The 71,445-nt window shown below is 40.2% G+C and overlaps 4 protein-coding genes across 5 annotated transcripts in view; 2 read left to right on the forward strand and 2 right to left on the reverse strand.

Annotated features, from left to right (window-relative positions):
• CGRRF1 (cell growth regulator with ring finger domain 1) overlaps positions 1-7,566 on the reverse strand; it is a 30,493-nt gene extending 22,927 nt beyond the window's left edge. Inside the window, exon 1 of the mRNA XM_082734262.1 lies at positions 7,264-7,566. Within this exon, the coding sequence (XP_082590388.1) occupies positions 7,264-7,367 (104 nt within the window). The 5' untranslated portion in view covers positions 7,368-7,566. The remainder of the gene's footprint in view (positions 1-7,263) is intronic.
• Positions 7,567-18,815: 11,249 nt separating this feature from the next.
• On the forward strand, positions 18,816-33,122 carry GMFB (glia maturation factor beta). 2 transcript variants are annotated; one of them, XM_082734264.1, is made up of 7 exons: positions 18,816-18,970; positions 23,545-23,641; positions 25,431-25,480; positions 26,119-26,168; positions 26,655-26,737; positions 27,740-27,813; positions 29,418-33,122. In XM_082734264.1, the coding sequence occupies exons 1-7, from the start codon at positions 18,968-18,970 to the stop codon at positions 29,487-29,489; spliced, it is 429 nt and encodes a 142-aa protein (XP_082590390.1). In that variant the 5' UTR covers positions 18,816-18,967; the 3' UTR covers positions 29,490-33,122. The 2 variants fall into 2 exon arrangements, with proteins under 2 accessions (XP_082590390.1, XP_082590389.1); XM_082734263.1 differs by having other exon boundaries at positions 18,838-18,970; positions 26,652-26,737.
• Positions 33,123-42,221: 9,099 nt separating this feature from the next.
• CNIH1 (cornichon family member 1) lies at positions 42,222-56,932 on the forward strand. The gene is made up of 5 exons (XM_082735115.1): positions 42,222-42,450; positions 47,956-48,024; positions 51,948-52,060; positions 53,529-53,672; positions 56,019-56,932. Exons 1-5 carry the CDS (start codon positions 42,370-42,372, stop codon positions 56,044-56,046), a joined length of 435 nt encoding a protein of 144 aa, XP_082591241.1. The 5' UTR covers positions 42,222-42,369; the 3' UTR covers positions 56,047-56,932.
• Positions 56,933-62,331: 5,399 nt separating this feature from the next.
• Positions 62,332-71,445, reverse strand: part of CDKN3 (cyclin dependent kinase inhibitor 3) — a 15,229-nt gene continuing 6,115 nt past the window's right edge. Inside the window, exons 5-8 of the mRNA XM_082735111.1 lie at positions 70,485-70,707; positions 65,992-66,023; positions 64,250-64,353; positions 62,332-62,564 (exon numbers count right to left, since the gene is read on the reverse strand). Of these exons, the coding sequence (XP_082591237.1) occupies positions 62,478-62,564; positions 64,250-64,353; positions 65,992-66,023; positions 70,485-70,707 (446 nt within the window). The 3' untranslated portion in view covers positions 62,332-62,477. The remainder of the gene's footprint in view (positions 62,565-64,249; positions 64,354-65,991; positions 66,024-70,484; positions 70,708-71,445) is intronic.

Below are 71,445 nucleotides of genomic sequence, written 5' to 3' on the forward strand. Positions count from 1 at the left end.
CTGGCCACCACCCTAACATCTGGTCTTTTCCACATTTTTAAAAAAGATTTTATTTATTTATTTGACAGAGAAGGAGATCACAAGTAGGCAGGCGGGGGTGGGGGAGGGAGGAACAGGCTCCCCGCTGAGCAGAGAGCCCAATGCAGGGCTCAATTCCAGGACCCTGAGATCATGACCTGAGCAGAAGGCAAAGGCTTAACCCACTGAGTCACCCAGGTGCTCCTTTTTCCACATTTTTAATCAAAAACTAGAATAAAGATGTTGATGCCCTATATATCAGATTACAGCTGATACGACATTACAAGGAATAATAAAATAAAATAGTAAAAGAGAAAACTGTCAAGTTTTCTTTTCAATTTCTTTTCAATCTTTTCAATGATAAATTCATCTTTATCTTTTTCCACTTGAAGTCAAGTTGGCAACTGTTAGTAATGACATACTAACTAAACAAATGCTTCTAAACATTCATTACTTTCTTTTACCTAAACTTTGTCCCCCTTTTTACCATAAAGAGGATTTTCTATTCTCTTTCCTTTACTGTTACAATTTTATACTTATTCCTCCTGGATTTTTCATAATTATGTTTTTCCCCATTTTAAAAAAAGATTTCTGTTTGTTTATCTGACAGAGAGAAAGCATGCATGCATAAGCAGGGAGGAGTGGCAGAGGGAGAGGGAGAAGCAAACTCCCCACCAAGCAGGGAGCCCGATGCAGGGCTCCATCCCAGGGTCCCAGGATCATGACCTGAGCAGAAAGCAGACACCCAACTGAGTGAGCCACCCAGGCACCCCTGCTTTTTTGCATTTCTAAATTGTTTATTATACTTGTTCATAATGTTTAAACTTCTAACAGAGCAATAATCTGTGGACCTCCAATTCTTTTTTTTTTTTTAAGATTTTTATTTATTTGACAGAGATCACAAGTAGGCAGAGAATTACTCAGAGAGAGAGAGAGAGAGGAGGAAGAAGGCTCCCCGCCGAGCAGAGAGCCCATTGTGGGGCTCGATCCCAGGACCATGGGATCATGATCCGAGCTGAGGTCAGAGGCTTTAACCCACTGAGCCACCCAGGTGCCCTGGACCTCCAATTCTGACTACATTTTTTCTTATTGCTTATATAATGTCTTATGTGGCACACACTTCCAAAGCTTTTAATCAGAAGCTGAATTGGTAGACCAGACCTCCTTTCCTGTGTCTGGAGTCTCACAGAGCTCCTCATGAATAAAGGTTACTTTGAAGATAAAATTTTAGGATCAGCAGTAAACAATTTTTATTACCCCTTCAGCTCTGAGTTCTCAAGCCAGAAAACAGACATGCATTTGTTAATTTGGGAGGCCTTCTCTCTACGGTGATCTCCCAAAGATGGTCTCATGCAGTAGCTGGATACTGACACTGGATCAGGATAAAAAAGCCATTCGTGAGTAAACTCAGAGGATTGTCTCTGAGGGAACTGCTGTGCTAATGATAGGACTTTGGGAAAATGACCCAATCTCGAAAACTCCATGCCTTTACTTGTAAAATGAGGGTTTAAAATAAGTGACCTTAAGGCCCTCCAAAGGCTTGAAATGTTGTTTCTAACAGTTTTGTGTTTTCTTCTAGATTCCTATAAAAAAAATCTTGCCAATGCAAGGATGGAGTATTGTGCACTCTAAACAAATAGAAACCAGTCATGTTCTTTTCCTAAGGAAGAATCTGTACTTCATCACCAACCTCATCACACAGAGACATCCAACTGCATTCAACAAGTGAGATGAGAAATAGTCAAGGTCAGTCTATCAAAAGAATTGTTAATCAAGTACTAAAGACTGAAAATGCAAGACACTGAGGTATCCTAGCATGAAGCAGTTATCACTCTTAGGGTGGGGAAAAACAAACGGAAAAGTGGGGATGATGATGATGATGATGATGATTTAAGATTTTATTTCTTTATTTGACAGAGAGAGACACAGTGAGAGAGGGAACACAAGCAGGGGGAGTGGAAGAGGGAGAAGAAGGCTCCCCGCCAAGCAGGAAGCCCAATGTGGGGCTCGATCCCGGGACCCTGGGATCATGACCAGAGCCAGAGGCAGACACTTAACATCTGAGCCACCCTGGTGCCCCATAGAGTGGGGATTATTATAATTTAGAAGCTTAGATAAGGGATTCCCCCAGAGCTGGCATGCAGACTTTTGTGGTAGGAGTGTTGCCAACTGGCACTGATACCACTGAAGGAGTGTGATGAGGCTAGTTCTAGGAAAAATTGTCAACTAAAATAAACTGCTGCTACTCAGGTCAACTGCCAGTGCCAGGGCAAAGGTCAGTGCCACAGGAACGCAGACCAGGAAAAGGAAGCAAATTGTTAAGCAGAAGTCCCTTCTTCCTCCTCTAGCCTTCCTGTTTCTTTCTGGCATCGTCTACTGGCAGATTCTAATAGGGAGCAAACGATAAGAGTAATATGCAAAGTCCCTGTCCCAGTATTACCACGCGGAGTACAGAAGAGCATGTTTGCTTCTGAGAGACAACAGCTTTTGAGAAAGATCTGGAGGATGATTTAGAGTATGTCCTGTGGCAGCACAGAAGGGTACAGGGTCCTTCCTCCAGGGGATCCAACCTCCCCTTAATCAGACATTCCAGGTCTATGGATTGGCTTATATCTATAAACTGGGTGAAAGGTGGTAACTTGCCGTTGTGAACACTCAAGTCAGGTTTCTGGCTCCAGACATGGAGTTTCTCCTTCTGTGTAGTTCATGTAGCATTTAGTAGGCTGCCCATCTATTTTATTCCTAGAAACACTCTAATCCATTAGCCACCGCCAAAAATCCTTGTGAGCCAAAACATTCTCTTTGTCCTCTACTGCCCATTATGGAACATATGTCCACCTCGACTCTGGTGAGGTGCCACTGGACCTCAGGTCAGGAGCTCCCACCATCACAAACAGCCTAGAGAGAACAGAGATTTTTAAGGATACAAGTCTCCTCTCAGCAATTTATTTCTCAGTGCCCTCATGAAAAAAGTGTCTTCTGTGAAGTCTTAAAGGATGCAGTAGGGGGATAGGTGTGCAGGTTGCACATAATAAATCCAGTCCAATATTCTTATCTTTCTAAATTGTTAGATTCTTTCCTCGTTATGCCAAGAAAGTTCTAGCACCTTAACCTTATTACATATAGGCCACCACTAAGTCTAAGTTTCAGTCAACCACAACGGAGTTAATACCTTAGATTCAGAATTTCTTAAGAACACACCCAGATCAATAAATTTTATCTCTAGCACCTAGGTTGCTCAGTTGGTTAAGCATCTAACTCTTGGTCCCAGCTCAGGTCTTGATTTCAGGGTCCTGAGTTCAAGTCCTGCTCCACACTGAAGTGGAGCCTACTGAAAAATAAAGAAAGAAAAGAAAAGAAATAATTCATTTTATCTGATTTACTGTTACATTCTATCCTTCCTGGCCTAATCTATTTACAATCAATTGTTTGCAATGACACAAATTAGCAAAATTTTGCATATCTTTTAGAGGCTAAGCTCTTTCCAAGCAAGTTGGATTTTGTTCCTGTCCTTTGGAACATGAAGAGATCTGGGCCTCACAGCAAAAGGTAATAAAGATAGGTCTTGAGTATAGACATCCTTTGCAAAGCAATTATTCTAGGAAAGGTTATAAAGGAGAGTCAGAATGACCGGGGTTTCAAGACTCTCAGTTTTATCCCACCCAATTCAGATGTTCCCATTCCAAGTCTCAGGGGTCTGGTTCTTTCCACTCAGTGTCCTCAACGAGACATCGACAAGGCTGTATAATTCTATTAGCAGCACAATTAAAACTTTGTTCAATATTTAGTTCTGTGGCTACATGAAATAAAACGCTTTAGAACCCAGAACCTCTCTGATTCTCTAAGGGTTGCCCTGAGTGTGTTAAGATGTTAGCTTATCATTTTCTTTCTGTAAGGGTTCCAGTGATCTGAGAAGCAACCATCCCATCCATCCTTCAGTCCTTATAGTCAAAAAGTGCTTTAACCACTTTAAACACTTCAGAAATCATTTGATCACAATCAATCAAAGGTAGCAATCTGATGAATCACTATGCAAATAATTGCCATTGATTACTAGGACCTTATACCATGTTGGCAAGGAGCCGAAGATGCAATCGCTGAAGCCCATCTTTGAAAGCCCCCCACCCCCAGGTTTCCAATTGTAGTAACAATTTCTTTATTAATATCTTTTGTAAGTCCAACCAGGAGACCAAAACCACAAAAGCTATTTTAACAGACGGAATTTAATATGGTTAATTGTTAACCATATGCTGAAGAACTGAAAACGCTAAAAGGGGACAGTGAGCATCAGAGAAGTAGTACCAGTAGGAAACAGCTATCACTCCAAAACAGGGATAAAGAGAATTACTACAGCTGAGAAATTTGGAGCAAGGACTGCCATGGAGCTGGGTCTCAGATCTGAGGAAATGGTATTGATATCTTTGAAAGGGTGTGATGGCTGGTTCTAAGAGAGTGGAAAACTACAAATTGGAAAAACTGGGGCCAACTGTTAATGCCAGAGTGAGGCACTATCACTGTGGTGAGACAGACAAGAAAAGAATCACACAGGAAGCAGCAAGCCCTTTTGTCCTCTACCCTTCCACTCACCCTCCCCTGCCGGCAAAGGCAGCCAGCTAGCAAAGAAGAAATGTGGTTTAGAGGTGCTGCCCCAGATTCACAAAACAGAATCTAAAGGGGTGCTACGAAGCTGAGGGACAATAGCTTAATAACCTGTAGTCAAGAGGAAGCAGGGGGCAGCTGCAGAGTCAGGGTCCCCGATTATATGAAACTGTTAAAGGATGTATAGCATTTCGGCCTCCTTTCTGCACAGCACCTGGCAAATAGCAAAAGCTTAATAAATGTGAGCTATTAGAGCTCACAAAACCACCAAGAGTTAAAGAGAAATACCATACTTCAGTGGCACGATTCTTTGCTATTGCTATTGGGATTCAAATGTTCCTGTTCTTTCTCCACTCCCACACAGTGCAAGCAGACAAGGAGAACATGAGAAAGAAGCAGTGGAAAAGAAAATCAGAGCAGTACTGAGATAATGGCGAAGACACAAAACCAATAGGGATTATATTTTGGGAAGTTAAAAAAACATGACACAGGTGAAAAGCATAGTGGATTCATGGGTTTACCTTCTGTCTGGGGTACTATCAGAAAGTTGCTTTTATGAGATCTATATGGTTTTCTTTGTTTCTATTCAATGTACCTGTTGCCTTGGCTTATGTTAGCAAATAAACACTAGTAAAAAGTTTGTCTAGACAAAGGTAACCCAGCTAAAGGAAATGGTTGAGTTAGGTTCAAGATAACTAGATAGAAAGTGATTGGGACTTACACGGTTTCAGCAATACTTAGCCCAGACTTTCAAAAATTCTAGTTATCTGGCCTTCTACCCTTCAAAGTCATATCCAAATGGAGTAGTTAGGCAGTCATTACGTTTTCAAAACAAGTCCTAAACTTGGCAGAGCCAGAATTTGCATCTAGGTCTGTCTGACTCCAAAGTCTGTCTCTTAACCAGTACAAACATGAGGTCATGAGGTTCCTGACTACCCTTACCCACAGATACTGCCATCATTAGCCATGTGGCCCTCACTCATTTTCCTCTTCCCAGTACTATACCTAAGATATCTAATTATCTGGCCTACAGAAAATTAATTTTTTTAAAGATTTTATTTATTTATTTGACAGCACAAGCTGGCAGAGGGGCAGGCAGAGGAAGAGAGAGAAGTAGGTTCCCCGCCAAGCAAGGAGCCTGACGCGGGGCTCGATCCCAGGACACTGGGATCATGACCTGAGCTGAAGGCAGCTGCTTAACCAACCGAGCCACCCAGGCATTCCCAGAAAATTAAAATTTAAGGATAAAATGCAATGATCAACTAGTTACCTATTTTTCTTAATGGAGGAAAATCATATTTCTTTAAGAGAATAACACCGACATTATAGTCATTAAGAAACCCTGTGTTAAAACTGCTTTACTCACTTAGGCAACCAAGTTGCAAATTCCAATTACAAACTTTCTTGAAATGAACACTAAATAGCAGTGAAATTTGGTGAGTCAAGAATAACAAATTGTGTAAGACTGGTTTTAGTCTTCTCCCACCCACAAACAAGGAATTTTATGTTCAACAGCTGGCAGGGTGAGGGGCAGTATGGAAATATTAAGACTGGGCTTAGTTTCTCAAGAAGGCATATAGTTTCAGAAATTAACAAGGGCTTGTTTCCTTTCTGTAAAGTAATCCTATATATGTAATCAAAGGGTATTTTAAGATTCGTTTTACACAGACAGATCTATTCACTAACACGCTTCCTCTCTCTATGCTAATGCTGTACCCCTGAAATGCCTTCTATCCTCTACCATACAGACTTAACTTTATTTATTTCTCAAAATACTGATTCTTCAAAATCGAGCTCATGTTTCCCTCCGCAATGGATGAATTAGTAAGATGGTTTCAACTAGCTGTATTTATAAGGCTTCTCTAAACATGATACAACGGCATCTCCTCGAAAGAGAAATTTTAGAATCTCTGAGCTAGAACAATTGCTTAAGGATTACCTAACAGTCTATTTTCCCTGTCTCCAATATGTAAACTGCCCCTACCCGTTAATGTAACTTATCTCAAAGGTCTTTTCCAGCTCTAAAATTATGACTTCACAGTTCCACCGACTAAATATTACTTCAAAAGGCGTGGAATGTATCTAGAAACCATTAAATTCTCAAACGGTAACGGAGTTCAGTTATAAATTACGCTCAAAGATCTGAGGCCAAGTCCTCAATTCTGGTGAGAACAACAATCAGCTGTGCTTACTGTCCACGTCTGTGCACTGTACCGCAGGTGACCGATTCACTCCGGGCACACCGTAGGCCCCAATCCGGGACAGACGCCTGCCGGTCAAGCACTCTATCCCAACACCGAGACCAGGCCCTGACAGACCGCTTTATCTCTTAGAAACAAAGCTGGGTAAAATACCTCGACCCGGCACCACCCCCAGATACCCGCAGCGACCGGGACGACACAGAGATGCGGAGCAGTGATGCAGGTGCACACCGCACCTTGTTTTGCTCCCGGAGCCTGGCGGAGTTCGCGACACCAGCTCCCCCCCCCCCACACACACACCCCAGCCCCGGGTACCCCAGCCCCGGGTGCCCCAGCCCCGCAGGATCCCCCGGCGCCGATGCACCCCTCCTCCGCTGCCCTCCGCGACCCCACTGCCCCAGCTGTCCGCCCCTACGTCCCTTGTTTCTAACCATGGGGCACTTACCATCCCAATACCAGGCCGGTGGTCACGATGAAGCAGGTAAAGACCACTGCGATGTAGAAAAGCGGCGAATACTCATACAGCGTTACCAGAAACACCGCAGCCATCAGGATGTCCTACACTGAGCCGAGCTTCACCCGCCCCGCCCGGCCCACCCGGCCGGGGTAAAAGCCACTACGGCGCGTCGGAGCTGACAAACTTTGTGGATACGCACTCGCCCGGGGTTCTAGGACTAGACGTCGGGGCAACCTCGCCGGCTGCGGGAGCCGGAGTGCCAATCACGACGCCGCCTGCAGGGCTCGCCCCGCCCCTCCTGCTCCCGTCCCGAGCTATTGGCTTCGCAGAGGGGCGGTGCCCGGACTGACTCACGGGATTGGTACCCGGAGAGCGTCCGTCTGTCCTAGCGGTGAAGGCTTTTCTGCGGCAAATTCTAAACGCGCATCGCGGCCAAAGCTGTCCAAGGCTCAGGTAAGATTTTTCTGGTGACACAGAGAGGAGGCACGGTCCGAAATCCACGTCACAGAGTCTAAATCCCGCATATTGGATCCGCGGCAAATTTGAGAGGAGGAGAAGAGCCGGCATGTCGGGTTCTACGAAGCGAAGTAGTAGTCCCGCACCTGCTCTTGTTTGGTCTAGACAAGTTACTATTAGAGACTAGGAAAGACCGGAAGGAGTCTCACGAGCAGTTTATACGAGCCTTGTCGGCCTTCTCAAGTTGGATTTAGTGATAGACGATAATTAGCGTTGCGTATCGGGATTCTCATAGAAGTACATCAACTGTCCGTCCTCTCCCCTTCCTCTTCTTCTCCCCGCCCCCCGCCGCCCTCAAATTAGAATTAGATCTTTGATTTTTTCCCATTCATTTTTACTTTAACAATAATTTAAAGTATGTATGTATGTCTGTATTTTTTTTTTTTTTAAGCTAGAAGAAGCCTTTAAATAAAGGAGCGAAATGCTTATTCCTTCTCCTCCTCCCCGTTCAGCCAGCTCCATCAGGGTAGCCTCCCTGGAAGTCTCTCACACCTCCCCTGAGAGCTCAGCGGGTTGCGTTTAGCTCTTGGCCACACCCAGTTACCACGGAGACAGGGGAACGTAGTCTTTTATTCTGAGCAGCAACACACCCTGCTACAAATTAGGGTTTTGTTATCCAGGAAGAAAGGGACAGAGGACCATGGGGTAGATAGGTAGTACCCCCTCCACACTCCAAATCGCTAGTAAAATCAATGCTGGAGAAAGATGAGATAAATTTGTTGTATGGCTTCACAGGTCTTTTGGCAAATGATCCTGTATTGTATGGGGTAGTGTATATGTTGTTGTATATGTATGTAGTAGTAGTATATGTATGGAGTGATGCTGTGTAAGCAACTTGGTTCAATAACATAATTTTTAACAACTACATATATGATAGTATATAGTTTATCACTGGGCAATTTTTTTTTTTATTATAAACAACACTGCAACGAACATTTTTTCAAAAAGATTTTTCTTATTAGAGAGAGAGAGAGAGAGCACAAGCAGGGGTAGAGGCAAAGGGAGAGGGAAAAGCAGGCTCCCCACTGAGCAAGGAGTGGGACAGGGGGCTGATCTCAGGACCCAGACATCATGACCTGAGTGGAAGGAAGATGCCCAACCCACTGAACCACCCAGGTGCCCCTACAATGAACATTCTTTTTTTTTTTTTTTTAAAGATTTTATTTATTTATTTGACAGACAGAGATCACAAGTAGGCAGAGAGGCAGGCAGAGAGAGAGGAGGAAGCAGGCTCCCTGCTGAGCAGAGAGCCCGATGCGGGACCCGATCCCAGGACCCTGAGATCATGACCTGAGCGGAAGGCAGAGGCTTAACCCACTGAGCCACCCAGACACCCCTGCAATGAACATTCTTAAAGCTAAATCATTTCTTTAGGTGAAATCCTAGAGGTGGAACTTTTAGTTCAAAAAGTTTGTACGTTTTAAGCCTTTAGGGAAGCAATGCTCTCCAGAAATATTGTTTTGACTTATGCTTCCACACTTTCATCCTCAGTTTTGCGATCATTTGATATTGTCACTTAAAAAACTTGGCCAGTGGGAAAGGCAATTTTATTGCAATAAACGATTAGGAATTTTCATAATGAAAACAGGGAATTCCAAGTTAAAGTGGCATATTAAACATATGCCTATAATTTTGCTCTCTCCCCAAACTCTACTAAAACTACAGTAAAGGGATGTAAAAAATAAATCAACAAAAACAAGAACAGGAAATAAAATAACAGCAGCACATATTGGAAGATGGAAAACAGCTGGACAAGGATTATTCACTAACCAGACTCAGCTTAAAACTGACTCAACTTGACTTACACTGAAGAATTCTCAAAAGGAACAGGAACTAACACAAATTTGGATATCTGCTTTGGATACCTGGATATCCATTTGGATATCTGTATATCTATTTGGATATCCATTTGATATCTGCTACAACTATTCAAACTTGTCACTTTACTTACAACATTGATTTCTTTCTAACATATAATACATAATACACAGTGCTGGCAAAAAAAAATTTTAACATGTATCCTCATTTTTAAACATTATTTTATTCCACCATCTCAAATCCTTGATTGCCATGCTACATATCCTTGAGGATGAAGTATTAAGTTTCTTGTTTGAGATACCCACCCACTTACCTCTTACTTACTCATTCACAAAATGTTTATTGAGTGTCAGGTATGTGCCAGACACTGTAGAAGGCATTAGGGTACAATAATAAGCCAAAATGACATATCTCTATTCTAATGGAGTTTATCATCTAATGGAAAAGACAAACATTAATCATAGAACCTTGGGGGCACCTGGGTGGCTCAGGTTGTGATCCCCGGGGTCCTGGTATCCTGGGATCGAGCCCCGCATCAGGCTCTCGGCTCAGCAAGGAGCCTGCTTCCTCCTCCCCTCTCTCTCTCTGTCTGCCTCTCTACCTACTTGTGACCTCTGTCTGTCAAATAAATAAATAATTTTTAAAAAATCAAAGAACCTTGAACAAAATATAAAGGCAAAATTATAATAAGTGCTATTAAAAAGAGATACATGAGCTATGAAGGCATATAGTGGGAGAATGGTGAAACACAAGGAAAATCTGGAAAACCTTCCCTGAAAAACAGATGATTGAGCTGAGAGCTGGTGAAGAGAGGAACAAGAGGGGAGGAAATGAACAGGAGGGGAGAAAGAATTTAGGACAGAGCTCTAGCATGTGCAAAGGCCCTAAGGTGGGAGAAATCATAGCACACCTGAGAAAATGAAAAGCCAATGTGCCTAAAGCATGGAGAGTGAGGAGGAGCATGTGGGGTATGAAAAGGAGAGATAAGTAGGGCCCAGACCATATGTGAGTCTTCCTATTTTAACTACTCAACTGTACCCTTAGAGCAATGAAAAGCCACTGATATGATTGAGGAAGGAGCATGTTATGGACTGAATTATGTTCCCCTAAAATTCATATGCTGAAGTTCTAGACCCCAGTATAACTGTATTTGTAGATGGAGCCTTTAAGGAAGTAATTAAAGTTAAGTGGGGTCATAAGGGTAGGATGCTAATTCAATAGGACTAGTACCCTTATTAAAAACAAAAAAAAAAAAAAAGAGAGAGAGAGAGAGAGAGAGAGAAACCAGAGATTGCTCTCTGTGTGCAAGTGTATACAGAGAAAAGTCCATATGGGACCCAGTGAGAAGACAGCTGTCTGCAAACCAAGGAGAGTGTTATCTCCAGAAAACCCGCTGGCACCTTGATCTTTGACTTCTCACCTCAAGGATTCTTTTGTTTTAGAAATTCTTTTGTTTTAGCCACTCGGTCTGTGGTGTTCAATTATGGTAGCCAGGCAGACTAATACAGGGAGTGACATTCTGTTTGCATTTTCAGTCATTTTGGCTATTGTGTAGAAAACTTATTGGAAGGAGGTTAGGATGGATATAATTGAATATGGGAATATCAATTAACAGATTCTTTAAAAAGTCCAGACAATTTTGGCTCAGGTCATGATCTCAGGATCCTGGGATCAAGCCCCACATAGGGCTCTCTGCTCAGCAAGGAGCCTGCTTCCCGCTCCCTCTCTCTGCCTGCCTCTCTGCCTATTTGTGATCTCTCTCTGCATCTAATAAATAAATAAAATATTTAAAATAAATAAATAAAATAAAATAAAAGGTCCAGGCAAAAGTGTTGGTAACTCTAACTAGGATAGGGACGGGGACTTGCAGTGAAGTGGATTATTAGTTAAAAATTATTGCATTTGGGACGCCTGGGTGACTCAGTTGGTTAAGCAGCTGCCTTCGGCTCAGGTCATGATCCCAGGGTCCTGGGATCAAGTCCCACATCGGGCTCCTTGCTGGGCAGGGAGCCTGCTTCTCCCTCTGCCTCTCTCTTTGTCTGCCTGTGCTCGCTCTCTCTCCCCCTGTCTCTGGCAAATAAATAAATAAAATCTTTTAAAAAAAAATTATTGCATTTGTAAGTGACAAAACTTGGAGCAAAACAGTAATTCACTTGAGATAGAGATGTATTTCTCTTTCAGGTGAAAGTCTGGAGGTGGGTCAAGGCAGGACTGATATGGTGCACAGTGCAAGGGACCCAGGCTTCTGTTTTCCTCCACCGTGTGAAGCCCCCATTCCCAAGGTCACCTTATGGTTCAGGATGCGTGTTGTAGCTCCAGTCATCATTTCCATATTCTTGCTACCAGCAAAGAGGTAAGAGAGGGAGAATGAGAGTACTTCTGTTTAAGGAAACTCTAAGGAGGCACCACTTATTCCACTGGCCACAACTCAGCCTCATGCCCACCTTTTTTTTTTTTTTTTTAAAGATTTTATTTGACAGAGAGAGAGAGAAATCACAAGTAGGCAGAGAGGCAGGCAGAGAGAGAGAGGGGAGGAAGCAGGCTCCCTGTGGAGCAGAGAGCCCGACGTGGGGCTCGATCCCAGGACCCTGGGATCATGACCTGAGCCGAAGGCAGAGGCTTTAACCCACTGAGCCACCCAGGCGCCCCTCATGCCCACCTTTAAGGAAGGTTGGAAAATATAGTCTCTGTTCAGGGCAGCCACCTCTACTGTTGAACACTATTGCTTCTGTTCAAGGTGGTACAGAGCCAAATGCAAATCCCAGGAGGGGCAGAGGGAGAGAGAGAATCTTAAGCAGGCTCCATGCCCCATCAAGGAGCTGAACAATGATACGGGGCTCCATCTCACAACCCTTAGATCATAACCATAGCCTAAATCAAGAATTGGGTGCTTAACTGACTGGGCCCCCAGGCGCCCCTCTTTTCCTTCTTTCTTAAAGAGGAAGTGGACTGCCAATTTCAGTCTCTTCAGCTTCTCCAATACCATACCTATCTGGATGCTTTACTCCAACCCCGTCCCATTTACACCCACCCCTTCCCATTCTGAGACTGCAGCCTGGAGGGGAAGCCTACATCAGTACAGTATGGCCTGCTGTACTTAGTCAAGCCCCACCTTCTTGCCATGCTCCAGCACATTGGAAGGGAAAGCTTTCCCTTCCTTAACACTCTGCAGATACAGGCCCTCTGTCCTGGCCTCAGTTTCCTCTACCACATGACATAGACTGAATGCCACTTTGAGTTTTGCCATAGTCTGGATTTTGAATTGTTAGTGGAGCTTTAAAATTTTATAAAACTTTTCTCAGTAGTTTCTGGCCTTTTCTAGATTACTGTGTTTCTGGGGATTCAAAAATCCCATTTTGGTAGTCAAAAGCTGCTTGCTTTCTTCTGCATTCCCAGCATCACAGTTCTGTTTATCCTTTGAGGCTTATGCATGCTTCTGACTGACCAAGGAGGAAGTCTCATAAGAGAAATGCAAGTAAATATTAACATGTTTTTAAAAATTATTATCTGCATTATATAATTTTCTTGGAGCTGCTAACCCTTTCATTTTCTATGGTCTTTCTATAGCCTACATTATTTCTTGGAAGGGTAAATTTATGTCTATGTGAAGACACTGGAAGGAACATAATAATCATCATAGCTCTGAGTTTCAAACTTTGAGACAACTATTGCCCAACCAAACTCAAAGAATGTACAATTGGGTATAAGCCCATAGAAAGGAATTGTGAAAAATCTTGTATGTAGTACCTCGGCATAACCTGACTCCTAGTAGTCCATTGAATTTCCAAGTCCCTCTAGTAAAAACTTCTCATGTTCTTAGCTGTTGGGCTTCATCATCTATGTATATACTATGTGACGGGAGGCTACCTAAAACTCATTCCAACTGAGCTGACACTGATGATTTATGTGGTACATGGTCTGTGGCCCAAAGCTTAGGATATTCATCTAGGACAGTGGTTCTTGACTGGGGTTGCTTTTCCACCTCTGTGCCCTGGCAACATTTGGCAATGTCTGGATGCATTTTGATTCCCAGTGTGGGGAGGTGCTCCTGGCCTCCAGTGCAACCTCCACTCCCCCAGGCCCCGTATGGTATTTGGAATTCTGCTAAACACCCTACAATGCACAGCACACTGCACCCCACAACAAAGAATTATTTAATTCCAAATGTCAGTATTGCTAAGTTGAGAAACTCTGAGACAGAAAAATTCTTTTTTTTTCTGGGCACTTCTCACCAAATAAATCACTGTTTCCATATTGGTCCAGGCCATATCTTCCCTGGATTACCACAGTCACCTCCTAAATGGTTTTCTTGTTTCTCTATCTCCCATAGTCTATTCTTTTAAAATTTGTTTTACTTTTTATAAAAGTTTAATTTGTCATGTACATACAATAGAATTCATTACATCACATGTACAGTTCTGTGAGTTCTAACAAATGCCTAGAGGTCATTATTAGCACTATTAGGTCAACATTAGGCCCATCAAGGTACAGAATGGCAGCTCAATTTTCCAAGTCTTTATTATGCTCTTTAGGTCTGTCCCTCCCAGGAACCGGGGTTAATCTGAGTCTTGGCAAAGTCTTATATTGTAGGTAAGTCCTCTAGTCTCTGCTGTGCTTCTGTGGGTGTGTTCTGCAAACATGGACCTGGGGGTGTGTGCCTGTTGTCTGTTTCAAACTCTGCTCTTCAGGACTTCCCTTACATACTTGGGCTCCCTTATCCTGTTCTGGTCTGAAAGATGGGGCTCTCCATTCTACACTGTTGCACAGTTCTGTGACTGAGCCTGTCCTGCAGATGAAATGGCAAGAGAAAAAAAAAGAAAAAAAAAAAAACTGGCACACCTTCTTCACTACGCACAACAGGACCCCTTTCCAAATTCCTCACAGAAAGATGGATTTTCTCTCAGGTTTTAGGTGCCAGTGTTCCTGCCCTGCTGAGACAAAGCTAATGATTTTGGCGGTTGGTGTGGTTCTCAAGGCAGGGCAACGAGAGGAAAAAAGGGGAAGGGGGAAGAATTCCTTCCACATTTCTCCTGTTCCACAGTCTTCCCTGATCCAGCCTGCTCTCCTGTCAGGCAGAGGAGGAGGGAAATGTTGAGTCCATGGTCAAAGGAGTGAGACTGATACAAAGCGAAGGTCAAGCAAAGCTTTATTTCGCGCCAAGCATTGAGAATCAAACTGACTGGCCAGGCCCGTCTCTTGCAAAGAGGCAACCTCTCTCTTCTTTACAGACTAGCTTTTAAGGGCAAAGGCCAAGTGGTTGGGCCTGGCCATGCACAGGTGACCAATGAGATTGTAACACAGAGAAAGCTGCACAGTCCTGCTAGGTCACACATAAGTGACCAATTGAATTACAATTTGCCCTATAGTAGATATTTGAACTAGCCTATCACCTTGATCAGAATTGGCACCCAAAGGGCAGGGTCCATACTCCTTGGTAGCTAGGAGACAGTATGTGCCCCCACCAATTGGATACCTCCACCTGGCCTGACCCACCCTTATATTTGGGCTTTGTTACCTGGGACTGGTTTCCAGGACTTGTTTTTAAGTAAGTTCCCTGAAGGGGTAGGGCCAGGGTCAGGATGGAGCTGCTCTGGCTAAATAGGCCTTTACAGAAAAAAGAACAAGAAAATTCACTGACACCCTACTGGTTATGCTTCAGGTTCTACCTTCTTATGGTGGAAGACGTAAAATTAAGGTCTTCTGTTATGTGCAGTCACATTTGGTAACATTGGGTATGACCTAAGTTCAAGCTCTACTCCCTACTCTGCTCGCGTAGTTAAGGTCCTCTAACCAGACAACTCTCATCATGGGAACCAGGCACAGTGCCAGCTTATTCTTCAGTGGCAGGCTTCAAGTTCCCCCGCCAGCCTGGGCACCACACCCTCTTTAAGCCTGTCTCACACAGACTAGTTTTTTGTTCACTGTGTTCCCAAGGGCAACTCCCTGGCCCTGCATGGCATTTGGTTTCTGCCTCCCCCAGACTGAGTTTATTTGATAAGGAAACTGCTGTCAGTCTCCTCTGCCTAGTGTTGAGGGTTATGTGTTTGGCTATCTCTATAACCCCGGGGCAGGAATGCTCCTTCACAAACAGTAAGAAGAGGAGATCATCAAAACATTTCCTTCTACAATTCATCGGCTAGTTTGTTATTCTTTACTCTTCAGAGTCCGCAGGTAGTTGTGTTTTTATTCCGTCCAGAGATTTTAGTTATAATCAGTGAAAAAAAGGGATTGTAGCTTGGTTACTCCATCTTGCTGGCTCTGGAAGTACCTCTGTCCCTACAGTCTAACAAAACAGCAGAAAAGTATCGTCTTAAAAGAACACTAAGTCAGAATGATCCTGCTAAAATGTGTGACAGTCCACATCATTCCCCTGCTCAATGTCTCCAATAACACTATATCTTCACTCTGTAAAAGCCAGAGTCCTTATGATCATTTACAAGGCTGCAAGATCCAGCCCTCCAATCCCTCTATGACTTCATCTACAACTCACCCCAGCGCATCCATTCCAGTCATTTGATTGCTTTTTTTGTCCCCTGTAATAGCATGTATGCTTTTGCCTCTGGGCCTTTGCAGTGTTGTTTTCTCCATGTGGAATGTTCCTCCAGATATCTACATGGCTAATCTCCACAGCTTCAAATCTTTGTTCAGACATGACCTTCCTTTTTTTTTTTTTTAAAGTATTTATTTATTTATTTATTTGACAGAGAGAGAGATCACCAGTAGGCAGAGTGGCAGGCAGAGAGATGGGGAAAGCAGGCTCCCTGCTGAGCAGAGAGCCCGATGTGGGGCTGGATCCCAGGACTCTGAGATCATGACCTAAGCCAAAGGCAGAGGCTTTAACCCACTGAGCCACCCAGGCCCCAGACATGACCTTCCTAATGAGAAGTAGGACTACTACCCTATTTTAAATCAAAAATCCCTCCTCCCCTGCACTCCCAATCTCTCATTTCCTATCCCCTCCACACACTAATCACCTTCTAACATACAATATTGTTTACTCATTTTTTTTAAAAGATTTTATTTATTTGATAGACAGAGATCACAAGTAGGCAGAGAGGCAGGCAGAGAGAGAGGGGGGAATCAGGCTCCCCACTGAGCAGAGAGCCCGATGTGGGGCTGGATCCCAGGACTCTGAGATCATGACCCAAGCTGAAGGCAGAGGCTTAAACCACTGAGCCACCCAGGCGCCCCCTGTTTACTCATTTTTTATTTTTGTTTTCTGTTACTTCTTCCTCCCCATTAGGAGGAGGAGGGATGGTCGGGATGTTTAATCTGTTTGGATCTTTGTGCCCAGGACAGAGCTGATTAAATAATGAGCCCTCATTAATATTTATTGCTGGAACAAACAGGCGGGAATATATAAATAATACAAATATACTTTAGCAGGCCTGCTGTTACAGAGAAGAAAGGACTTAGAAAAAATTCAGGCCAGAAAAGATTATTCTAATTCTGATCTTCCATTAATTTTTACTTAGAATACCCCTTTACCATTGACCCTGATCCTGTCTTCATGTCAGATGCTTGACATGGGATAAAACACATTTCAGTGACTTCAACACATCTTAGTATTGATAGGTTCTTCACCTTTTTATACAGGTTAGCCAAGCAGAAAAGTTTTGGAAAACATTCTGGAACCCCCTTCATGAATAACACAAGTTAGATGGCATTTCCAAACCCCATTTAAAATAGCTGCTCATAAAAGAAAATAAATCACGTTTTTAACCAGTGTTCTTATCTTGTCAGTATACCCAGTCCAACCTTTCTTTGGTTTGATATAAAACCAACCATTTCATAGCCAGTAACACTTGGGAAATGTTAAAAAACCAGAATGAAAGGGGAGGGGGGAAAATAACAATGGGTTTTCTTTTTATCAGGTGTGATGTTATGTAGCTTAATGTTAATTTTTTCACCATTTCCTCCAATTTCTCTTATAGATGGAGAGAGAGAGGAGATCTGGGGAAAAGGTGCAGAGTTCGTGGGAGAATCTATGTTAAAGTCGAGTATAATAAGCTGATGGACCACTAACATCATTTTCTCTTCCATCATTTGTTACAGATAGCATGTGTCAAACTTACTGGTCCCCTTCTCATAGTAAAAAGTATTATGGGGGCAGATCACTATGAGAATGTAGTTGAGCTGTAGAATTTCTTAAAGCTAATACTTTTTTCTAACTTATGAACAAAGGTAGATAGTGTATCAGTTTATGTATTTTGAGCCCTGACTTAATGTTATTTATTAACATGCTAACAAGTTACTAAATGATATCCTGCCTCAAGGAGGTTTTGTTTTTTGTTTTTTGTTCTTAAGATTTTATTTATTTATTTATTTGACAAATCACAAGTAGACAGAGAGGCAGGCAGAGAGAAAAAGGGAAGCAGGCTCCCCACTGAGCAGAGAGCCCAATGCGGGGCTGGATCCCAGGACCCTGAGCCACCCAGGCTCCCCTAGGGAGTTTCTTTATTGAAGGCAGAACTGCATGAATTTAGAGTTCAAACTTTGCTTCTTCCAAACAACGTTCCTCACCACATTAAAAAATCATCTTGCTCTCGTAAGTTCGCATCTCCTACAGAAACTTCTTAAAGTGTCATTAGGCTGTGGTTCGTAACACCTACAGAGACAGCCGTCATTATTCAATTAGACTTCAATAAACAAACACTGTTCAGAAAAGGAATGTATTCATCCAGTCCTGGAAAGTGGTGGGGATCCGGGGTGGGATGTTCAGAGATGGTGGGAGGAAAGGCAGGCATGCCTACGTTTGAGGGTCCTTGGAGGGACCTGGGGGCTTTGGTTTCAGTTCTGGAATGGGTTGAACTCCATGCTCAAAAATACAGTGGAGGGACACCTGGGAGGCTCAGTGGGTTAAAGCCTCTGCCTTCAGCTCAGGTCATGATCTCAGGGATAGAGCCCCGCATCGGGCTCTCTGCTTAGCGGAAAGCCTGCTTCCTCCTCTCTCTGCCTGCCTCTCTGCCTACTTGTGATCTCTGTCTGTCAGATAAATAAATTTAAAAAAAATACAGTGGAGAGTTAAATTTGGAATGTAGGCTCTGGTCAGTGTACATACTTGCCATTGAAACGACTGACTTGACTTAATTAAGTCAGCATGAAATTGCTCTCCTGAGTTTGGCTAAAGCAGACAGAATCTCCTTTCCTAAAAGGAACAGTAACGAGCTGGCGCTCGCGTTTCGGCGAATCTTGAGCCTCGCCTCCCGCCGTCCGCCGTCACGTGGCGGCCCGCCCCGGCCGCGTTGATGGGTGGGGGCGACTCTGCCAGGCGCCGGGGCAGGAAGGGAGGCGGCCGCTGTGCCATTCTTAAAGGGGCCCGAGGGAAGGCGAAGAGCCGCTGACGGCCGGAAGGAAAATGGTGAGTTGCCGCCGGGAGGGCGGGGGCCGGAGGGCTGGGCCAGCCAGCCGGGCTCTCCCGTTTGCCAGAGCCGAGTTCGGCGGGCAGCGCCCGGGGTGAGTCGGCGGCCGCTTCCGCCCCGGCTGCTGGCGCGTGCCCACAGCCAGGGACTTGGCCTCCCTCCGCCGCCGCTGCCACCCCGCCTAAGGACAGCATCCTCCAGCCGGGCCTGGGGTCGACCCGCCCAGCGGATCTCGGGAGTGGGGTTCGGCCAGTACAGCTAGGTTATCCTCGCCCGATCTTTCTGGATGGAGGCTCCCAGCTCCTGAACTGCAGGGTCGGAGGGGCCGGGGGTCTGGCACCTCCAAGGGCTGCCCCCAAACGCCAATTTATGTGCCAGGACCCGGGCCAGGCTTGAGGGCACACAGGCGCTGAGCACCTTCCGCCTGGCGGCCTTTGCAGGAAGGGCTCGAAATTTCAGATTCCATTCTCAACGGCCTCGCCTTAGCTTCTGTCTCCTCCTTCCCCGGCCTGCCTTTAAAAGGATTTTTACATATTGCTTTCCTCCAGTTAGGGCAACTGGAAATCTTTTGACCTACGGGTTTTAGAATTAGCCTTGAAGTGACTGTCAAAAGCTTTAGTTTGTTCTGGGGGCTTTCGCTTCCGTTCTCGAATGGACTGAACCCCTAACTCAAAAATAAAGTGGAGAATTAAATAAATTGCCTAACAAGAATTTGCTGGATCTTTTCCTACCTGGTGTTTAAATATGCTCCTTTCTCTGATTAGAAACCAAACGTAATCCCCCACTGTCCTATGTCTGACCTCCCACTCATTTCGCAACCCACCTCCATCTAATAGATCTTGTCATGGTCACCAAATCCAAGGGACTGTCTTCAGTTCTCATATTTCCTGACTTTTCATCTGCATTCTAGGCAGTTGACTCCTCTCTCCTTTTTGAAGCATTCTCTTCCTGCACGCTTTCCCTTGGCTTCTCTTTTTTCTCCTACTTTTCCTGTTGGACCATTTGTGTCCCATGCAGACTGTTCTCCTTACCTGAATATCACATGTAGGAGTTCTAGGCTCCAGTCTAATGCTTTGTTTTCTATTCTGTATTCTTTCCATCTTTCCTTACACTCATAGCTTCAGTTAACTTCTATCTGTAAGCAGATGACTTGTGAATTTTTATCACGCTTGCTTCTGAGATCCAGTCCAGATCTATATATCCTATTATTTAGTTATCCTCTAGGAAGCTTTTCTCCACTTGGGTGCCTCAGAGCCACCTCAGTTTGTCCAAAGTAGAACTCGTGCTCTTGCCCTGCAGACCTGCTCTTTGCTCTTCCTCAGTGTTCTTAACTCAGTGAAAGCTATTGTTTGGTCTATTACACAAGTGGGAAGCTTCCCAGTCACCTTGATAACACTTTTTCCTAACTCACCCGTTCAGTATCCAGTCTGTCACTAGTGCCTTTAGTGTTAGCTAGAGAGCAGGCTTCAACTGGTTGTGTAACTTTGGGAAAGAAACAACCTTTCTAACCCTTAGTTTCTTGCAAAATGGGGATAAGAGAACAAACTCATCCTAAGGGATTGTTTTGAGTATGAGAGGAGATGCATGTAAAAGATATTGCACTGTGTTTCTCTCATGGCGTTTAATATATGTTAACTGTTATTAGTAGTTATTTCTCTGTTTCTGTTGATCTCCATCAACCTCAGCTACTTTTCATCTCTCCTTTGTACTAAGCTTGCCAAGTAACTAGTCTTGCTTTATTCATCTTGGCACTCTGCCTGTTTCCTGTATGCAGATCTGGTCACGTTTCCCATAACCACTCTGCTTAAAACACTTTAGTGGCTTCCCATTGCTCATAGGATAAAGACCAAAATATGACCCACTGGGCCCTATGTGGTCCAGCCCCTCCCCAACTTCCTGTTATACCATGTTCCAGCTCATTCTCTGTGCTTGAGTCATGCAGGCCTTTCATTAACTTAGATGTGCTGTGATCCCTTTAATCAAAGAGTCTATGCATAGGCAGTTTTGGTCCTCCAGATACCTTTTTCAGGCAGATCTTTTGTGATTATGGTGTTCTTCTTCAGTCATAAGTTAGTAGCAGCCTTTGTTTCTACTATCTAGTTCTTATCACAGGTGCAAACAAGTATGTTTTCTTATGTGATCCTTTTGATGTAGGTCTGTTCTGTATAGACTATATTAGAAGCTCCCTGAGGGCAGGCCCATATTATTTATTTTATATGACCAATTGTATCCCCAGCCCTTAGCACAGTGCTTACACTCACTAAGTGTTCCTGATGTGGATAAACCAGTAGGTGAACACTTGAGTTCAACTCTGCCCTTAACTGTGTGTTAATATTTTCTCATATAGAGTTGTTTGCAGAGTGTTACACTTATTCTTAAATGCTTCTACTAAGCAATTAGAATTGACTGAGCCTGGGTCCCTTTTCTTGTAGAAAGGAATCTTATTATGGTATTGGGAGGGGTGAATATGCCCCCCCAAAGAGCTATATAAATTAAATCACAGCACGTTTTTCACTTGGTTCCTGGTCCTTAGAAGGTCAAGATTGCACGAGCAGCTCTGAGTATGAGAGGTGGAAGATAAGACTTGTAATAAATTGGTCTTTGCCTGAAGAGTAATCTAAAACACTTATTCGTTTCACTAATGGGTTCTACCTTTGGTTGAAGAGAGAATGAAAAGTCTAGTTTTTTTACTCTATATCTTTCTTGAAAGATAGAAAAAAATAGACTAGGATTGAATACTACTTTCAGGAAGCTCCATATGACTTAGCACCTTTTTCTCTAAGGAGAACTAATAAGATGCATGTACTTGACTCCTGCAGGAGTCTTATTCATTGGATAATAATAATTGGTGGGATATCCTTTCTTACTGTGAATAGCATATCCTGGGATATATCATACCTTACATATTACCAGTGTTCTGAGTTTAAAGGACAATTTAAAATTGACAGCTATTTCCTGCTTTAACTTACGCTCTCATTTACCCATGAGGTTAAAAAAGCAAGCTTTTATTAAATGTGTGTTTTAACTTAAAATTGAAAACATTAATCCTTTCGGGTTATAATGACACATCTGTGTTTAGCATTAGTCTCAGAACTCTTCTAATTCTCTTGAAGGAGTTGGGGTGGGGAGTTTGGGGTGGGGGCCTTATATATGAAAAGATTAAAGAATGTGGACCTTGTTTGGCACCTGACTCAATTAAACCATCTGCTGGGGAAAAAAACCAAAACATTGAGGGGAATTTGAATCCTGCTTGTTTGTTTGATACTGGAATTATTGTTAGTTTTTTAAGGTGAGGTAATGTTTTTGTCCTTATATTCTTAATGTCACATACTGTCATTTTAATGATACATACATATTTATAGTTGAAATAACTTTGGGCCTTTTGACAGTCCATCAGGCAGTGTGGAGAGTGATCATGTGATAAGATTGGCTGTGTGTTGATAATGTTTGAAGCTGAATTATAGGTGCATAGGGTTCCACGATACTTTTTTCTTGTATGTGTTCAAAGTTTCACACATTGAAAAAAGGGAAAAAAAAATCCATGCTTGTGTTTAAAATCAGTAATACATTTGCATTACTATGAGAAGAGTCCTCTGGTCATTTCCTTGCCACATTTCAATGGATCTCTTACATTTTTTCATAATTTGTAAAAGCTGGTTTTAGTTGTTTTTGTTTTTTTTAAAGATTTTATTTATTTATTTGACAGACAGAGATCACAAGGAGGCAGAGAGGCAGGCAGAGAGAGAGAGGGAAGCAGGTGCCCTGCTGAGCAGAGAGCCTGATGCGGGGCTCAATTCCAGGACCCTGGGATCATGACCTGAGCTGACGAAGGCAGAGGCCCCAACCCACTGAGCCACCCAGGCGCCCCTGCTTTTAGTTTTTATATTTGTTCATCTGGTTTTGTTTTCATAGTTCCTTTTTTTTTTTTTTTTTTTAAGTAATCTCTACAGCCAATGTGGGGCTTGAACTCATGACCCCAAGAACAAGAGTTGCATGCTTTACAGACTGAGCCAGCCAGGCATCTCATTTCATAATTCTCAATAATTCTTTTTTTAAATTCCCATAGTCATTTCATTAAGATAGAAAATGTTGTTGGTTTTTACTCTTGTGGTTCATCTTTCATACTTTATTTGTTATTTTTTCATAGTTGTGAGACACAAAAATGAACCAAGGTCTTATTAATTCAAAGTATAATAAAGATTACTTTCCTGCCTAGTACAAAAATGTCATACTTTGTAACAGCAGACAGTGATCCTTGAATTTCCTATATTCTCTTCCTCTATGATTCTGATGAAGTTGCACATTATTGTATCTAGTTCTTTAAGCTATTTATTAGACAAAGAGAAAGTGAAAGCGTAGCCTAGATGTAAGATGAACAAATGTATATAATTCAGATACAAACATTGGTAGATTTAAAACCTTTTTAAGTATTCGTGTGTTTCATGTTAACCCACATAATTGTGACATTTGTAGATGTCAGTATATGTTTTTAAAGGTATTAAATTTTATAACTTTAACACATACTTGTACTGAAGTTACGGTGTTTTATACATGATTTTTTTTTCTTTTCTAGAGTGAGTCTTTGGTGGTTTGTGATGTCGCTGAAGATTTAGTGGAAAAGCTGAGAAAGTTTCGTTTTCGCAAAGAAACGAACAATGCTGCCATTATAAGTAAGCTAAACGTGATTGCCTCAGTTACATGGTCTTCATTGATTTTTATCTTGTAGCTACATTGAATAAACTGAGCCATTAGGAAATAATTTGCCTCCTTCTGTTTTAATCTTCTCCCTTGCTTTTATTTATTTATTCATTAAAAAAAAGATTTTATGTATTTACTTGTCAGAGAGAGAGAGAATGCAGGCGCACAGGGGTGTGCACAAGCAGGGGGAGTGGCAGACTCCCTGCTGTGCAAGGGTGGGGGAATGGGGACTCCATCGCTGGACCCTGGGATCATGACCTGTGCCAAAGGGAGAATCTTAACGGATGGAGCCACTCAGGTGTCCCTTCGCCTTGCTTTTACATCACTTTAAAAAATAAGTAACAGCTGTTATTCCAGAACAGAGCTGGAGTGCCCTACCTCTCTCCTCAGCTGCATGTACAGCTCTGGAGAAGATGATCTTAGCCACCCAGTCATTGAAGTGACCCATCCAACTCCATCCTTTAACTTCTCAGGAGCCTAAAAATTGCCTGATCATTCCATCTGAGCCAGAAACCTTTGCCTGCACCTAAAATGTTAAAGTGTTCAGCATTGTCTTCATAGTGATTTGAGGCCTTATTTCAATTCTTGATTTGAGCCGCTAGTTTCATAGAGATTACTTTTTAAGTGTCACTGACTTCTGACAGTGGGAAGAATGATTTGCATATTGCCTCTCCCACTGTGAGCTTATCTGATGTTATGCAGATTTCTTTTATATTCTTAAGTAGTATTTAATATGTGGGGTAGGGATTTAGAAAGGTGAAAGAAGAGCAAGGGGTTAACAGTATAGATCTCTATAGACTATACTTAACAGAGAGGCATCTGGCAGACGGGAGTTAATGAGGTAGTGACAACTTGTAATGAGTTTGGGGCGCCTGGGTGGCTCCATGGGTTAAGCCTCTGCCTCAGCTTGGGTCATGGTCTCGGGGTCTTGGGATAGGCTCAGGTCTGGCTCTCTGCTCGGCAGGGAGCCTGCTTCCCCCTCTCTCTCCGCCTGCCTCTCTGCCTACTTGTGGTCTCTCTCTCCCTGTCAAATAAATAAATTTTTAAAAACCACTTAAAAAAATACAATGTAGGCAAATATTTCTTAAAAGTGAAAATTCGTGTCCATGCTTTTGTGCTGTGAAAGGTAAAGCTATTTGAGACCTTAATATCTTACGGAATTTACTATGAAATTAGTGTAAAACGAAAAATGGCCAACTTTTTAGAGTTATAGAAAGAATAAAGGCATAGATTATCTAAACATATTTCAGCTTGGCTTTGGGTTATGTTACGCATATTTGGATATGGATCTCACTGCTATTTGGTAATCCACTATCTCATAATAATCCCATTGCTCTATGAAGTCTTGGCTCTGGAGAAGCTGGGAATTGGTTCTATCATAACTCCTGGTCTGCTTGTCCTTTGCAGTTCTAACCATGTTACATAGACCAGTCTCATTTACAGTCACCCTTTTGGACCTTATTATGTAGGGAGTTGCATTTGAGTTAGAAAATTCTTCAGATACTCAGAAAATGTAAGGAGTTGACATAAAATTCTAAATACACAAATTAGGTGATGGAAATTCTGGGTAAAAGCCTTTAAATGCTGACTGCTTGAAAAGCACAGCTAGCTAATAGACCGTACACAAAACTGCAAAGGAGGTTTATGTTTGTGTTTCTTAATGTTTTAATTTTAGATGCCTGAAAAAGGGCTGAGACTCTTGGTTGGGGAGATGAAGGTCCATTAGAATCACAGTTTACTTACACGGTATTTTTATTTTAGTGAAGATTGATAAGGATAAGCGCCTGGTGGTACTGGATGAAGAGCTTGAGGTTTGTTTGATCAGCTAAGTACATTTTTATAGTTAAGCAATTTTTATTGCCTAAGAGTTGATATATTAGTTATGTGTACTTTTACAATGAGTCTAAGTAAATGCTCATTATGTATGAAAAGCCTGTGCAAATTATTAGGTAGCATGTTGTCTTGCTAATTGTATCACCTTCTTTAAAACATTACTGAAATCCAGTGTAATAAGTGATAGAAGATAAGGCTACTTGTCTGGTGTAACTTCTCAATTGGTTGGCCAGTAATTAAAAACCAAAATGCTATAACCTAAGCACTTAGTTTGTCAAATTAAGTAACTAATTTAGACTGAAAAGAAATTCACTTTTTCCCCTAAATCAGACATTGATTTTTTTTTGATGGTTGGCTTATTATCTTATTCTGTTATTTCCTGATAGCTGGAGCATGAGTACAACTATTCTGTTAATAAATGGAACTAAACTGAGTGGGCTTTCAATGGATTGGGGGTTGAGTAATCTCAGGTTATATACAATTTAGTAACATAAGATTTTATGTTGTGGTATAAGGTTATGAATTTATATCTGTTAGTAGAATGGGTGATTGGAATATTTCTTAAGGATTTAGGGGTCAGAAAATGCTTATAAGTTGTTTTTCTTTATGGTGCCAGGGCATTTCACCAGATGAACTTAAAGATGAACTACCTGAACGACAACCTCGATATCCTTTTCTTAGTGCTTTAAAAAGATTTGTTTTCTTTAGTGGTTAGAATTTTATTTATGAAGTTGGTTTGTTCAATTTTTAAAACTCCTGTATTTTACAAAATTTTCTCCTACACCATGATCACAATCAAAAGGTGCACACATATTGGACTAAGAAAAATGGGAAATTGACATACTAGTGGGATGAATTATTTCCTTTTTAAAAAATTCCCTTTATTATTATGTGTTTATAGTAAAAATTTAGAAAAAAATCCATACTTTTAATAAATTTATTTTTAACAGATTATATGTTTCTGTACCTTATCTTTGGGGCTCATGTATGCTTTTGTGGAAAGATAATGATAATAAAGGTATGGCTCAAATGGAGAGGACAGAAATTTACTACTCACTAGCTCTCCAGGTGTTTATTTTCTTTCAAAACTTTGTTGGTAAGTACTTGTGTCAAATAGAGCAGTAATTTTAGTTTCTTTAACTTGAGAAAAACCTTCATTGTGTATAGTTATAAATACCAACATGACGATGGAAGAGTTTCATATCCTCTGTGCTTTATTTTCTCCAGTCCTGTTGGTGAGTGAATTTCTTTGAATAGTGCATGTTTGGTTCTGATCTAATTAAACCATTTTTCTAGGAGACAAATTGTGTGCTTATTTTTAAAGATGTGAAGTGTTGAAAAACCTAAATAGAGTTATGTGTGCATATGCACGTGAATTCATCCCTAGAAAGAAGTGGCTATAAAGTGTCATCTATTAGAACTTGCTTGTTTTCTAGGATAAATTTCTAGAAGTGTAATTGTTTCGGTCAAATCGTACATACATTTTAAGGGATGTAAAATGTAGCGACATTTTAAAACAACATAAATTTTCTTTTTAGGTTTTGTGAAGTACATGAACTTCATGTATAATTATATACATATTTGCACTTATCTTTAAAATAGTACTCAATGATGATATGCCTGTAACCTTACAAATAGTCCCAGAATAGCTAATGTTGGATATTGAAGTCACTTCCTGTTATTTAAGATATATCCATTATACCCAGAACTCCCAGTACTACTACCATTTAAGCCCACATTAAACTCTCCAAACTCTTCTCTAAACTTTACTACTTGTATCATTTACTTATCACTTAAAATAGCTACAGTACTTTTTAAACTTAATATGTAAGCAGCCTGTAACTTTTTTCCAGAGCAGATCTCCCCACACTGATCCATCACCATTTCCAAACCCATATATGTTAGGCATCCATAAAACTAATCTTGATATTTAATGTCAAAATTAATATTGTACTGAAAAGTTCTTAAGTATTTACAGAGGTATAAAAGATCGGCAGAGATCTAGTCACATTTATTTTTATCAACCCCAGGGACTTGTTTGTCATTTAGCTATGGCTCTGTGCAGGCAATATGCAGTGTTAAGACTCTTGAAATACAACCATATACAGTTAGACTGAAGCTTTCTCTAAACCTGAGTGCTTAAGAAAATTCTGAATGTGTCATTGTAGAAGTACAAAATGAAAACCTATCACTTTTTCAAACTCTAAGTCTCATTTCTATACTAATCTCTTTTCCAGGGTGTAAGCCTGAACAACAGATGATGTATGCTGGGAGTAAGAATAAGCTAGTCCAAACAGCTGAACTAACCAAGGTGGTATTTGTGTTTGACTGGCTTGTTGAGATAATATTTTCCCTCATTATTAGAGTATTAGCTAAAGTAAGCTGAAGAGTTAGGTATTTTTATTCAGGTGAATGTTATTTAGAGCAGTAAACTTAAAAGAGTTTTACTGTTTGGAAATAGAATGATAGAAGTCTTTAAGTATGTTTTTTGAACGGAAATGATAAATTGATTAGCAGAAATCATGTTTAAAATATAGGCAGCTTGAGAAAAGCCACTGCCATTATTCAATCTATTTTGAGTTTTTCATTTTCCATACTGTAGTTTCTAGTAGATAAAAGTAAGCATTGAAGCTTCTCAGAGCTCTTTACCATGGGCTCAATGAACCACATTCTGTGCAGGAATTCCATATTATGTAGTTAACTGTATATTTTTCCCAAGTCTGAAATTGTTAAGAATACTTACTAGCTTTATTAAGCTAGACCATTCTGTTTTTTATGAGATACTTTCCTTAAAATTTAGCATGCCCCCATTGTTTTATGGCATTATTGAAGTTTAACGGTAAGAGGGGTATATATTCTCAAACTTTATTTAATATCCATGTATTAGTTTATTTGAAAAAAGTATATACTTTTAAGGTTTTGAGATGGGATATTATATCACTAAAATAATATTAAATAACCTTTCCTTTCAGGTTTTAAGTACAGCATCAGTGTTTTCCCCTTTAATGTTTAACCATGAGCCCATGAGATGTCTTTAAGTGCCCTCTGCCTTTTCCCTTTAGCTCATGTAATTGTCATTGACACCAACAACTTATAGACACTACTTTTTCTCATTTGTACCATAGGAACACCCTGGAATTGCTCTAAGAGGGTTGGGTGATAAGGAAGGAGCTCTGTTAACAGCCTCATTTCCATTCTAATCCCACGGCACACCATCAAGTGCTGGTATTAAGACATTACAATATATGTTACTATTATAAATAATCACATCGAATCCTCACCACAGTCCTGAGGTTGATGATGTTATGCCTGTTCTGGAGATGGGAGAGCTGAGGTTCAGAAAATGAAAGACTTGCCCAGGGTTGCATAATAGTAAATGACACTGCTGGGTTTCAAACCCATCCTTTCTGCTCTATTACATCATTTCTGTAGAGCCGTTATACTTCCTAGGCCAGTTTGTGTACAGATTGTTGGAGAGATTGATGGCTGTGGACCTGTAGTCCGTCCTTTTCAGAACAATCTACAGCTTGTCTTTCCTCCAACTATGGAAGACTAGCGTATGTTCTTCCATTTCCTAACTAACTAGATTGATTTTAGTTTTGTGTACTTGGGGTATCTCTTCTAATGGGTAAGATGTACAGAACTCTTAGAGTTAGTAGATTTGATCCATAGATTCTTTTAGAATATTCATAGCTTTTAAGAGAGTTCTGGTTTTATGACATCTTACTGCTAAACTTTGGTAAGTCAGTACTTAGCATTTTAAAAAAGTAAAGGTATAGCTAATTTACAAAGTTAAGTCCTGACCAACATGAATGAAAGGAAGGAGAATTAGGTATTTAATACTCCTATATACAATGTGTTTGATTTTTTTTTTTTTTGAGAGTCTCAAAGTATGACCTAACGTTTTTTCTTAAGGTATTTGAAATAAGAAATACCGAAGACCTAACTGAAGAATGGTTACGTGAGAAACTTGGATTTTTCCACTAATGTGAACTTCTGTGTTTCTAAAGTATTTATGTATTAACCTGACCATACTGGAACCAGACATAAATACTTATGCCTAAAAATGCACTGTTACTTACAGTTTGTTTCCTGCAGTAAAGAAAAATTATTCATTTGTTCAAAGTTTGAACAAAGGGGAAATCATCTTCATAGTAATGAAATTTGTAAAGTGTTTCCTTATATTTGTAATTGTTAGGTGGACTACTTCTCTCCAGGGACTTTTTGCACTCTTGTGACTAATTTCTATAACCTATGGTTCAGAATTTGTTACTATTTACAGACACCATTGGAAAGTGGGTATTAGATTGTGATAGACAACAGTTGCCTCCTTTTGACAAATACTGGATATTAGCAGTTTATATATGAAAATAGCATATTATCACTTGTCAAATCTTTAAAATTAATTTGGGGTAAGAGACTTGAATGACCCAATACAGAGCCATGAAAAATAATTTACTGTAGTGTAAGCTGCATTACAGGTACACTTGTCATCAATTCCATACCTTCTGTGCTTTCCTGTATCTTTTAAATCAAGTGCAGAAACTTTGTTCATCAATCATTCATTCTTAAGGTCTGGTGTTAGATTTTATAGTAGTTATGACTATTATGTTTTCTTCTTACAGAAAATAGCATTGTAGTCTTGGAAATTGATAGATTGGAACTAATCAAGAACTTCATTCCTTGTTGTGCCATGGCTAGTTTTGCATCTGGGTTAATAACACCTTATTTATAAAGCACCTCTTAATGTTGTCCTGTGAACACAAGTTATTTTAAATGTGTTAATACTGTGCCTTTTATTTGTTAGCTTTAAAGTTAGTTTAAGACTTTTACACTGCCAGTATTCCAGATTTGGTGAAATTAATACTTTTGTAAGGGGTCCAAGTAAAACAATTTTCTAATGTGTGTATCTGAAATTTGTAATAAAATCAACTTCATATTTTTAAAAATTCCAACTATCTGCTTGCATTGGTGAATATATGGCAGTTGAAAGTTATAATTTGGGATATATTTATGATTACCCATGTGCCGTGGGAAAAATTAACTTATCTTAAAATCTTGGCCAGAGTTAATAATATTAACACATCAATAGAAATTGCGTCTTCTGTCCTAAATGTCAGAAGATAGTCTGAACTGGACATCCATCTTGTTGGCATCCTTGGCATAAAGCAAGGATTGTAATATATAGTGTACTTTAAGAACAACATAGAAGTAATTGTTCAACATTAATTTGACAAAAGGTCTTAGGACTCTAAAGACTAACCAAATTTGGTGAGCGAATTCTTATATTAAGAATATCTTAGTCATTTCAAAACTATAAAGGCATTATTTTATGTCAGTGTATTTTTCATTTATATATTCTCTGCTTTTTTTTTTTTTAAGGTTTCTGTGCCAACACTAATAAAGAGGTAAAGATAGTTGGAATTTTCACAATATTGACTCTTTTGTGGCCAACACTGTTTGGCTTCACTAACCTAAAAAACGGGAAGCAATAGGAAGTTAGTTGGAGAAGAGGAAGTGCTAGAGTGGGCATTTGTTTTGGTTAATGAATGGGAAGGATTATTTTTTCCAATTTTCAGGGGGATTGAGAGAGAGAGAAAGAGACACCTTCACCCAGGAAGTTTACAAATTATGAATTCTTTAAACAGCTATTTTGATATTGGAGAATAATGCTTATAATTCTGTGGAAATGCAGATATAACCCAGGTGAATGAGAGTGTTTTTAATGTTTTTAAATGAAGGAAATAAGATTTCATTTCACCGTGTTTGCAGCAATAAGAGAAGCTAGTGCTGCAAGAATGTATTTTTTAATGAGGTTCTTTATTTTGTCTTGCATGTTTTAGTTGTTTTGGTTAGTTTTCAAATTTGAAAGTCCTCCATATTGTCAGAGGCTACTGACTTCCATAAACAGAACTTAGTTCCCCTGTTCTCTAACAGGGACAAAGAGCTGTGATAAATCATGCTTTTTTGAGCTTGTTTGACTCCTGATCAATAACATGTATTTTGCAAGACAACAACATGTTTTGGCTCCCTCTGTCCTATAGGGAGATTAGGGAGATTTACACATCCAATGCTCTAGAATGTTCTCGGACTTTTATGTAAACTTCCCTTCCATGTAATCAAATTTTGCATTCTTCTTTTCAAGTATATGTTCAATTTGCTCTTTTTCTGCCTTCTCTCATATAATAACTCCAGATTGGATAATTCCAATTTTTACATTCCATAGCTTTCTGGTGCAGCCATTCCCATTCATGTCGTAATCTTTCCCTTTTGGCATCAGCTTTTTTCCTGGGAACCTCCTTCATGGTCTTCTAAGTCAGCATTAGTTTTGAAATTGTTGGCCTTGTATAAGTTCTGCATAGCATCTAATAGAGTCAACTAGTAATCCTAGCATGTTTTTAGTACGGTTTTGGTGGCAACATAAATGACATATGAAGAAAACTGTTCTCAGGTTACTATGCTGAAATTCCAAAATGTCAAGAGTTTTGAATAGTCTTCGCTTTGTTCTGGTATTGAAGCAATCATGTTAGGAGAAAGGTTGTTAGACTGTTTTTTGTTTAATTGACTTCTAAAATAAATGTTCAAATTGTCTATTTCTAAAAAGTTTACCAGATGCATAGTGCAGTTAAACATACTCTTGTTTAAGAGGGTGTTACTAAATTTTTTATTACCGTTACAACCCTTTGTGGCAAAATGTCTGTCAGCACTTTTCTCTCCCCTTTTATCTCCTATTTTCAGGAGTCAAATGTAGCCATAAACTGTATCCTGGTCTGACACTTTAATTAAAAATTTCCAGTTAGAGGAATTTATTGCCAAATTAAATTTGGCTGTCTTTGTTCCCCATCTATATAGATAGTAAAGAAGGTATCCTTAAAAAAACGTTTGGACTACTTTAAAACCTGAGCAATGTCATTAATCCATAATGTGGACTAGTGATGAATAGATATTTTCATAAGAGTTTAAATGCTGATATTTGGTGGAAGTAGAAAGTAACTTGTATTCTGTCAATTCAAATATTCTTAGTACGGTTGCTTTCCCTGTTTGTTCAATGGACTGATAATACTGGAATCTATAGAACTTGAGCCTTTACAACTTGTGTGAAAAAGTGTCTCAAACATTTCTGGACAAATCTTATTTTGTATTTCTGGAAGAATGTAAATCTTCTTAGGTGACTTAACACCAATGGTCCCAAGTTGAATATTCTTGAGAAAATTTGTTTCTTGTTATGCCGTTTGACATTTCAAATCAGTGACCATGTTCCTATAATATGCAGAACACCTATGTTAAGGTTGTGATAGAAACTGTGTTTTCTTGCTTTTTGGAATATAGTTCATACACATATATTACTTGAATATTGTTTGAGATCACTAACTTGCCAGGGCAGTTCCCACTGATCTGGATGGTCCAATATAATCTCATTTAGGAGGCTTGAAACATTAATGGTTTAGTCTTGTGAATTTTAACAGTTCCCTGTCATCATTTAATAAACTCAACAACTGGCACAACTTCTTAAGCTGTGATTTCAGTCTCTGCTAGTTCATTATTGCATGTTTATTTTGGACAGTCTTCTGTTAAGCATGGTGCTTGTACTGGTTTAAATAAAATGTTAACATGAAAGGACTTCTGGCTTGTCATTTTTTTTCTCACCTCCTCTCCCTTTTGGAGTTACCATTACCTGCCTGGCTCAGTTGTGGCCTTTGCGTGAGCCACACAGATTCAGCAGTTTGCTTTCTCTGGAAAAAACTGAGAGGCAAAATAAATAGGAACCACTTGGCAAAGATCGGAATGGGTGAGGGAGAATTTAACAAGGCTATAAAGATTTCTAAAACTTGTTCTGAGGCTAAAATGATTTGTTTGTAGTGGCAGAGGGCATTATCTCAAATGATGAACCCTTTGCTCTCAAAGGGAAAACCATAAATTAAAGGGGCTGTGCACTTCTAAAAAATCAAATTGAAGCATCTTCTATTGAATATAGTATGTCACTATTTACTAGACATCCATTGAAGGTCCATCTTGCCTTTGTTTTAAACTATTCTGCATGGTTTGTGTTTCATAGCTATCGAGTGAATACAAGACACCACTACTTACCTAATTTGTAGAGTCTACCATACACTTCCTGTGATTGAATACATGCTAAAAGTCATGATTTGTTCACGTTTGTGAAAGGAATAGTTTATTGTCTTCCTGTCTTCAGGAATCTCACAAGGAGATTTGCCCAGAGCTTGGAAACAGGTATTATTTCTCAAATTTGTCCATTTACCTATTCAAAACCGCCAGCTCCTAAATTTTTTCACCTTGGTTTTGTTTGGTTGGTTTTGTTTGTTTTTGCTTTTGTTTTTTGGCCTTTTCACTTTTCAGCAGCAAAAAGCATTTCTAACCACTTAATGTCCCAGGGTGGGCCCACTATCATTTGCATGAGGACACACCCTGAGTGGATGTTGAATCCTTTCCAGTATATTTTTCCGCTAGTTTGAGGAGCCAAGTAAATTAAAGATCTTACTGCTGAGCGTTCAGGGAGTTTTCACACCGTCTCTTGTTCTTGAGATCTGTCACCAGGTGACTTGAAAGTGCCCTGCCTCGGTAACCCCCCTTCTCCAATTACAGGAAAGAAAAAGCAGAATGCCTAGGTTGCACTCAAAAGCCACGTTGTAGTCCCCAGAGAAAATACGTGTGTGTGTGTTTGCGCGTGTGCGTGTGTGAGAGAGCGTGCGTGAGTGAGACATTCCTTGTACCACCACCCACATGATTAAGCACAGATTCTCATCCCAGAATGTAAGACCCTTAGCATTTTGGCCCACTTCTCACCTGCGGTGGACAGCCAAGCCCAAATGTTCTGCAGCCCTTCGTGAGGTAGGGCTGCAGAACATTTGCCACCCCTCTTTGCCAAAGCCCTTCAGGTCGCCATGACTTGTCCCAGATGGCTGTACTTGCTGTCCGCAGCTCCTCTCCATCCTCAAGATGCACAGGGTCTCTCACTTCCAGCACCCCCTGGTTGAACTCAAGAGCCTCGCCTCTGAGATGTTTGCCTGACTAGGACCAAACAATGAGCTGGGCCAAATTCTCCCAGTGTCGCTACCAAGAGGTACTTTTCAAATCCTGACTTTGGAAAGAGGTGCCCGTTCTCTCCAAGGGCAACTGAGCTGGGAAGAATGCCATTAGATGGAGAAGAGGGAGAGAAGATGCTGGCTGGGGCAGCCTAGAAGGAAGCAGGCTCACAGAGTAGCTGAAGCACACTAAAGGCAGAGCCCCACGCTCAAGAGCCACACTCCCGCCTTTTAGCTTCCTAGGGCCTCCTCTGACCCAGGGCTGCTCCTCAGAGTCCCTCTTTCTGAAGCCTGGTTGGTTGCTTAGCTCTCTCTGGGTTCCTCTGCGTGTCCACCCCTACCAGGAATTAAATTAATGTGGACATGTCTGTTCACTTGCATGCCAGAGAAGCTAATTCTAGTACAACTTCTGGTTTCACCTGCCACCATGCCCCAGCCTAACTAAATACCCTCCTTTCATGCAAGCATGCTCTATGTCTCCTGTTCAGTTCCCCTCCTCAGGGTTCAGACTGGCCCTCAAGAAGCATGTCTCTTTGCCTTGCTGCCATCAGGGAGGGTACAGTTTGCTTCCTCCGCCATCAGGGGCAGCTCTCAGATCTACCCATACATGCTTCTCTGACCCTCTTCTGGCCTCTTCTAGCCCACTACACCTGAGCCATTTTGTTCTTTTTTTTTTTTTTTTAAGATTTTATTTATTTGACAGAGATCACAAGTAGGCAGAGAGGCAGGCAGAGAGAGGGGGGAAGCAGGTTCCCTGCTGAGCGGAGAGCCCCATGTGGGGCTTGATCCCAGGACCCTGGGATCATGACCTGAGCTGAAGGCAGAGGCTTTAACCCACTGAGCCACCCAGGCACCCTGCCATTTTTGTTCTTTAAACACGCCGAGCTTAGGCGTTCTCACTAGCTGTAGCTTCTTCCCAGGAAGGTTGCCTACTTTTCCTTTTCTGCACCCACCTCCCCAGTAGTCGTTTGGCTGAGTCCTTTGTTCTGAACTGAGCTTCACTGAGCCTCTCACGGAGGCTCTCCCTGATCCTTCATCCCAAGGTAGCAACACCTTCACCATCACGTCCCAGCTGTTCTAATTCTCTGTCCAGCACTGACCACCATCTGATCGTTGTCTAATTTTTGTAACTGGTCTGAAGAAGGACTCTCAAAAGCCATCACATAACAATTTTGGGGGTGTTTTTCAAAAAATGATACCTCCATTCCCCATCAGACCTCTCCTTTTTCCCTCAGGCTAAAAGGCATCCTTGGTGATCTAGTTCCATAATATTTCAGTTACAAGTGCTTTTTTTTGTTACTAAGATTTGGTTCTGTTCCTTTTAAAAATTTAGTCTCCTAATAGATTCAAACCTCTTCTCTCCTTCAGCACACGTTAAATTTGTTCTGGGAGGGGCAGAAGGGAGCACCTGTCCTTAAGTTCTGCTCTTTTGTCCTGCCACTGGCGCTTCCCCCATGGTGCTGGGGACATGAAGGCAGAGACAGAAAAGACGTTAGCTTATGTGCCTGCCCAGGGCCATAGACTCTAACCTGCCGGGTCCATTTCCTTTTTCGCGCGTGCACATGTTGCTGGTAAGTAGGTTGCTGTTCTTTCGGATGTTGTTGCTTCTCTATTGAATGCTAGGCCTTGAGTTCCCAGAGTAGGGCAAGCCTTCCAATGCTGACTCTTTCCTAGAAGTCATCTTCTGCGTCTTTGTATGGCATTGTAGGGTCTCTTCATGATTCCCCTTTCTATAACTTTTGTTTGACTTGAATTAAACGATGATATTTTGTCCCCGTTTTCCTAGTTTTCAATGTAATTATTGTTTTTTATTCCCCAGATACTTCCAACAGATTGCTCAAATGCCTAGCAATTCTACCAAATGCTTCAACAAATAAGAAAATCTGTCCATTCCAAAGATTTAAAATAAGAAAGGAGAATTGAAATTATGTAGGTTTTAGAATTATGTAGTTAAATAATAGTTTCCAGGGAAAAGTAAAAAAGAAAATTTATTAGGTTTTCTTTCTTTCTTCCCCGTCCCCCCTCCTTCCTGGAGACGTCCTTCCCCATCTGTCTTCCCTCTAAAACTGTGCTGGAGGCTCTACAGGCATGAATGTGTCATCTGGAAGCTTCCCTCCCTTGCTTCTTAGTTGGAGCCTCTTGGTTGGATCTCCCTATTTTATTAACCCATTTTGTTGAAGCCCATGGCACATGGGAGGAGAGGTTTCGTATTTTGGAAAATGTTTTCACTCCAACCTCACAGTTGATCGGTGGTTTGGCTCCTGAGCCAGATGTTTTCCGTTTTCCGTTTGCCTCTCCGGAATCACTCTCCACCTTTCTCCACTCTGGCCCCTGCCCCCAGGAGGCTGAGCTTGAGGAACTACATCAGGGGTTCCCTTGCCTCCCTATTTCCTCTTGAGGTCAGCCAATCTCCGGGGAGCATGGAGAGGGAAGACAGGTACTTATTCCTTTCATCACTCCATTAGGGGCTCGGCAGGCAGTGGCCTTCCACGGAAAGTCATTCATCCACTTGACAGACTTCTCTTTCTGAATCCTTGTAACCACTACTTCCCCTCCTTCCTTAGACTTAGTGATGGGAACCGCAGAATGTTGAGGACTGCGGTATCTCTTCCTAGACTGTAGTCTAGCCCTTTCTCAAAGGCTCAAATTATCCTAATTTTTTTTTAAAGGATTTTATTTATTTATTTTACAGAGAGAGACAGTGAGAGAGGGAACACAAGCAGGGGGAGCAGAAGAGGGAGAAGCAGGCTTCCCATTGTGTAGGAAACCCTATGCAGCTTGATCCCAGGACCCTGGGGTCATGCCCTGTGCCGAAGCCACGTGCCCCTTAAGGTCAACTTTAATTTAGCTCCAGATCACATTGGGGTATTGATTACAATCATGGTAATATAAATTATTTTGGGGGAAAATGACATTTTAAAATAATTTCATTCCAAATCTCATTGAGATATTGATTACAATCGTAATATAAGTTAATTTGGGGAAAATGACATTTTTTAAACTTCAATCAAGGGAAATCTTTAGTTACATCTTTTTTATATCTGAGTGAGGTGGTTTTATTGTTTCCATATTGGTAGCACACACTCCTTGTTGAAATTTCTGGGGATTCATTTTAATCTGTCCCTGTCATGGGATTAGCTCATGATAGAAATGATAGAGCATGGGATTACTCATGAGAAGAATCTGACCCCTGGATGGCTGTTCACCAGAGCATTACTGAAGTCGGAATATGGCCTGAGACCTGGAAGCACCTTGCTCCAGCCACACAGACTGAGTTTTCTGGGTTTACCCTAGAGGGACCCACGCCTTCCCTGTTAGATTCCTGCAGCCCTGCCCCCACGGTGCTCTTAAAATGAGTACATTTTGTTTTTTGTAAATCATATTTTAATAACGTTGTTTTTTAAAAAAAGAATGAATTATTGATGCATGCATCAATGTAGAAGAATCTCAAAGAGAAAAGCCCCCAAAAGTTGTGCTGAGCCAAGCAAGCAGACACAAAGAATGCAGATGTTTCTATTTAATGAAATTCAAGAATAGGTAAAGCTAATCTATGGTACTGGAAGCAGAATGGTTGTTGGCCTATGGCGGTGGGTCATGACGGAATTATGTGGGGTGGTGGTAATGTTCTCTGTCTTGGGTGGGGGTGGTTATTACATGGACTTATGCATGTACTGAAAGTCCTCATACTCTTAAAATCTGAGTCTTTCACGATCTTTAAATTTTACTTTTGTGTGTTTTATGAAAAAAAAAAGACACATAGGAACAATAACAATGAAGACATATTTTGCACACATGGAATTGTTGAGTGAGTCATTTCTGTACATTGATTCTTCTTCCAAATGGTTGTGTAACAGGTATTTCCAGGGCAAAGGGCACGGTGGATGACACAGCCACCTGACACTGAGAAGCCCCAACCTGCTGGACAGACCAACGCCCTGTAGGGCATGTGGCTGTAACCCGTTTTAGAAATGTGTATAGTGAACAAAAAAATTACACCAATAGTCATCAGCTCAGCTGTATATGGAGAGCAACCGGGAGTCAGACATCACTCTGGAGAGACAAGAGTTGCTTTTTCACTCTGGGCTTGGAAGGGCTCTTCCTCTAAGCACATGGCATGGGGGCCATGAATCCTGGACAAAAACCTGTGCTCCGGCAACAAGAAAGAAGTGGGGTGGCTTTGGGGGCAACCAATACTTCCTGCTACACCTCACATTCTTCTCAGCTCCATAGCTATTCTTTCCAAGTCCCATCACTGTCCAGATCCACGTGCCACGCACAACTCCCAGGTGACATTGCTTTTCCTTCAAATGTACAAACCTCTTCTGGAAGATTGGGAACTGCTGGCCTATAATTTTCTGTGCGCAGGGTTCAATCCTCTTGGAAGTGCCTCATTACTCGGGGCCAGGGCCCAGATGCTCCTAAAGCGTCATGGGGACCATATGATCTTTGAAACTGGGATTACCATTCACCTATTATTCCATATCTGTGGGAAAGCTCAAGTTGATTGAGTACAAATTCACGAGAGTCCAAGTGCTTTTCCTTTTATATTACTATCATGCCTTTAAGTATCCTACTTACTGCTCCCCATTGTGTTGGGGGGAGTGTGTGGTTTATAAGTTTCCTTGGCCACAGAAAAAGGATTGTCTCCCTGGCATGGGCTGGATGGAATGCTGAGTGGAGTGGCAAACATAACTACCACTTGTGTGATGGATAAGCTAAGCTCAGGGGAAAGGACAGGCTACTCCTTGGGGATTGCCAAGGCTGAGGTTGTTCCTGTAGAGGCTTGGAGATATCTTGAGCTCACGTTCTCTTAACTGCTCAGCACCTTCCCTTCCCCTTTCCCACTACTGTCTTTCTCTATCTAGTCTAGGGGCCTAGAAAGTTCTTTCAGGTGTGTGTCTGACCTTTTTGGGTCTCATTCTTAGACTGCATGCTTTGTATTTCAGTTTTGTTTTTTTCCTAGTTCTCTGGTGGCTGACCTGTGCCCAGACATTTGGGTCAGGGGCATGGTCATTGTGGGTGGAATGGGACCAAACTGATGAAAGAGAAGTTGAATAAGGAAGTCTGAGTGGATAAGGGGGGTGCAAGAGAGAGAGAGAGAATATAAGATTAATATTTCTTTGCCATATCAGCCAGCTCCAGTCCTAGATACAAGTAGAATCAGGAACTTAATTCCGTATACTACAAAATTACTCCCATGAGGTAAAAGGGTTAATGCAACTTATGAAGAATGCTGAGAATTGATTGAATGAGGATGGTATCCATTACTCGCTACTTGTAATGGTTCTCCAAAATGTCAAGTAAACCCATTATCTTCCTTACCGACTGCCTCATCTATAGTTGGTTGATCTCATTAGCCCTTTGCCCTCATTAAAATGGGTGTATTCTCTAACCAATCACCACTGTGTAATATTGTCTAAAGCAGTGCAAACGACACTTTCTGTGGTGATGGAAATATTCTAAATCTACATTGTCCACCATCGTAGCCACCAGCTACATGAGGCTAGTGAGCATTTGAAGTATGGTTAGCATAGCTGAGGAACTGAATTTTTCATTTTATTTAATTTTATCAATTTAAATTTAAATAGCCCTGTGACTAAATGGCTTCTCTACTAGACGATGCAAGTCCACAATTTACCTGTGTGTTCTGGTAAAATGGGAAAGGACTTCGAACTGCCCCAGCTACTGAGGGAATTGGCATTCCATATAATACAGAATGGGTGCTCAGTAAACCCTCACTGAAATACCCAAATTGTTACCCTTGAATGGAGTGGAGGGATTTTACATAACAGCAGTTACGGGGGTTGGGACAGATGAAATTTCTCTTGCCAAGTCTCTCCATCTCCTCTGGTGAAACTCAGGATGTCCCTTCTAGAACCAAGGATTTGTTCTTGGGGGGCAGTTCCATTTTGTGTAGTAAGGTGCTAGACGTAGTTACCAGGTAAGGGAAAGATATACTTCAAGTGAATCAGAAGAATAATTTGTTGCTAAAAGGTAGGAGAACCTAGAGGTTCTTAGCGATGAACCATCACTTCCCAAAGTGTAGACAGAATTTATGTATAAGAACGAGGCTGGATCTCATAGTCTGGCTTAGACAACCCCCCCCCCCACCCCGGAACTTCCCTGACACCACGAAACTGCATCTACCCCTCATTAGATGATGAACTCTTTTGGACAAATATTGCCCAATGTTGTATTTTGCTGTAGTACCGAACACCTTCATTGAGGCCTTCCTTTCTCTTACCACTGCATTCCATCTGTCCTGCTGAGCTTAACTCTCAGATGCTATCAAATCTATCTTTCTTTTCTCTCCTGGTTTCTGTTGCTTTCGTCAGAGCCACAGCAGCTTCTTCTGGGACCATTGCTGTGGGCTCTTTCCTGCTACTCTCACACTCCTCTAATCAGGATTGTCGTGCACAGTTGGGCAGTTTGTATACTGAACAAACATCCCGCATTCCTTTGTTTATCTGGAGAGAATACCTTCGTGATGTGCACGCAAGTGCCATATAATCCTGGTAGTATAGACCTACTATCTAAGACAGTAGCCACTATCTACATATGGCTACTTATATTTTAATTAATGGAAATAAGTAAAATTTAAAGTTGAATTCCATAATCATACTAGTCACATTGCGAGGGCTCAGTAGCCACATGTAGCTAGTGGCTACTGTATTGAGCAGTGCAGAAAAAGAGATTTCCACTATTGCTGCCAGTTTTGTTGGACAACACTGGATGGACTCCACTTCTAAACCTATCTCTATGCAATTTGCTAGGGTGAATAATTTTAATACAAATCTAATATGTCCCTCTCTTGCTTAAATGCCTTCAATGAATTCTACTTCCATCAGTAGAGATCAGTTAGCAGGTGGTGAATCAATTTTGTGGGTCACAACCAGCGTAAGAACAAAACCAAGCTTATAAGGCCCTCTCTGATCTAAACCCTAGCTAACCCCTAACTCTCAACACTGTTTTTTTGCTAGGTTCCACTAATTTAGAACCGCTGGTGGATTCACCTGAGACAAATCTTTCTTTCTTTCTTCCTCCTTTACTGCCTTCCTTCCCTCCCTCTCTTTTTCCCTTCCTTCCTCCTTCTTCCTTTCTTTCTTTCCTCCCACCATCCCTCCTTTCTTCCTCCTCCCCCCCCCCCCACCCCCAACACGCTTTCTTTTTTTTCCTTCCTTCATTCCTTCCTCCTTCTCTCTCGCTTTCTGTCTTTCTCTCTCTCTCTGGTCAAGCTGAATCCTCTCTTAGGAGTTCTGGTTCTGTCTTCTCTTTGCCTGGACTTCTACTCATCCCATAAGCCTTAGCTTAAGAAACGGATACTCCAGGAATCCTGCTCTGAACTGGGCAGAACGGGATGGATGCCCTTCTCTGACCTTTCATCACGAGCTACAGACTTGCGTTAACAGGGTTGTAATACCATAACGATTTATTTTAAGTGTTCGTTTCCGGCACTATACTAAGTTCTTTCAGCGCAAGAACTATGTTTCTTATCTTTGCATCTCAAAGGAGAAGCACCGCGCCTGAAACATACTAGGCACTCATTCAATAAATGTTTGTTCAAAGAATAAACGAGGGAAGGAAAGAAAAATCAGTCAGCTGCGCAGACAATGTAAGTGCACCGCAGGCTTTGGCCATCAGAGGGCGCAGGCGCACCTCGGCTGGTGCGCAGGCGCGCAGCGAGGGCGGGCGCCGTGGCGGCGGCAGCGGCGGCGGCGGCGGTCGTGGCTGCGGCCGGGGGAAGTGAATGGTTTTACCCAGAGGGCCCTGCGCCGCCTTTCTCCGCTGGCACCGGCGCTGCTCCCTGCTCCTCCTTCCCGGCCATGGCGTTCACGTTCGCGGCCTTCTGCTATATGCTGGCGCTGCTGCTCACCGCCGCGCTCATCTTCTTCGCCATCTGGCACGTGAGTAGCCGGGGCCGGGGGAAGAAGGGCGAGGAGGTGGCGCAGCCTCTCCTCGCCCCGGGTCGGCGGTCGGGGCGGCGACGGCCCGCAGAGGTGCGCGCGCCGGGCGACGGGGCCGAAGCGAGGCAGGCCGCGCGGTGAAGGCTCTACGAGCACTCCGTCAGCGAGCCGGGGGGCTGCAGGTCCGGGGGGTGCGGGTCCAGGCTGCGGTGGCCCGATGGATGCGCCCGCGGTGTCCCCTCGCAGGCCGCGCGCGCCGCTACTCCTCCCTGGATGGGTGGGGCGGCCGCGGTCCTGCGGGGACCCCTGCGGGACAGCGCTTCGCCCGCGCGGACCTGAGCCGGCCCCGGGCGCGGCATCCCCGCATCCCCGGGGAGGATGTCAAGGGCGCGCGGAGGCATGCTGCGTGCTTAGCGGGAATGAAGTTTGCCGGTGACTGTTACTTAATCACATTGTCTTTCTTTCCGGGTTTCCGCCGGAGTGTGGCCCCGATGAGATCGGATAGCCTACTTTAGATGAATTTCCAACTCTGTTTTCAGCACTTGTTGGGCGCTCTTCGAGGAGAACGCCCTTTTTTTCCGGATTCTGTTCCCTTGTGAACTTTGATGCAGATTGGATTCATCACTTTGGTGACTGCGTCTCCGAACTTTTCCCCTAAATCATACTTTGACCGCCAGAGTTTCTCGAGAGACGCTCTTCCTAGCCGCCCGTCTTCAGGGTAGCTGGGTTCAGTAGAGGTAGTTTTAATTTGATTTCGAAAATGCTCACAAATCTTAAACTTCCCCAGGGCAGTTTTTTTTTCTCTTTTCTTTCTTTTTACTCACATCTTGCTGCAGGATAGAAGCACATCCTTACTGGTTTCTGTAAGGAACAAGGAAGTTCCTCTTGACAGTTCTACAACAGATTATTTTTTTTTTAAGATTTTATTTATTTATTTGACAGAGAGAGATCACAAGTAGGCAGAGAGGCAGGCAGAGAGAGAGGAGGAAGCAGGCTCCCTGCTGAGCAGAGAGCCCGATGTGGAACTCGATCCCAGGACCCTGAGATCATGACCTGAGCCGAAGGCAGCGGCTTAACCCACTGAGCCACTCAGGCGCCCATTCTACAACAGATTTTTAAGGATTCTTGTTTCTCTAGGACAAAATTAGAAGCAGCCTTCTGGAAGTCAGCATTCATTAAAAATGTATCTTATATTTGCTTCGCCCTCCTTATATTCTTTTAGTGGCTTCTGGAATATTAATTAGTCTTTTGAATGATTTTTTTTTTAAAGATTTTATTTATCTATTTGACAGACAGAGATCACAAGTAGGCAGAGAGGCAGGCAGTGGGGTTGGGAAGCCAACTCTGCACTGAACAGAGAGCCCGATGTTGGGCTCGCTCCCAGGACCCTGAGATCATGACCTGAGCCCAAGGCAGAGGCTTAACCCACGGGGCCACCAGGGGCGCCAGTCTTTTGATTGTACATGTTCATTCATGAACATTTTAAGTCAGGTTTCATCATGCCAATAACAAGAATTTCTTAGTGAACATAGCCTGGCGGAATGATTTAAATGGCAGCCATGTCTTGTGTTAAAAAAAAAATATTCAAATGTAGAATGATAACCATAAATTATTCTCTTTTGATAAAGAGTGTGATTGTGTTTGTAATTATTTTAGAACTCAACTGCATTATAGTGGGGAATGCTTAGGTAGGCTGTTCAGTAACTGCTCCCTCAAAACGCTTGTCAGTAGGAACCAATAAATTAAGAGCAGTTTAGGCTCTTTGGTGGAAGAACAATAAATAAAGATGATTTAGAATGCAAACTAGCTCCACTTTAGTAAGCCCGTGGTGGAAGTGAAATGTGTGGCTCCCTTCCATTTGTAGATGTGAATTTAAGTCAGTTCCTGCTTGATGCGTACTCTTGGTGTTTTTGAGACATGAGGATTCTAAGCAAGAAAGCTGTGGATGGCTTTGTTTACATTTTGAACCTGTTTGTTTGGCTTAAGGAAAATCTGAACTGCAAAAAAAAAAAAAAAAAAAGGGTTATTTGGGGCACCTGGGTGGCTCAGTCAGTTAAGCATCTGCCCTTGGTTGAGGTCATGATCCCAGGGTCTTGGGATCAAGCCCTATGTGGAGGTCCCTGCTCAGCGGGGAGTCTTCTCCTCCCTCTGCCCCTCATCCCGCTTATTCTCTCTCCCTCCCCCTTCCCTCCCGCTCAAATAAATAAAATCTTTAAAAAAAAAAAAACTTTAAAAATGGGTAACTTAGTTTCAGTGTTCAAATGAGAATGTTTCTGATAATTTTAAGTCCTATTATAGAATTTTTAAAAATTCATTTATACTCCACAGATTAATTGAGAGGTTTTATCCTTAGGGATTTCTTCATAGTTCAGATGATTATGCATCCTTTGGGAACAGATTGAAAACTTTTAAGTATATAATTTTGATTTTTCTATTAACTATATAACCTTCAGTTTATTTTTTTTAGGTAGTTTAAGTATTAGAAAACTCATTTTGGAAATTTCAAATAGAAATTCAAAGAATCCTGTTTACATTAATCATTGTATGGAGGATTTTTTTTGTGCTAATGGTTACATCTGTCAGTTTACTCCTAGTTCATGTGATTGATACTGTGTGGAGAGTAGACATAAGAGCTTAGGTTTGTTTGAACAGAAGTCTAGGATCCTAAAGACATGCATCAAATGTGAGGGTATTCTGAATAGCATAGTTTGTTATCTTTAGGTATATATTTGTTCTGCCTTAACACTTCTGTAAGACTTTTATGAATATCTTTGTCCAGACGCACAGTCACTAAAGATAACGAAAACCACTAGGTTAATCTTTATAGAAGAGTTGAAAACTCCAGCTTATAGTACTCAAACAGAAGCTCATACAGTAACATACCTGTTAAAAAATCCCTTGAGGTCACCTGAAGAAAATGTCCAGTCAAAAGAATTAGTTTTAAAACACAAGATTATATTCTGCTATTAAATTGGATCTTATTATGGGCAAGTAATTTTATTTGTGATGAGAGTCCTTACTTTGAACTTTATTACTAAGATGCATTGGGGATATATCACACAGCAAATGTCAGGTATTTGGTTAATAATATCCATAAGTAATCAGAAATTAGTATCTTCCAGTTATACATTTATTTATTATTTTTTTAAAGATTTTATTTATTTATCTGACAGACAGAGATCACAAGTAGGCAGAGAGGCAGGCAGACAGAGAGAAAGGAGGAAGCAGGCTCTCTGCTCTCTGCAGAGAGCCTGATGTGGGGCTCGACCCCAGGATCCTGGCATCATAACCGGAGCCGAAGGCAGAGGCTTTAACCCACTCAGCCACCCAGACACCCCTACATTTATATTTTTAACATTTATAACATTTATACATGTTAGGTTTCATTAACAACGGCAAATGCCTTTTGGTAAGTTCTGTATTCTTTTTAAGTTAGTCCCTCCCTCCACCCCCCCTACTCCCCCCTGACCGGGCTCTGTCCCTTTCCTTCAATAGATATTGATTGAACATTTAAGTATGTGCCAGGGCTAGGGACATAGCAGCCAGCATAGCAAAATTGTCATGGAGTTTACATCTTGATGTCTAATTATGTTTCTCTATTCCTATTTTAGAATTTTTATTTGGTCAGGTTGGTTCATTTTGTAAAATTCTAGAAATTAAAAAACAACAACCATCTTTTTATGAAGTGAAGAACTTTAACAGGGAAATAGTATAAAGCATAGTAAAAGCTAGGAATATGGGACTCCATTGATTACTGGTAATATTGAGTAACACAGCCTTACACACGAAGATACTATTCCTAATTCACAAGTGGAAAGGCAGACTGAGTTCTCTATCTTCTGGATGACCAGTGACAGCAACTAAAATAATTCTCCTATAAACTTGGTGCCTGTGGCTTATTTTGACATCTGACCAAGTACCATAAAGTGGTGTGTTGCTCTTATTTTGATTTTTAATACATTTTGACTTTGAAGTTGTGCATTAAGTGACCCTGTTTTACAGCCAAATTTCTCCAGAGTATAGACAGAAACAATCTTTTCATATTTTTCATAAGTGGATGAGATCTCTCTCCCGTTACCACATTTATAACTGTTTGACTCCTCTTATTGTGAGAAGTTGGTCTTACCTGGGTTACCCTTCTTCAGTCTTTAGTTTGGTGACCTCGGGAAATCACCCTCAAGTGTAGGAGATGTGCATAAGACCCAGAAGGAGGTTAGATTGATGACTTTCATCATGGCCTTGAAAGGGGCAGCTCTTGCTTCTATGATGCCATTAGGTGCATTAGAACAAGATGCCTCTTGGGGCAGAAGAATTAGAAAATCCTCCTGCCCCGCAGACATAGCTGCTCCATGCAGAGCCTGATGTAGAGCTGATGCCAGGGTGCTTGGCAGCAGGAGCACGGGCTGGCTTTGAGCTTCCATCCTGGCCTTCTGTCCCATGCAGAAATTGCGCTACTCTGTGTGGCAGTCCAGGCTTGGTATTCCTCTATTCTGAGGCCATTTCTTGTTATTCCCTATTGAAGCAGGACTTTGAAGTGTATGTATTTGGGCTCAGTGGGAACAAACCGGAGCATGTGAGTCCATCTCTAGTGTCCCACTGAGCTCTGATGTAGGTGGGGCATGCACAAATGATTAAAAATACTTCACCCCGGGGGCCGCTGGGTGGTTCAGTGGGTTAAAGCCTGTGCCTTGGGCTCAGGTCATGATCCTGGGGTCCTGGGATGAGCCCTGTGTGGGGCTCTCTGCTCAGCAGGGAGCCTGCTTCCTCCTCTCTTCTCTCTGCCTGCTTCTCTGCCTACTTGTGATCTCTGTCAAATAAATAAATAAAATCTTTAAAAAAAAAACTTCACCCTGAGGGACAGACAAGACACACAAACCTGTGCACAGATACTCCACTGGAAGAAATGCCATATTGGTAGTATTGTAAAGCCCTGTGCTCTGGGGCTGTTAGACATGTATGCAATTATTTCCGCCCCAGGGAGTCAGGGAAACCTGCAGAGTGGAGCTGTTACAGGAAGAGGGTTTTTAGATGACAATTTTTTTTTTTTTAAGATTTTACTTATTTGACAGAGACGCAAGTAGGCAGAGAGACAGGCAGAGAGAGAGAGAGAGAGAGGAGGAAGCAGGCTCCCTGGGGAGCAGAGAGCCCAGGACCCTAAGATAATGACCTGAGCTGAAGGCAGAGGCTTTAACCCACTGAGCCAACCAGGCCCCCCTAAGATGATGATTTTTGATAGATAGAAAAGATCATTTTAAGAAGAGAAAATAATTTGAATAGAGGCATTGAAAAATTGAAAAGTGAAGATATTTATCACAGTGAGACCAGATCATTTAAATGGTATTAGTTATTTATTAGGACATAGTGAATTTACTGTAAATTGGTACATGTAGTATTGGTATACTTTTGCTTTTGTTTTATTAACTTTATTCAATTATCATTTGATGATGAGGCAGGTTTGTTGCTGCTTTTTATTAAAGGTCCTAACTAACTTTAATTTTATTTTAGATTATAGCTTTTGATGAACTGAAGACTGATTACAAGAATCCTATAGACCAGTGTAATACCCTGAATCCTGTAAGTTATAATATAGGATTTTTCTTTAGATTTTTTTAACTGCTTTTGCTCTTAATATAATTTGAAAATGGCCAGTATACTCAGTGGCATGACATATTTGTTCTTTTTGAAGTAGGCAGGATTTACAAAAATACTTTCTCCTGCTTGACTGATCTAATATTAATCTGCCAGTGATCTTGTCAGCTGTCATACTAACATTCTTCCAATCTGCTTTTTACATTGTCGGCCAAAGACAGTTGAAAAGGTCAAAAAGATTAAAAGAGTCAAAATTGCATTAAAGGTGTGTACTGCTTTTTAGTTTAATGTTTTAATGCTACATTCATTTCATGGGGAGGGTTAGGGCATTTGTATTTGTAAAATGTTCTGTTTGGTGTGCTTGTTCATATGCCTGTTGAGGTTTATGATTTTGTGAAATTCCGCATTTTATGCAAATGTTTGCTTGCTGGCCCAGTCAAGTAGGGAAAGCTGTTAAATGCTTATGCATTTTTAAAAAAATGTTATAGCCATAGGCACTTTTATATTAAATTATTTGGTGCGGTGTTTGAAAGTTGGTTAACAGAAAATGACTTTAATAGATGGTAAGATGGTTTTTCTGTTGTGACTTATTGGGAGATAGTCCCAAAGTGGAATCTTCAGTACCATGTCTGCTTTTATCTTTCGTTATGTCTATTCTGGAATTAATTATTCACTCTTTCAGCTGATGTTTATTTAGAAACTTTTAGGTAGATAGCTCTTTCTTTAGGCTCTGGAATCAGCGTGCTGACCTTTGGACTCACGCTGCCAGAATTTTGTGGATAACAGTTGGTCTACAAATGTCTACATAGTTATTTCTAATATAGATCCATTCTAAATTTCTAAGCCAGACTTGTCTTACACTAAGTTCTGATCTCTGATGGATTTCGTTATAACATGGCTCCATTGTGCTTAGGGATTTATATATATTTTTGGCTTCATTCAGTTTATTCATTTAGGAAGATTCTCCTTTCACCTGTAGGTTTGATTTTGCCTAATTGGTCAGAAGCTGAAAGGTTGTTTGTAAGAAGGCTGTGGGTATATCTCCAAGAAATAGAATATAATAATTTATCTTAAAAATTACTTAAGATGAGAACTTGTGTAGGCTTTAGTTGTGTAAAACTATAAGACACTAGCACACCAAAGGGATCTTATTTAGAAAGGGGTCTTTAAAGTGAGTGTGCTGCTTTATCATTGTTTCCTCTATAAATGGGAATGATGCAATGGATTTTTAGTTTGTCTCTGGAGAACTGCTACAGTAAGACTTGATGTAGGTACAATTAAAAGTATTAACTTTCTAGCTGTGTCTCTGTTCTTATGAAATAAAATATGTGAAGAATCTGCTTTCTCATTGGAAAGTAATAAAGTGTCTTAACCTACTGTTGAAACTGATTGTTACCAAGAGATTAAGGAACCAAAATTTCTTTTTTTGACATTTGTTCATTAATAGTATTCTGTCTTCTTTGGTTTCTCATTACTTCAAATAACCAAATGATGATGAGGATGATAAGAGCTGAAATCAGATGAGGGCTTTCCTAGGCAACAGGCGCTGTGCTTTCCTTGAGCTCATGAGCAGCCTTAAAGGGTAGGTGTATTGTCATTTTCTTGAATAGGAGGATAGGCTTCAGCTTAGTAGGGTTGTAAGGTAGACCCAGCATTTGAACCCAGACAGCTGGATTTTTACACTCGTGCTTTGGTATTTCCCTAATTTACGGTAAGTTTAAGAGGGACTAATTTAATTTTTACATATGTGTGATGTCTGACTCTCCTTCATGGAAGGAAATTCTCACTTAAAAAAATACATGTGCTTAGGACCTCCTAATGCTACATTGATTAGAAGGAAGTTTTTGCAACAGCATAAGTTAGTGTTTGGATAGGGTGCCGATAATTGGCTTACTAGCAGTGCATCTGACAGTTTTCCCTATTTAAAATTTGTTTTGACAATTCTGCCAAAGTATGGGGGAAGACAAATATTATTTTTAAAAATGTGAGCCTTAACTAGAGAATATTATGATTTGCATTTAAGTACCATCATTTCAGCCATATTTGCATGAGGAATTTTTTTGTGTACTAGCTTTTGGGTAAACATTGGTTCCTAAATGGAACAATTTTTGTGCCACTTACGGGGAAATTTCACCATTAAAGAATGATTGGAGTGGACTGGTTTTTATAAGAGATGCATTATAAAAGTTTCTGGGTGTTTTTTGAGGAAAAAGGAGTGTGGCATGTGTTTCATATTAGAACTGGAAGAGTTGCAGATTATCCGTATTCTCACTCTAATTAAAGTATATTGTTTAAGAGCCATAGGTATTGCGCATTCAAAATAATTTTCTCCCCATATCTCAGTCCAGAAGTGTAGGATGAAAACTTGAATGATAATTTGTATTGTTAGCTATCACTTGGCTTTGGAGAGCTGAGATAGACTTACTATATTATAAAGAAAACTCCTGTAATTTAAACTAGCATTATAAACAGCTCTAGTGGAACTCCTCTAATACAATATTTATTTTTCTTGGTTTGTCCTGGTTGTAGTCCTTGTGTTTCAAAGATTTCCTGTGGACATTTTCTTGCCGATGTTTGATTTTCATCTTAATTAAATGGTGGCTTAATGGTTCGTATTATTTACAAGTTTATATACATATGCGGAGTTTATCTTTTGTTATTATATTGCTTAAATTTGTAGAAGATACCTGGTTAGTAATATAGATTAGTTAGTTTTACTGGAATTTCATTTAAAATATTATTCATTAAAAAACTTTGCTTTACAGCTTTGAAATGGAAACAGTGACTTGGGAGTATTATAAAGTGGGCTTGAATATGTAGTACAATTGTAATTATCTATACAGCAATGGTTTCCTCTCAGGAATGATCTGATGATGTTGAGGATTCATATAATTTTACTTTGGTATGATACAGTCATTTGAGAAGCTGGCTCTGTGTCTGTGACTTGCAGGAAGTTGTTTAGCTTAAACTTGCAATGAAAAGTTTGGGACTTTGATTTAACAGAGTCATTAGGCTGAATGAAGTCTTCAGGATGAAAAAGATTTATTAAAAATAAAGCATGAATTCTTGGTCATATTATAAAAAGCATTTTGCTTGAATTAATTTTTCTCATTTAGTACCACCTACAATAAAAAAAAATCATTTTGTTTTTGAGTTCTGAGTGTCTCCTGGTCTGCTGTGTCTATAGAAGTTCACTGGAAAGCAGGTTTAAAGAAACAGGAAGCCATGTCAGAATTGGAGCTCAGGAACCGGGAAAATTTCAATTTTATGGTTCAGAACTGTCTTTTCCCTCCTACATTGCAGAATGCACATTGTTTGCATCTGTGTATATTAGTATTCTTTCCCCCCCGACTGTGCTGAGATTATTGGCTTTTGGCTTTCCATTGAAAAATTACTTTTGTGATAATGTGATGTGGTTTGCTAAATATTGTTTATGTAGCATTCCTGGTTTCTGTTAAAAGCTTTAAAACACGAATGTGTAAAATATTCTAAAAGGGAGTTTTGTTTTGTGGGTTTTTTAATATCATGTTGCATGTGACCAGATAGCTCCTTTTTGTATTTTTATCATTACTGAATGGTGGAAAGAAAAAGTATTCCAAGTGATCAGCAAATAACTGAACTGTCTGGGTGGTAACTTTGTGTAATTTAACCTGTAAGAATCTGAGTTTTAAATTTTAGGTTCTATTTATTCTTTTAGGGCAAGCTATATCATCTGGATAGTTTGCTTGTAATTCTGCTTTTGGTAAAAAGTTAAATATGGAAACAGACCTCAGTACCATCTTTTGGGCCTGCTTCTTAGAAAACAGTGAATTTTTTTCATTATGGAATCTTGGTTGCCACCTGCTTTCAAATTAGCATTTGACATACTGCCAAGGCATTTTGATAACTGGCTTGTATTTTTCTTCCAGCTTGTACTCCCAGAGTACCTCATCCACGCTTTCTTCTGTGTCATGTTTCTTTGTGCAGCAGAGTGGCTTACGCTGGGTCTCAATATGCCCCTCTTGGCATATCATATTTGGAGGTAATATTTAAATACATTTCTAATACTTTACCTAATTATATTTTAATTATACTATGGTTGGTACAGTTATCTTGCATGCTTGTCACCTAAATGAAAACTGAAAATTGGTTGGCATTTATTTTAAAAATCTAGTAGATGAACAAATCGCTGTTTCAATACCTTTTATGGTTTTTACTTTGTTACCCTTTAAAGGAGTTTTTCAAAAAGTGAGTTTTAATTTACATACAATGGTGTACATAAGTCTGAAGCCCTATCCCTGTCAGTTACCCCTGTACCTCCCCGGGACAGCAGGGACCTCTGTCAACTTGTATTAGTTTTGCCCATTATGTGAACTTCACATAATTCAAAATGTATAGGGTGTCTAACTTCTTTCTCCATGTTTATAAAGATTTTAAATTTGGTTGTTTATAAAATATATTCATAATTACTGAATAATTACTGAAAGTTATGTCTGATCTATATAATAGAGTTAGAGGGTTTTTTTTTTTTTTAAAGATTTTATTTATTTATTTGACAGACAGAGATTACAAGAAGGCAGAGAGGAGGGACGCCTGGGTGGCTCAGTTGGTTAAGCAGCTGCCTTCGGCTCAGGTCATGATCCCAGCGTCCTGGGATCGAGTCCCACATCGGGCTCCTTGCTCAGCAGGGAGCCTGCTTCTCCCTCTGCCTCTGTCTGCCATCCTGTCTGCCTGTGCTCGCTCTCTCCCTCTCTCTCTGATAAATAAATAAAATCTTAAAAAAAAAAAAAAAAAAAAAAAAAGAAGACAGAGAGGCAGGCAGAGAGAGAGGAGGAAGCAGGATCTCCGTGGAGCAGAGAGCCTGATGTGGGGCTTGATCCCAGGACTCTGGGATCATGACTTGAGCCAAAGGCAGAGGCTTTAACCCAGTGAGCCACCCAGGCGCCCCTAGAGGTTTTTTTTTTTTTTTTTTTAAATAGGAATATTAAAAATCTCATTGCTCTTGGGAAATATACTTAAGAAGTGTTTAGGTGTAAAGGGGTATCACATCTGTAACTGATGGTATCCCATCTGTTTGGTAAAAAAATGTGTGCATATTTGGAGCTAAAACTAAAAAGAGAAGGGTAAAGCTGTGTGATTAATGTGAGCATTTGGAATATTTTGGTGAAGTGTTCTTGCACCTTTTCTGTAAGCCTAAAATTATGTTAAAAAGTTATTGAAAGGAAGAATAATCTCACTTCATTTTTACAGTTATTTTTCTTTTTCTTGTGTTTATAAAATTGTTGGGGAGACCAGAAAGGACTTGTTTAACTGTTCTGATCTCTTATAGGGGCTCTTGTTTTAAATTTAAGATGATAAGAGGAAAGAACTCCACCCTAGAACTAAAGTTACTCTTCCCTGTGTGGACCACCTCTCATTGCAACAAATGTTACTGGAGAAGAAAACCCCTCCTTCCCATCTTAAAGGTTGACTTCCTGTTTGGAGCGGCTAATTGACTGTGTTTATTACAGGTATATGAGTAGACCAGTGATGAGTGGACCGGGACTCTATGACCCTACAACCATCATGAATGCAGACATTTTAGCGTATTGTCAGAAAGAAGGCTGGTGCAAATTAGCTTTTTATCTTCTAGCATTTTTTTACTACCTATACGGGTAAGTTTAAAAATAAAATGAGTATATAATTTCCTTTTGCTTCCAAAAAAGTCTGTAGGTATTATGGTCTTAACACCTTAAAATCCACTTACAGAAGAACTCAGTGTCTTGCATGGTGGAGACTGGTAATGGTGCAGTGCATGCCCCAAATGCACGCACACTGACTATGATTATGAACTGGTACTTGTCAAGGCAGCCAGCTGGTGTCCAATCAGAGGCAAAAAGTTTGGGCAGGGGAGCTGCTTCCTAAATTTTTGGACATAGTCCGTCAGTGAAGGATAATCCTCATTCTCCTGGCAAAGTGATGGCCTTGAGAGGACTGCAAAAAAGTGTGAGTTGGCAAAAGAATGTTTGCTTGGCTTCACTGTCTATTTTGAGATGATGTTTGATTTTTTTGTCATTCTTTACAAACTGTATGCTCTACCCTTTATTTTCTGGCTTACTTGACCTGAATGGGCTGAATGAAAAATGGATCTGTCCTATATGATGTTGCAGTTATTGATTCTTCTCCCTTTATTCCCTGATGTCCTGTAGATTCTCATTAAAACGAGAAAAGTATACAAGTGTGGAATTAGATTTCTTTAAGCCACATAAATATACTTTCTCATTTTATTAACATATATTCAACCAGAGGACATTCCACCTGATTCTTTTCTTTCTTTTTTTTTTTTTAAGTTTTTATTTATTTATTTGATAGAGAGATAGAGTGCACAAGTAGGCAGAGCGGCAGGCAGAGGGCGAGGGAGCCCGATGAAGGGCTCGATCCTTCATGACTCGAGCCAAAGGCTTAACCGACTGAGCCACCCAGCGCCCCCCCCTTTTTGTTCAAAAAGCACTTTCTGTGTGTCAGGCACTGTGCAGGTAGCTACACATATACACAGTTGCTGTCTCCAGTTACCGAATAGACTTGAGCCACCCAGGCGCCCCTTGATTTTCAAACTATGAGGAAAATTGGCTGTGTAAGATGGAATTGTAATCATTCAGCATCTTCCTATTCCCCTCTCCTTTTTGTTACTTGAAAACTTGATAAGTATTAGATGGTAGGATTATATTCTTATTTCTTTTTATTTCATATAAGTTTCCATTATGAAAAACAATGAAGTACGAGACTGAAATTTATGAAAAAGGTATGTTTATGCTTTTAGAGGTTATAATTGTGAAAATGAGTAGCCTTTAGTGCATTTGCAGATGCTCATTTACGAAACAAAAATAGTAAGTTCTGAAAAGTGAAATGCCAGGTGTCATTTTCATTTCCTGTTAATGTTCATTTTTTCAGTTTCTTTAACAAATGCCTAGAAGAGCGCTGGCATATAGCAGGCACTTCAGATGTGTGTGTTGAGGGGTGCCTGGGTGGCTCAGCTGGTTAAGTGTCTGACTAAGATTTCAACTCCGGTCTTGATCTCAGGGTCATGAGTTCAAGCCCCATGTTGGGTTTCATGCTTGCTGTGGAGCCTACTTAATTAAAAAAAAAAAAAAAAGACATACTTGTTGAAAGGAAGAAATGAATCATTGAATAAATGGTAATATCGGAGATGTACAGTTGAGGGAAAATGTTCACCAGGAGATGGTGGCACTAGGTCATTTCATTTCTTCTTTAAATTGTTAATTAAATTTACACAACCCTTTGCTTTGTATTTCCACATAGTGATCCGTGCTTTTGAACCATGCCTTTCCCACATCATTCTGGTAAAATTGCCCTGAATTAAATGGTTATTTTTATTTTGCTCATTTGTGCACTTTGTCAGCCCCGTTCCTGTTGTCTAGAGCCTTTCTCTAATGGGGAGGTTTCTTAATTGACCATTCCCATCTGTAAAATGGGAATAATAATGGCACCCACCTCCTGGGACTGCTTGGAGGACTCAGTGAGGTCATGTACATAAAAGATCTGGTGGAGCTCGATCCCAGGACCCTGGGATCATGAACTGAGCCGAAGGAAAAAAAAAAAAAAAAAAAAAGATCTGGTGGAGGGCCTGGCATGACGTGAGCCCTCCAGAGATGCTCGCTGCTATTGTTAGACAGCTCCGGAGCAGTGTACTGTTTGGATTGCTTCTCTAAGCTCTGGTCCCCTATTAAGCTTTCAGCTGTGCTGTTCTACTTGCTAAAATTGGAAAAGAAATAGGGGACAACCACAGCACATGCACTGAGCCAAGTCCTACCTTAAGCAGAAGTCCATCAGTGCAAATTGAGATCATACTGTGAACTACTTTACTTGGTCATTGGTCTTTTCAGTTTCTGTGGTGGCATGATACTGTACACCAGCTTGCTGTGGAAAGCAGACTTAACGTTTTGGTGCTTTTAGTTTTCTAGTTAGAACGTTTGAATTAATAGGCTTTTTCTTCTTTTCAGCATGATCTATGTTTTGGTGAGCTCTTAGAACAACACACAGAAGAATTGGTCCAGTAAGTGCATGCAAAAAGCCACCAAATGAAGGGATTCTATCCAGCAAGATCCTGTTTCCAAGAGTAGCCTATGGAATCTGATCAGTTACTTTAAAAAAATGACTCCTTATTTTTTAAATGTTTCCACATTTTTTGCTTGTGGAAAGACTGTTTTCATATGTTATACACGGATAAAGAATTTAAATGGAATTACGTATAAATTAATATAAAATGATTACCTCTGGTATTGACAGGTATGAACTTGCACTCCTTAAGGAACAGCCATAGTCCCTTGTATGATTGCATTAATTATTGACTATCCTTAGTCCATTGGAAGCTTTTGTTATATATAGGAACTTGTAGGGCTCATTTTGGTTTATTGAAATGCCGTCTAATTATAAATTAGCTGTAGATATCAGGTGCTTCTGATGAACTGAAAATATATATCCGACTTGTGGGAAACTTCATGGGTTTCCTCATTTATCATGTATGTGATTATATATGGACACATTACAAAATAAGAAGAGTGGGATTTTTTTCCCTTCAACTTGAATATTATCCCTGTATATTGCATGAATGAGAGATTTCCCATATTTCCATCAGAGTAATATACTTGCTTTAATTCTTAAGCATAAGTGAACATGATATAAAAACATGCTGAATTACTTGTGAAGAATGCATTTAAAGCTATTTTAAATGTGTTTTAATTTGTAAGATATCACTTAATAAGAAATTGGTTATTATACTTACTGTTCTAATCTGGTGGTAAAGGTATTCTTAAGAATTTGCAAGTACTTTAGATTTTCAAAACTGAATGAGAGAGAACATTGTATAACCGTCCTGCTGTTCCTTTAGTGCAATACAATAAAACTCTGAAATTAACTTATTTTCAGTGCATTGTTTTAAAGATTATAAATAGCTATTTCTTACACTTGCTTAATTCATAATAAAGACGTATTACTGTCAGTTTTTTTAAAAAAATAGTAGAGTACGATATCGTGTATGTGCGTGTGTTGCTTTTTTTTTTTTTAAATATCATGTCTGCATCTAAAAAGGAGTATTTTTAATGGCTAAAAGCACATTGCCCTCTGTCACCACTTGCCAAGACTTAGAAACACTGATGGCACAGCATCATCATTTTTCTTAACCAATTTAAAAAATTATTGTGAGACTTAAAATGTTAAAAAATTTTCCCCCTTTCTGAAGCAGCAGGTTTCAAGGAAAAATAACTTGTTATATTTACTTTTTATTGCTGCTTGTAAGGCAGGTAAATTATGGCTTGCATGTTTGGGGAAGAATTCTTGGGCTTTATTTGGAATGAGGTAGTTAAGGCAATTGAAAATAGTGTAAGTGGTTCAGAAGTTCTTAAAAGATCAGAGAAAGAAAACCACATAATGCTCATGGGAGTTTGATGGATGAGTCTGTGGAATTCTTATTCTGAGAGCTCTTTGAATTAGATGCTGTTGAATTCTCAGCAGAGAAAATGCCTCCCCACCTTTGGGAGAGTAGATGTTAACATTTGGGATTGCGTGTCAGGGTGAGCGTGCCGAAGAAGAGGATGTAGACTCAGAAGAGTGAGGAGAGCCAGACCGTTTCATAACGAGAGAGGCTTTAAAGACCTTACATTTTATGGTCTGGAGGACATCTGGAGGGATCTGGCTGTTGGGTCAGTTCATGTAGAAAATTATTCATTGATCAGTTGCTAGGCACTGAAGATTCATGCTCAGAGTTTGAGCAGTCATTCAGTTTCTAATCCAGCTAATTATGTCAGCACCCACTCCTTTTTCTTTCTGGTTCACAAATAGTTCTGATCATGAGAGACCTTGCCAAGTCCAGATAGGTTTCTTGGGGCCATTACTTTAGCATTCCTGTCAAAGTATTTTCACAAGCCCTTGCTGTCTCTTAGCAAGCACTACTTTCTTTTATAAGTTTTAACACATCTTGTAATAATGTATTCCAGAATATTCTCCAAAATTCTGCAAGGTTTACTGGCTGCAATTTGTGGAAGCCACCTTCTCATGCTTCCAAAATTAGATACATAGTCCTTAGCTGATTCCTCAAAGGTGGCTGACTGCCAGTGAGGTTTACCCATCTCAGTGGTAGGTTGTTGGTTTGTAGGCATGTAAGCGATTAAAAGATTGAGTACCTGGAAGCTCAAAAACAAAACAAAACAAAAAAAACTACCCCCTTTGATATTTTAGGAACTTAAATCACTTGCCAGGAGGAAGTAGAAACAAAGTACTTGCATTAGGCATATCCTACTGGCTCTTTTCCTTGTTTGGAATCTGTTTTGTGCCTGCTATTAATCCGGTTGGGGCAGCCCTCATATTCTATTCCTTTAGGTCCAGCTGTGGCATAGTTAGCCTGGGTTCCTAACCCTTCCAGCTTTTACCACCCTGTACCCTGTGTAGTGACAGCTGTTTATGTAGGTATTTTTTTTTTCTTGTTAAAATTGCTTTTGCTCTTAATGTGCTTTGGTTTATCTTGAAGAGTTTTCCAGCTTCCAGAAACCATTAGTATACCACACTGTGGTTTGTATCTATACTGAGAATTCTTTGTTATGATACTATAGATTCTCCTGAATTAAAAATCTCAAATAATAAATGTAGTCTCTTTAGCATTCATTCAATGGAGTAATAATAGTATATCAGGAATATGTCCCTTCAGTGCTAAGGAGGTTTAGGGGTAGAAACTTATTAATGATGTTTAATGATTTTCACAGTGCTTAACTGGTATCATCCAGTTGTCCTATGGTTGAGGAAAGTTGGGTTCCAGGTGATGGATGGATTGCTAATTTGTTTGAAGTTTGGTTTATTTTTCATGGAAGGGGGAAGTGATAGGAAATGACCAGACAGTTGCTTTTGACATATGTCAAGTATTATGAAAGCATATGAGAAGCCTCATGGGTTACACCCTGAACAGCCTGACCTAGCAGTCAAGATCAGATCTGGGGATCTGTAACACAGTACGTGGTAGTTTGTGGTATGTGTCTCCTTTAAAGCCTGTTCAGAGGGGTGCTTGGGTGGCTCAGTCGGTTAAGTGTCTGCCTTTGGCTCAGGTCATGATCCCAGGGTCCTGGGATCGAGCCCCGCATTGGGCTCCCTGCTCAGCAGGGAGCCTGCTTCTTCCTCTCCTTCTGCCTACTACTCCCCCTGCTTGTGCTCCCTCTTTCTCTCTGTCAAATAAATAAATAAAATCTTAATAAAAAAAAAAAAGTCTGTTCAGTATATTTGGCCTGAGAAGCATTCATGCTGATAGCTCTCATAGAGCTCTTCTCTGCTCTTCAGATCAACATGTTTTGAAAATATGTCAGATGAGTGCATGGAGAGGAGATAGACATGTAGATACACTCTGAAACTAGAGAAATATTTTTCTTGCTACAGCATTTCTCTTTTTTTCCAGTTATATGTTTATGAACGGTATTCACGGAATATTATTGCCATGGTGCAAAAAATGACTTCTGTGTATCTCTTACACCCTGTGGGGTGTGAGCTTTCATTTTAGGTGTGGCTACGTCAGCAGGGTGATGTTGTATCACACTCAATCTGTATTTAAAAGTATTCATGTCATTTATTATTTATATGTCATTCAACAGGCATAGATGTGCATCTCAATAATCAGTTGTATGGTGTAATTATAAGTTAGAAGTTTTGACAGCAAAAATACTTTAAACCAACTCTGTTTTCAAAGGGAAAAGATAAATATATTGATACTCATCAAGCATTGTTCATAGACGTACTCATATTTATCCTTTTCGGAAACTACTAATGTTAGTCCCAAATTATTTAAGCTGTTTTGCTGAAACCAGTCTCCGATCTGTGGTTATAGCTCAGAAGATGTTTCTGAACGAATGCTTTAGTATGATGCCAAGAGAAAAAATGTGGCTCTGTTTCTGGATATGTTGAATAGCTTTCTTAGAACAAATTCCCTTTGATTAAAATGAAGAGTCCTGAATCTAAGTATCTAAAAGGAGTAAACAGCTCTGCTGCTTGTTCTACTTAGTTTTGGGAAATAGTATCAACCGTATAAAGTGACTGATCTGTGGGACTAGAGTGAAGGTTTTATTCTATGTTAATTTTATTAATGTACATTGTGGACATGAAGATATAGAGAGCATCTTCACAAGGATAAGTTAACTTTACTGTATGATATCTTTTCTAAACCTTTAAATCTCTTTGCTTACCATGTTCACATAGCCTGAGGAGAATTTTTTAAATAATAGGTCGATGACTAGGTAGACCCTAAAACTACGAGAGAAACATAGAATGTAGTTAGCCATCTGTGCTCCTGGTCTGTTATGAGTTAATCTGATTGGTGCTGTACCACTGTCCAAAGAACATGCCCTTAAGTAGTCCTACCTTCTCAGAGCTTGACTTTTGCTTTTGTATATTAAATAAAAACCATTTCAAATGTTTCCTTGTGTAGTTTATGGTTAATGGCTGAGTCTCTGTTAATTCAGTTTCAGTAGCTAACTCTGGCTTGTGTGTAACCAGGACTCTAGGTTGTCTCTCTGCCTTCTCTCCCCCATTGTTTTGAGGGAGGTCTATCCCACAGGTTTGGTAGAGAAAATACTTTTCCAACAGTTTGAAATTACATTTTTTTTTTTTTGAATAGTGCCATTCCATGATTCTCTGTTAATGAAATAATTGATGTTTTCCCTTGACGCCTAGTATTAAAGTTGTTAAGCATTTTAAACATGGAAGACAACTAGCATTTGCAGTAAAATTGAGAGAAGGATCCACTTTGAAAGTTCAGTTGATTATTAAAGGATTTGGTTAATCCATGCCAAATAGCTTCCCTTTACTTTCTTAAGTGTTCATGAATAAGCTTTATATTCATATTAAGAGAAAGCAATGTAAGATTCGGTAATGTCAGTTTCAGTACTGTGATTTTTAAATTGTATTTGGTACTGAAACTGTTAGGGAGTTCTGTTATTGCAGGCTGTACTTATTTAAAAAATGTTTCTGGCTATAACTTTTGGCATATATTATCTTAGATAAGAAACCCCTAGTTTAAATATTCAGATACTGGTAGGCTATGTGGTTCTCCCATCTTCCTTCGTATTCTTTTTTTTTTTTTTTTAAAGATTTTATTTATTTATTTGAAAGACGGAGATCACAAGTAGGCAGAGAGGCAGGCAGAAAGAGAGAGGGAAGCAGGCTTCCTGCGGAGCAGGGAGCCCGATGCGGGGCTCGATCCCAGGACCCTGAGATCATGACCCGAGCTAAAGGCAGCAGCCCAAACCACTGAGCCACCCAGGCGCCCCTTTCCTTTGTATTCTTATAAAATCTCAAATTCCTTAAGTAATATATATATATGAAATATTAAAATACTGATTTTATATTATGGAACATACTAGTTCTCTGGTCTGAAGATCCCAAATAGCATCAGTAATTGTTTTAAAGTTTTCCCCAGTGAAGTTAAAGTAGTTCATCAGCAGCAAGAAGAGTGTGAGACAAAAGAGAACTTTTGGCAATTACATGGTTATTCAAAAACAAAGTTTTGATGTGGTGACATTTACTTTATCTTGTGTGGAAGTGCCTGTGACCCTTGGTTCACCTTTGTGATTGCCAACAGCCAAGGGACTGCTGTATGTGGCACTGAAGCCACCGATGCCTGTTGAAACATCTTGTCTATAGTGTTGACTGCTCAACATTACGGTTGAAGACAAAAAGACATATTCTGTAGCATGGGGTGAGGTGAAGGAGCGAGAGAATTGGAGACTGTTAATCTGTGGATAAGTGCTTTCTTACATAAATGTGAAAGAGGGATTAAATTCATTGCATGTAGTTCCTAGGGTTTAAAAAAAAAAAAAAAAAAGAATGTTCCAGGAACAGAGAAGCCATCTGACCCAGTGAATTCCTCTTATCTGAAAATGTTCCAGCAAATGCTGGCTAAACAAACACCTGTTGGGGATGATCCAGCATTGGGTGGGAGGTGACCAAATGAATCATAGGATCGCTCACACTTTGTGTCTATGAAGTAGAAAAAACCATGGGAGGAAATGTGGGAAGAACAGAGGGTGAAAGTTACTTGATTTTAGCTTGGGTATTCAAACCAGTTTTTATGCTTATTACCATGTCATGTTCCACCGGTAGTTAAATATAGTAAAAGGAGGTAAAAGTGTGGTAAATAATAAAAGTAGGCAGTCAAATATTTTTCTATATGCTTGTTTCAGCATTACTTCCAGGTAAAATATTTCAGAGAAGCCAGCTCATTTCTAAAAAGGAAAATTGTATAGCAATTTTTTGATCTATAAGAGATGAGAGACACAATCAGGATTTGTCAATAAAAACTTTACGATTATCTGCACATCAACATTTACATTCGGGTTGGTGACACTAGTAAGTTTCATTTCCATACAAATTATGTTAAATAGCTCTTAAATTTCAGACATGGTCATATATATGTTATTTGAAATTCTTTTTTATCTAGATACAGATCTTGATAATGAATCTCTTGATGATAGATGTGCAGCTAGTTTGTCCCGAAACTCATGAAGATAATTATATTGCTGAAAAAAGTAAAGATACATTGAAATATATTGTGGAAATCTAGTTAGCAGAGTAGTCACAATACTAGTAGGAATCAGGAATCAAAAAATAATTGCTAAGTATAGTTCTACATCCTTTTGGATAAGGAAGTGTTTGCCTTATGAGAAGATTTCCCTTTTAATAAAGTAGCATATAGTGTGAAGAAACTTGTTTAAAAATCAGAAGGTAACATGCAATACACATGAATGTTTTATAATCTGTACAATCCTTTTACTGGCAGCAGCAAATTAAAATTAAAAATAATATGTGAAGGCATTCTTTTTGCTAATATATTTTCCTCTGGGGTATAAGTAGGGAGGAGAGGGTACTTTCTCTAGCAATTAACAATGGTATATTTCAAGAAAATCTATTTCTTAATTTATGGAAGCCCTAGATCGCTGCTTCTTGTGATGATACAATCCATTTGGAACAATGTTCATAGTAGTCAGTATTAAAAACATGAATCTTAACAGATAAGTGAAATAAAACTTTAAATAATTTATTTGGAGTTTTAATAGTTTCCTGGAGGATATTATTCTGCCAATAATCTCATTTTTTATAGTTATCGGGAAATTGAAATTGCCTCCTACTAGCTCTTATCAGCACAGAAATGGGAAAGCCTGTCTGCTACAGAGTGCTGAGGTGATCAGCAGACAACCCATATAATGTGGGCTCGATTCGCTCCAAAATTAAAGATGTAAAACACACAGTCGGGTATGTTTGAGCATTTGGTTTTGTTTCAGAGGGAGACCTGAAAGCTTCTTGAATTTGAAGGATCCCTGGATTTTAAGAGATAAGAAGGGGAATTCTGTTTTCAGAACCTGTACAGTGAAGTGGATCCTGTATGGATTGTTTTGAATGATCTGAGTTAAGCCCCGAGAATCAGGCTGCTTGGTGAATTTGTCAATTACTGTAATAATTCACATTCATGGCCCTTCCATAGACCCCTGACCCTGGGAAGATGGACTCAAGCCCAGGAAGCCCCTGAAGGCCAGGACTCTCGTGCCTGATCTTCTGATTTAGTCCTAATGCTGAGACAGTGTACTTGGGAAAGGAAGGCAAATTGGCTTTACAAATCTAGAAATAAAGTGAAATCTGCAGGATCTTTCAGGAACATTAATACAAAATAATATCCTTGGGGCACTGCTACTGCAGAGATTTTTAGTGTTAAGGGGAAAGTAAATGCGAAGTTGTCATTTTAGTTATTCACCGCAAAGGATAATTAGCATAGCTTTGTGGGGTTTTTTTGTATTATAGTCATTCACTAGTCTTTGTTAACTGTTTTGGTGATAGGAGAGGGTGTTCACTAGATCTTTCTGGCCAAGAAACTACCAAGTTTATAGGAATACTTTCATTTGGAAAAGTTAAATAAATATTAAATTAAAAATTTCCCAATTTTTCCAAATAAGAGGATTCATTCTGAAACTGAATGGGCAAAAACTGAACAGTGGTAGATCCTGCAAGAGTAAACCAGAAAGGTCATATTTTTCATTAGCTTGTTAGAAACATGGTGAACTTCTTCAGACATTCAGGTTATATATAAAGGTAAGTTTTGAGCAGGTGATATATGACTAACAGAATGCTTTGGGTTTGCATTGCCCTCTTGATGATGGGACTCCACTGTGTCTATAACTGTCCCTAAACCAGGAACACACAGCCTCCTTACCTTGATCGTCTGTATTGCTCCAGACCCTCGCAGGTCTCTCAGACTGTCGATGGCTTGCTCTGGTGACACTGTGTCAGACAGGTAGAGGAGGAGACAAGCGGCCACTAATGGAACACATTAGGAAAATACTATATTATTAAATAATTAATGATAAGGTAGAGTGTTGCATATTTAATTAGACTTCTGCTTGTGCAGAAGATGGAGTTGAGTGTCATTGTGCAAAGTGGATTAAAAGACTTCTAACGTATCTTTCTGACAGTTAAATTATGATTTTAAATGACTGTGGTTGAGTTGAAGTTTAAACTGGCTTCATTCTTTATTGAGCTCTATTTAATATACCATAGAATTCATTCATTTAAAGTGCACCATTCGGTGGATTTTAGTGTATTCACAGATGGGTGCAGCCATCACCACAGTACATTTTAGAACCTTTTCATCCCCTCAAAAAAGATCTGTCCCCTCTTGTCATCATCCCCCTGCCCCCGTCACCCTGCCCTAAGCAACCATTAATCTGCTTTCTATGGGTTTGCCTAATCTAGATATCTTATATAAATGCAATCATATGTGTGCTTGTGTGACTGGCTTCTTAGGATAACGTTTTCAAGATGCAAACCTATTTTGACGTGTCACTACTTCATTCCTTTTTATGGATGCGTAATATCCCATTGTATGGATGTACATTTTGTTTATCCACTGTCAGGTGATGGGCATTTAGGCCGGCTCCATTTGTTGGCTCTTGTGAATAATGCTGCTATAAATGTTCACGTACAAGTTTGTGTGTAGACATGCTTCCATTTGTTTTGGGCAGGACTTGCTGGGGCACATGGTGACTCTATGTTTAACTGCTTGAGGAAGTACTGCCAGACCGTTGTCCAAAGCAGCTGCACCATTTCACATTCTCTCCTGCAGTGTATGGAAGTTCCAATTTCTCCACATCCCTGTGGGTTTTTTCCATTATTTGGATAATAGGCATCCTAATGGGTATTGAGGGGTATCGCTTTGAGGTTTTGATTTGCATTTCCATGATGACTCATGATGTTAGAAATCTTTTCATGTCCTTAATGGTCATTTGTATATTTTGTTCGGAGAAATATCTATTCAGATCCTTTGCCCATTTTTTAATTGGGTTGTCTTCTTATTATCGAGATGTAAGAATTCTTTATATATTCTAGGTAAGCCCCTTATCAGATATATGATTTGTAAATATTTTTTCCCATTCTGTGAATTCTCTTTTTATTTTGATAATTTCCTTAGAAGCATAGAAGTTTTTAATTTTGATACTGTCCAACATTAAAAGGATTAACTGTTACTCCAGTATGCCACTTTGTTAACTATTTTTCTTCCTAACACATTTTTTTAAAAAGTGAACAGTAATTGCATGAAGTAATTCACTTTGGTTTTCATACTTATGATGGATATTATTTAGAATTTGCTGTCAGTATCATAACACCTGCATAGAGAAAACATTGGAAAACAAAACAAAACAAGAATGCAGGTGCTAAGACGTGTATATTATGTTTTGCAGAATCCTTCAAAACAATGTCGAAAATACTTCCCATTCGCACTCTAGCTTTCTAGAGAAGACCAAATTAAGGTCCTTAAATAATTCCTAAGGTCTTAGCAGATTTATATATATTTTTTGTCTCATTTTAATACAAAGTGAGCATATGGCCCAGAAACTGATACTTTTGCCTACTTTGAGGATAAAGAAAAATACCGAATAATGAAAACACATTTCTTACCAAGACAAGATCTCCCAAGTCCTCCATAACAGCTGAAAGGGAAGCACAGTTTTGAATATTGTGTTTTCCTTCTACCCCACCAATTAGAACTGAAGACCTGCTCTTTCTGCCCTCTCTTTCTAATAGTGCCTACTAGCACAGCGCCTGGCACACAGAGGTTAATAAGTTTTTAAAAAAATTTTATTTGTTTATTTGACAGAGATCACAAGTAGGCAGAGAGGCAGGCAGAGAGAGAGGTGGGTGGGTGGGAAGCTGGCTCCCCGCTGAGCAGAGCACCCGATGTGGGACTCAGTCCCAGGACCCTGAGATCATGACCTGATCTGAAGGCAGAGGTTTAACCCACTGAGCCACCCAGGTGCCCCAATAAGAATTTTTAAATTAACCAGGAGCAGGGTGTACTTATTTATTTGTTGGGAAGTATTCTAAACACCTCTAGTGGTCAATGCAGGCAGGGCCTTTTCATCGACCTCTTAAACACCAGGATCCACATCCGGGAAGTGGAATATGTTACTAAATAGAAATTGGTCTGTTTTGACCAACTGCCAGTTTATTTTCCTCTGTCTAAACAAAACCATGGCTATGGAACAAGTCCATATGATGACTTCTTTATCTAAAAAAGAGTACAGAGGTGGCATGTAACAGAGGTTTGGAGGCTGGGTTCTAGAGCCCTGCTGTCTGGGGCTGAATGGTGAATCTGTCATTATGACATGCGTGAACCTAAGCAAGTGATTTAACCTCTCTGGGCCTCAGCCCTATCACCTAAAAAATGGTGATAGCCACAGTACCCGCATCATAGTTAGGACTGAATGAGGTAACTAAATTTGTAAAGGGCTTGCAACAGAGCTTGGCACAGAGTAAAAAGTCAATGCATGTTAGGTGCTCTAGTCTAGCCCTGTGAAGAAATCAGCAGTTCTGCAGAACTGGATTTTCCAGAAAAAAAAAATCATGATTAAACCTCCAAGCAACAAAACCATTCATCCCAATTACTTTTGAAGATGCTTAAAAAATGTGTTACACAATTCCTAACTTTTTAAGAGGGTTTATTGAACCTAAAGTAGTGCCGACAACTTCTCAGGACCATGAATGAGCGTGGGGTACCGCAGATGAAGCCAGGAGAGGATGTGAGCCACAGACCAAGCAGATACTGGCTCCTAGAGTAGTCACAAGCTTGCTTTCTACAAAGTGTCCCGGATAGAGACCCATTTCAGAGATGAGGATCTACCATAGGAAGGTAGAGATGGGCACTTCAGTGTATCTCTGCACGGTGAATACTTCCTCATACCTTTATCTTTCCTTTTCTGATTCCTGCTCATCCTTCAAAACCTAACTCAAATGACCTTTTCTGAATTGCCTTTGTGCCCCATGGAAGCTCTCACTGCCCTTTGTGCCACCTTGTGTATACCTTGTGTGAGTCTGACTGCACCTACATGGTTGTGCCATTAGCATGGGCTCCTTGAGGGCGGGGAGTGGACCTCACAGTGCCTGCTTTGTATTCATAATGTGTGGTACACTGTAGGTGTTATGGGTTGAATTGTAGCCCCATAAAGGTGTGTTGAAGTCCTAATCCCCGGTACTGTGAAAGTGACCTTGTCTAGAAATAGGGTCTTTGCAGATGTAATTAAGTTAAGATGAGATCATAGGGGTAGACCCTAATGCAGTATGACTGGTGTCCTTTTTTTTTTTTTTTTTAAGATTTATTTATTTATTTGTGAGAGAGAGAGCACAGGCAGTGGGGAGGAATAGAGGGAAAAGCAGACTCTCTGCTGAGTAGGGAGCCCAATGCAGGATTTGACCCAGGACCCCAGGATTATGACCTGAGCTGAAGGCAGACACTTAACTGACTGAGCCACCCAGGTCCCTGACTGGTATCCTTATAAGAGGAAATGCCCCAGGAAGACACAGCAACACAGAGAGAATCCTGTGATGACAGAGGCAGAGATTGGAGTGATGCAGCTATGAACCAAGGAATGCTAAAGAGTGACGGCCACCACCAGAAGCTAGGAAGAGGCAAGGAAGGATTCTACCAGAGTCTCAGAGGGCATATGGTCCTGTTGACACCTTGATTTTGGACTTCTTCCTTCAGAACTGGGGGAGAGAAAATTTCTGTTGTCCTAAGCTACCCACTTTGTAACAACAGCACTAGGAAACAGCATAGTACAGTAGGCAAGCAGTTTCGCTGATTTTATAAAGGAACAAAAATGCTATCAATGGGATAGCACCAGCAGTTAACAAAATGGTAGAAAAAATTTTACCAGACCCAGTTTCTGAGGGATAAACTGTAGAGCCATCTAGCAATGGAAGCACTCAAAGATGGCAGAATGGATAGAAAATTAATCACTGTAGAACACCTTTAAAAGCTCTAAATGATGAAAATTTCCAGTCAACAGATGCTTTATTTTATGGGAGCTAGAAGCATTCAACCTATGTAACCATCTTTCCATCCTGTTTGTATTCTATTCAAACATCAGACAACATTTGGTGTGCTAGAACCCACTCAAGTAAAATTCATTAAATTTCACTAATCTGAGCTAGTTTGATCTCTAGAAACTTTTCAGTAGAGGCTGTTCTCAAGGATGTATTTAAAAAAAAAAAAAAAAAAAAGAGGGCGCCTAGATGGCTCAGTGGGTTAAGCCGCTGCCTTCAACTCAGGTCATGATCTCAGGGTCCTGGGATCGAGTCCCACATTGGGCTCTCTGCTCAGCAGGGAGCCTGCTTCCCTTCCTCTCTCTCTGCCTGCCTCTCCGTCTACTTGTGATTTCTCTCTGTCAAATAAATAAATAAAATCTTTAAAAAAAAAAAAAAAAGAGCCCCGCCTAGGTGGCTCAGTCATTAAGCATCTGCCTTCGGCTCAGGTCATGGTCCCAGTGTCCTGGGATCAAGCTCCACATCAGACTCCTAGCTCAGTGGGGAGCCTGCTTCTCCTTCTCCCATTACCCCTGCTTGTATTCCTTCTCTTTCTGTCTCTCTCGGTCAAATACATAAAAAAAATCTTAAAAAATTAAAATTAAAATTAAAAAAAAAATCTCAGAACTGATTTGAAAAATGGGTCCCCAAAATGAAAAATATTTTTTGCAAGCCACATGATAGATAATTTAGAATAGACAACTTTATTCTAAAATTTTGCTTTTATAATTAGTAAAGCAGTTAGTAATTGCTTATAATTGTAGATTACGCTTTTCTCTAGAGAAAGGCTGGAAACTGTAGATTGTAGGATGGTGTCCAGTTCTCTGTACATTTGAGTTCACTTCAGTCACAGTGTGTGTCCCCAAAGCCCCGTGCACTACTTTGTTCACCTTTGTAATGGGAACTGTGGGCACAGGGCCCCCCAGCTCTAGGTCTATGGAGAAGCCGGCTGGGCTTGCCCTTTCCCTTGGTGCCATGAGACTACCTGGTTATTTGGTATAGTCTGCATACTTTCTAGTTCAGAGCAATGACTTTAGAGCTTTTGAGGTATCAAACTATTTAATACTCTATTTTGTTCCAGGAAGGATTAAGCAGTTTATTAGGATACAAAAAGTACAAGAATCACAGAACCTCTGCTGCGTGTCTCACTGCAGGCAAAGCATCTACTGCATTATCCACAACATCACTTCTAATCTTTGTATTGCTATTGTCTACTGCCGATTGGCACTCCCTTTTTCCTTTCTCCAAGCTACTTTTCTCCTCTCGCCTCCTTTTCCCCCCTCTTAGTTCATTTTATTTTGTTTTAAATTTCCATACCAGCAGCTTGTGCCACTGGTATGGAAATTAAATTAGCCATCGACAAACAATGAGAGTACCTCTTTTGGTCTGGTGGCAAATTGATATCATCAAATATAATTTTACAGTCATATTTTTAAGATTGCTCATTGCTTATGATTTCTTTGCTGATTTTTAAAAAACTGACCTTTTTTTCCCCCTCAAGATTTTTTATTTATTCATTTGAGAGAGAGAAAGCGAGCGGAGGGGAAGGGCAGAGGGACAGGGATAAGCAGACTCCCCATTGAGCAGGGAGCCTGATGCAGGGCTCGATCCCTGGGATCATGACCTGAGATGAAGGCAGATTCTTAACTACCTGAGCCACTTGGTGGCCCTCCATGCTGACTTTTTTTTTTTTTTTTGGTGGTTAGAAGCAACTAACCCACTGAAAGACTGACCAGTGAATGAGTAAGGATATCATAAGAAGGATGCCCCATCTTTTTTGGAAGGAAGAGGGACCAAAAATTATAAGTAATGCTCTAAGGCAAAAAGAAAGAATAAAAAGCCTGTAAATCTGTTCTAAAAATTTCCAAATCTACTCATCTATTGTCCTTACCCTTCAAAAGGACTAATGGCAAATATCAGAGTGCTTGCCCTATAGTAGACATTATACGAGTACCTGTCATGCTTTATTTCCTTTTGATCCTTTCACCAAACTGTAAGGTAGGTAATAAGTGAATAAGGATGCAATAACTAGAAAAATCTTTCTGACTGGGGCATTTCTCATGTTATTTATGGAGAAAAGAATAACGTACTGTATTAAGGTTTTTCGGTTATTTTTAAGGCAGATTGCAAGCTCCTCCATTATTTCACAGCAGCTGGCTATGTCAGGAGTCCCTCCATCTGGAATTGGATGATGATGAGTGATAAATCCATACTGATGGTAGAGGTCCAAAAGGTTTGGGACTCTGTATTTTGACAGTTCTCCTCTGGTGCAGAAAACAAATATGTCTTGTATACCATAGCTCTTTAGTTCTTCTGCCAATAAACCAAGATACGGATACACATGTACAAAATATTACAAATTTAAATACAGTCAAGACAGAGGATGTGGTGTTAAATTTCTTAAGCCAAATTAAGTAAATAACAAATGATAATCTAAAAATTTGAAATACTTATTAATAATCTAAAACAATATTGATCTGTCTTCAAAGAAGGGTAAAAATCAAGTCACTAAGCACAAAATAGAAATTGGAAAACCTGGACCAAAAGGTGATTAAAATTAATCACCTTAATAAAATCATACTATAATATAATAATAATCCTAATTATATTATATTATAATAGGATAATAGCATTATAATATAGTGATTATATTATAATAGTTATATGATATTTATAGTATTAGAATGACTTAATAATTCAAAATGTTTTAAACTGAATTTTAAGATGAGCCAAGTATATTGCTGTTCTTGAAAAAAATATTTTTTTCCATATGGCTTTAAAAATGAATTTTAAAACATCTGCTATTTCAAAATAAACTCTTGTGAAAAAACAAAAGTATGTTTCTCTCCCATTTTCTTCTCCCAAAATCCATGTTTGCTATTTTCCTCCCTCTGCTGTTTTGTTTTACCCTAAGCACTGTATGTAAAATCTCCTGTATGCCCAGGCTGCCTGAGCTCATGCTCTCCTTTATATTTGCATGGTGTCTTGCCACCATGCATTTCATTTTATGGACTAGATCTCTAGGAAATAAAACGTTAACTATGCTAGAAT

Source organism: Mustela nivalis, assembly GCF_964662115.1.
Source record: "Mustela nivalis genome assembly, chromosome: 6".
Lineage (NCBI taxonomy): Eukaryota > Metazoa > Chordata > Mammalia > Carnivora > Mustelidae > Mustela > Mustela nivalis.

What these genes read in the sequence shown, in the direction of transcription:
- GMFB (XM_082734263.1), top strand. An exon ending in GAACAATGCTGCCATTATAA is followed by an intron (nt 23,642 to 25,430) that starts GTAAGCTAAACG and finishes TTTTTATTTTAG; the next exon opens with TGAAGATTGATAAGGATAAG. An exon ending in TATTTTCTCCAGTCCTGTTG is followed by an intron (nt 26,738 to 27,739) that starts GTGAGTGAATTT and finishes TCTCTTTTCCAG; the next exon opens with GGTGTAAGCCTGAACAACAG.
- CNIH1 (XM_082735115.1), top strand. Translation starts at nt 42,370, where the DNA reads ATGGCGTTCACGTTCGCGGCCTTCTGCTATATGCTGGCGCTGCTGCTC. An exon ending in AGTGTAATACCCTGAATCCT is followed by an intron (nt 48,025 to 51,947) that starts GTAAGTTATAAT and finishes TTTTTCTTCCAG; the next exon opens with CTTGTACTCCCAGAGTACCT. An exon ending in TTTTTTTACTACCTATACGG is followed by an intron (nt 53,673 to 56,018) that starts GTAAGTTTAAAA and finishes TCTTCTTTTCAG; the next exon opens with CATGATCTATGTTTTGGTGA.